The 70156-nt window shown below is 49.3% G+C and overlaps 4 protein-coding genes across 4 annotated transcripts; all 4 read left to right on the top strand.

The window, feature by feature from the left end:
• The first annotated feature begins 8401 nt into the window (after positions 1–8401).
• Positions 8402–15813, top strand: LOC101553388 (cytochrome P450 2A13). Its single transcript, XM_055145820.1, has 9 exons — positions 8402–8587; positions 8720–8882; positions 9289–9438; positions 10274–10434; positions 11865–12041; positions 13257–13398; positions 13778–13965; positions 14608–14749; positions 15168–15813. Exons 1-9 carry the CDS (start codon positions 8408–8410, stop codon positions 15347–15349), a joined length of 1485 nt encoding a protein of 494 aa, XP_055001795.1. The 5' UTR covers positions 8402–8407; the 3' UTR covers positions 15350–15813.
• A 9702-nt stretch (positions 15814–25515) lies between these two features.
• LOC101553831 (cytochrome P450 2A13-like) lies at positions 25516–33341 on the top strand. Its single transcript, XM_004620722.2, has 9 exons — positions 25516–25728; positions 25861–26023; positions 26461–26610; positions 27434–27594; positions 29616–29792; positions 31221–31362; positions 31744–31931; positions 32575–32716; positions 33131–33341. The coding sequence occupies exons 1-9, from the start codon at positions 25549–25551 to the stop codon at positions 33310–33312; spliced, it is 1485 nt and encodes a 494-aa protein (XP_004620779.2). The 5' UTR covers positions 25516–25548; the 3' UTR covers positions 33313–33341.
• Positions 33342–41969: 8628 nt separating this feature from the next.
• LOC129406786 (transcription factor E2F6) lies at positions 41970–44080 on the top strand. The gene has a single exon (XM_055145673.1). The coding sequence runs from the start codon at positions 42129–42131 to the stop codon at positions 42975–42977; it is 849 nt and encodes a 282-aa protein (XP_055001648.1). The 5' UTR covers positions 41970–42128; the 3' UTR covers positions 42978–44080.
• A 3100-nt stretch (positions 44081–47180) lies between these two features.
• LOC101554265 (cytochrome P450 2A13-like) lies at positions 47181–55604 on the top strand. Its single transcript, XM_004620724.2, has 9 exons — positions 47181–47360; positions 47494–47656; positions 48078–48227; positions 49372–49532; positions 51134–51310; positions 52771–52912; positions 53295–53482; positions 54587–54728; positions 55144–55604. The coding sequence occupies exons 1-9, from the start codon at positions 47181–47183 to the stop codon at positions 55323–55325; spliced, it is 1485 nt and encodes a 494-aa protein (XP_004620781.2). The 3' UTR covers positions 55326–55604.
• The last annotated feature ends 14552 nt before the right edge of the window (positions 55605–70156 follow it).

Here is a 70156-nt window from a genome sequence, read left to right as displayed (position 1 = left end):
AGGAGAGGGGAAGGGAACACTCATTATTGATCCTAGGGAATGAAACATTAATATTTTAGAAGCCCACTGTGTGCCCCTTCCCAATATACCCCCATCTCCCCCAAGAAGCCATTTCCATTCTGAATTTTCTATTTAACACTCACTTACCTGAGGCATGAAGGAATAACACAGAGGCTTAGAACACCTCTGGAAGTACCAGAGGTGTTCTAAGTACCTTCACTACTGCAGATTACCTGGAGTTGCCACATGCTACATGAGCTTCTGGGGGCTCTGTTTTCTGTGATCCTGGCCACCACCAGCAATTTCTGGCCACACCACAGGCAGGGCATCTCTTTGCAAGCAATGCAGCTAATGTGATGTGTGAGCACCACAACCAGAAAGTTGCATGTGCATGTAGCACTCCTGAGAGAATGCAAATAGTAAGCACGGAACTCTGAGGAGTGACCCCTGGCAAGCCCCACAGCTAAAACATGCAGGAACCATCATCAGAATATCAACAACAACAAGGAGAAGGTGGCATGAGCAGGGAGGAAACGTAAAAGAAATCAATAGGGACGATCTGAAGAGGCATACACTTGCCTTTCTTTTGACTTTACCAACTGGAAGTTCAACTTCACACTCCATCATCAGAGCATGTGGGTGTGGCCTGTTTTGACACTTTCTATGAATGGGACCACGTACTTCAGTGATTTTTCCCTCCACTCCACATTATGTTTTGCATTTTATCCATGTTGAGAGTTCCTTTTTATTATTGAACAAATATGTCACTGGCATATCCCCACTTCGTGAAAATACCCCAGTATACACAGCCGTTTTATGGTTGATGGGCACGGGGTGAGGGGGGTATCACTTCAAGTCATTTTCATAACCTTGCCATGCCAATGTTTGCGCATGTATTTTCGGAACCTGTAGATTTAGAAGGGAGATTATTGGGCCTGGCTGATGGCTCAAAGTGCTAGAGCGATTCCCAAGCCCCACCACATTTGTTACTGTTGTTGGTTTTTTCCCTTTTCGGGTCACACTCAGTGGTGTTCAGGAGTTACTCCTGGCTCTGCCCTCAGAAATTACTCCTGATGGTGCTCAAGGCACCATATGAGATGCCGGAAATCGAACTCAGTTTGGCCACGAGCAAGGCTGTGCTATCACTCCGGTCCCACCCCACCAGGTTTGCCTTGCACACAGCTGATCCTCACCCGGTTTGATCCCCAACACTCCAAATGGCTCCACCAGGAATGATTCCTGAGTGCAGAGCCAGGAGTAAGTTCTGAGAACTGGGAAATGTGCCCCTACCCCCTCAAAAAATCAGGTGACAAAAGCCAAACTTTTCTGCATTGGAGCATAATTTAACAGTCTTACTCTAGGTATAAAGAGATTCCATTAAACCACATCCTCTGCATCTAATAAGTTGCTCTTACTAGATACCTTGAAATTTTGCTGGATTTGATGAACTTCAGTTTGAGGGACCCAGATTTGATCACCAGCACCCCATGTGTTCCCCAGAGTCCACCAGGAGTGATCCCTGAGTGCAGACCCAGGAGTAAGCCAGGTGTGGCCCAAAACAAAAAGATTCTTTTTTCTGGGGCCAAAGAGATAGGACAGCAGTCAAGGCACTGATCTTGCACATGGTTGACCAGGTTCAATCTTTAGCACCCCATATGGCTCCCTGATCCCCACCATAAGTGATTCCTGATCATATAAGAGTACAATCATTTTTTCCTCTTTTTGTCATCTATCAAACTTCACACACACACACACACACACACACACACACACACACATCTCATCTCATCTGCAAGTCCTGCAGTCTTGCCATTTGCCCCAGAAGAAAACACTTCAGTGGCTGTGGACAAAACTCTCCAAATTATGAGACACAAAGAACTTTGACGTTCTTCGGGTTTTGACCTACCCCTTCACTCCATTTCAGCCAACACTTGCACTACTCCACCCTAATCCTTATCATCACTCTGAAATTTGAAAAGTAAACATTTCGATCTCTGGCCAAAACTGCTTGCTGTTCATATTCAGTCACCATCTCACTGCCAAAGGCCTGGGTAGTCTCAGGGTGACAGACCAGTCTTTGGTTAATGTTTCAAAGAACGCAAAACAGCTGCGATAAGCCTTCCTCCAAAAACACCAGTTTTTATTTTTAGTATTTGGAATGTCTGGTTTCAGGCTTACTGAGAAATTTTATAAGAGCCACAAGATCTCAGGGAGTTCTCTGAAGTTTCCTAAAAGGGGGGAGGAGGGGGAAAGGGGGATCAATAAACATGAACACTATTGTAAAGGTGAGACTCAAATTATTATAATTTTAATTTTTTAATGAGTTTGCCTAGGGGTGGGTGGGAACCTTGAGACCCTAGCAGTGGTTCTGGAACTAGAGCCTTATATGTCTGAAATTTTTTATTAACAGGCTTGCCCTTTGTAATGCCTAAATAAAATTTCAGGGAGTAAACACAAATCATGAGGGCTTTTTTTTTTTTGGTCCATTTTTGTTGTTTGGTTTGGTTTGGTTTGGTTTGGTTTGGTTTGGGGACCACACTCAGAGGTGCTCAGGGGCTACTTCTGGTGGGCTCGAGGGACCACATGGAGTGCCAGGGTTTGAACCCGGGACGTGCAAAGCAAGAGCCCTACCCATGGTACTATTTCTCTGGCTCCCATAAAAACATGTTCACGTCATCGTAACCATGTTACCCAAACAATAGTTAAAATCTTTTTTCTAAGACAAGATGAGGGGTGGAGAGATAATCCAGCCAATGAGGCACCGACCCCCTGTCCCAAAGCAGAACCCCCCCCACACTCCTGAGCCCTCACTTTCACTATTCCCCTGAGCTCTCACGACTGAGCCCAGTGAACTGAGAAGCCTGGAGGGTGGGCCTGGGCTCACCTGGGCACCTGCATCCTACACTTTGCCAAGCATGGGCTGAATGACCTTGGACTTGGCGGGAGGACTCGGGAGGTGCAGGGAGCATGGGAAAGAGACTTTTCAGGGTGCGGTAAGCCGCAAACCGCCACACGCCTGCCCCATGAAGGCTTTCACTGCTTCTGTGACCCTTGAGAATAGAGGGAGTGAAACAGCCAGAAGGGGGGAAAGAATCAGGGACCACCTGACTGTGCTCGACGAACAGAAAGGAAGCAGAACCGGGGCTGGGTGTCACCAAAGACTGGCTCACACTGCTCTCAGCTGCTTCAGTGCATGCATACATGCGTGTATGTGACTGCTTGCAGGTCACAGACCCTGGGGAGAGCATGCAGGAGGCCCATGGGCCCAGCCCTGCTCACCAGCTGAACTGTGCACAAAAAGGAACACACAGCTGACAGCTGGTCAGAAACAGACATGTTCAACTGCACACCCCCAATGGGTGTACCCCAAACACCTGTACCTCTATCACCCATAGCCACCCAGAGTCATGCAAGCATAGCATGCAGCCTGAATTTATGTTTTGCCAGAGGAGCTGCTATGGACATCAACAGGCCCAGCAACCCCAAAACACACTCCCAAAACAAACACGAGCAATTGTTCAAATTCCCTCCATCACAGGGGCTGGAGTGATAGCACAGCGGGTAGGGCATTTGCCTAGCACGTGGCCAACCCGGGTTCGATTCCCAGCATCCCATATGATCCCCTGAGCACTGCCAGGAGTAATTCCTGAGTGCAGAGCCAGGAGTAACACCTGTGCATTGCCAGGTGTGACCCAAAAAGGAAGAAAAAAAAAACAAATTCCCTTCATCCATGTGGATGGGCTGGCATGTGTGTGCATAAGACAGCCCCACCCCCACCCCAGCCCAACCCATTCCTGACCAGGGCATGCACCCAGCAGAACCCACAAACATAAAGGTCCCGGTAAGGAGAAGCAAGGCAGAGGCATGAAGGAAACGTCACTGGGCAGAAGGACGTACCCATAGCAAGGTCCAGTAGCACACAAAGGGGCAGGCAGGGATGTGATGGGGGAGCAAGATGGGCAGAGGCAAAGAGGGAAAGACAGAAAGAGGATTCAAACCCATTCAAAACCAAGGCAGGGGGAAAAAAAGTAAAACCAAAGCAGGTCTGAACCTGGTCCTGGACTTCCCCCTGCCCTTCAGGAGGCTGCCAGGAAGATCCACTGGAGGGACGTGAGGAAGATGAACCTGAAGAAGTAGCCCTGGAGCCAGGGACTCAGGCTCAGCTGTGGAGGAAGGAAGGAACCAGGCAGGAAGTTCTTCTCTGACCCTGAACCAGAGACAGGAAGCTGGAGCAGGGGTGTGTGGAGAGAACCTCATTCCCATTCCTTCCCCCTACAGGAAAGAACAGCGCTGAGCAACTAAGCCCGTAACCCCATTCACTTCACAGCCACGCACCCGCTGATTCCACCCTCAGAGGCTACCAGTTCAGGGCTGTCCCCGTCAGAGACTCAGAGCCGGGCGGTTACCTGCTCAAGATCCCACGGCAAAGAAAGGAGAGATTAGGGTTCCAATCCATGTCATAATCTTGCTCTGAACTGAGCCCCTGTTGTCCAAGAAAGGGAGAATGAGACCCAGCAAGGAGAAGGGATTTTCCTGGGTTCCCCATCAGCTCTCATGGGCCACCAAGCCCGGGCCCTTGTCCTTTAGCCAGTCAGGAGCGTGAGGTCACACTCGGAAGCTCCCCTCTAAGTCATGTAGTGGGCCTCCTGTTCCCGGATCTTCCCCTCGCCTCTCCCTGGCCCCCGCTCTCCACTCAGCCCAGCCACAGGGCAGGTAAGAACACACAGTCCCCTTCCTGGTGCCAAGCTCATTGAGAAAGAGACACACACCCCACCCCACCCCCATTTCTACCTCCCTCTTGGGCCAAGAGGGAGGGGGGGAAGGGATCGGGCAAGTGGCCAGCCCAGGTGCAGGCCACTGGTGGGGATTAGGGGGATTGAGACCTGTCAAACTCCAGCTAATCTTCCTTCCCTCCTCCTCCCCATCCAAAACCAACAAAGGACTCAACTTGCCTTTCCTGCACTGTTTTGTTCAGGCCCTTTGTTCCCTGAAAATAGGGCAGCTGGAAGCACATAACAACCTGCCAGGCCTGGGAAGGTCAACCTCCCCTCTGGACACCTGCCCAAGGGTGACAGGGCATGGGACAGGGTGGTTGAGTGGTCAGACGCTGCCTGGGGGCCCCACTGGGGGCCCTCCTGGGCCACCCAGGGCCAATCCACCTTCCTCCAGGTGCACATGGCACCAGCCTCAGAGGGTCTCTGGTGCCACTCTGGTTCCCTCCTGCAGCCAGCCTCAGTGCTGGTCACCTGGCACTCCTCTAGAGACTCTTGGCACACGTGTGGACACACAGTTCTCTTGTGTCACGTCCCTTGCCAACTAGTGTCCACCAGGGCCCCAGCTCGATGCCCACGTGATGGCCCAAGTTCCCTGGGTCCTGCCTATGGCAGTGGCAGAGCCTGCCCGCGTTCTCTGTGTGGTTAAGTCTGATGCCCACCCAGAACCCCCTTGCTGCTGCTGCCCTTGTCTCCACAGGAGACCCCCCCTCAGCCCCAACCTAAGCATAGCTGAGACCAGTCAACAGAGGAGGGGGGAAGGCGCAGGCCCAGCCTCTCCCAGTTAATGCCTGTGTGACTCAGTGTGGTTTTCTGGAGTTCTGGTCCTTCTCCTTGGAATCAATGTTCTGTGATCCTTTTCTCTTTTTTTTTTCTCTTTTATTTTATTTATTTGTTGGTGGGGGAACACACCCAGCCGTGTTCAGGGCTTACTCCTGGCTCTGTGCTCAGGGATCTCTCCTGGTGGGCTTGGGGTACCCTATGGGTTGTTGGGGATCAACTCCCCTGTCGGCTGCATGAGAAGCAAGTGCCCTCCCTCCTGTACTATCACTCCAGCCCCTCTACCTATTTCTTGCAAGTTTCTCTGACTTCGTTTCCTTCCTGGGGTCCCCTGGTGCTGCCAGTTAGCCTTCTAGTCTCATGCTATGGACCCATTTCTTCACTTGTGGTCCCCCTTGAGATATCCTAGAGAGATCCATGGGGGACCATAGAGGTCGAGGCTGCAAAGTGAGGAAGATGAGGCAGAGGTGGTTAAGCAGCCCATCAGGCAATAATGAAAAAGCAACCAGACCAACCCCCCCAGCACCCCCTCAGTCCCCCACCCTTTGCACCATCTCTCCCAGACTTTCACATTTTCCCAGAGTTCTCCTGTCATTGTTCCTTCTCCCCCTGTTAAGAGCACCTCAAGACCGAAGGGACCACTAAGTAAATGATGGTTGGAGGGCTTGCTCGGGTTGGTAGATGTGTGCTGAAAGTAGCCTTTGGACCAAACATGATAGCCGCTTAGTACCTGTATTGCAACTTGTAACACCCAAAAGGAGAAAGAAAGAGGGAATGTGCCTGCCACAGAGACAGGGGGTGCTAAGGGGTGGGGGTGGTGGAAGGAACACTGGGAACATTGTTGGTGGAGAATGGGCACTGGTGGAGGAATGGGTACTTGAACATTGTATGACTGAAATGTAATCATAAAATTTTGTAGGTCTAACTGTATCTCATGGTGATGCATAAAAATAAAAAACATTTTTTAATAAAATAAGGACCGGAGAGATAGTAGAGTGGGTTGGGTGTTTGCCTTGTACACAGAAGATCTGGGTTCGATCTCCAGCATGCCATATGGTCTCCTGAGCACCGCCAGGAGTAAGTCCTGAGTGCAGAGCCAGGAGTAACCCCCAAGCATTGCCGAGTGTGATCCAAAAAGCAAAATAAATAAATTGTTTAAACGTTTTTTTTAATTTTTATTTGTGAATCACTGTGAGGTACAGTTACAAACTTATGAACTTTCATGTTTGCATTTTGTTTACATCCCTCCACCAGTTCCCATTCTCCTCCACCAATATTCCCAATATCCCTCCCACCCCACCCCACCCCACCTCTGTGGCAGGGCATTCCCTTTTGTTCTCTGTCTCCTTTTGGGTGTGCACAACTCAATCTTCCCCAGAAAATTCTCTGCCCACCATGGTGTGTGTGTGGTGGGGTGGGGAGTGGGGTGGTGAACCCAAGCCCAGAGAAGAGATACAGAGAAAGGAAAATAGAGGCATCCCACGTCGTACTCACCCTCTGCCATCTGGCCTTAGTATACCTGAGACAGTGACAGTGACACTAAGCGCAGCTGTGGAGAGTCCAGCAGGCATTTCCAGGACAGCAGTGAGAAGAAGGACCTTTCCCATAGAGATGCTGGTACTGTTCAGACTATTTTGGGTGGGGGCTTCTCATTTCCCAAGGCCTGGCCAGCCCAACTAACACCATCTGTGAGTCTTCTCTTGTCAGGGAAAGAAATAGAAAATTCCAGCCAATTCTGGTCCTGGACTTTAGCCCTATCCTAAATAAGCATTTCTATGGGACCGGCTCACTTTGAAGATGTGATGAGGATTCTGAACTCCCGTCCAAATCAAAAGGAGATCAAAGGTAAGGGATCAGAGGTCAGCTCTTTAATCCAACTAGACTACCCATATGTACTGTTTCCTAGAGACTCACATATACCCCCTGAGGGCCTCTGGCACCTCAAAACCCTCATTCCCTGGAATCTCATCTCTTTTTTTATTTATTTTATTGAATCACCGTGAGATAGTTACAAGCTTTCATGTTTGGGTTACAATCCCACAATGATCAAACACCCATCCTTCCACCAGTGCACATTCCCCACCACCAATATCCCGGGTATACCCCCCTTTCCCACCCTCCCCCTGCCTCTATGGCAGACAATATTCCCCATACTCTCTCTCTCTCTTTTTGGGCATTATGGCTTGCAACACAGACACTGAGAATCTCATCTCTTGAGAACCATATTTGGGTAGGGAGAAGTTGGAGTTCAGAGGTGGTCCCAAGGGTGGAACCCTGACACCACCACCATCACCACCGCAAAGGAGCAAGCCTGGCATGCACTCAGTCCACTGACCTATCTCTGCAGCCACTGGTAACCTTCAAACCTACATCACTTCTCATCGCCACAAAACACCCCACATCTCCCCAACACAATGTGTCTCGTTCCAGCACCCTGAAATCTAGAGCTCTGGGTTCTTCTCTCCTGAGACCCCAATCACTCTGGAGTCCCCTCTCACACTAACATACCTCCCAAAATTCAAGATCCTCGCAGGGTGGGGTGGGGGGTGGAACCTGCCTGCAAACATACCAAGATCTTCTATTCTGGGATTCCTCTACAGCTCCCGTGGTCCCCTATCCCCGCAAACCCACTGCCGTGAAGGCAACCTGATTCGTGCAGACTAGCTCTGGCTCCCTCCTCCACCCCTTGGGGCTGGGAGCCAAGAGAGGAGGGGAAACTGGTGAAAGATGGAGCTGAAGGGTGGAATAATAGTTATATAACCAGGACAGGTGTCCACTCTGCACGCCCAAGTAGTATAAAGGCAACAGGATCCGGCACTGGCCAACCCCTGCTGACCGTTACTCTCAGCGCCACCATGCTGGCCTCCGGGCTGCTCTTGGTGGCCCTGCTGGCCTGCCTGACCATCATGGTGCTGATGTCAGTGTGGCGCCAGAGGAAGCTGGCTGGCAAGCTGCCCCCGGGACCCACCCCCTTACCCTTCATCGGGAACTACCTACAGCTGAACACGGAGCAGATGTACAATTCTCTCATGAAGGTGCAGACCGCGGGGGAATGGGGGCTGGGGAGGGCAGGCCTGCTGGGACAAGGCGGCTCAGGATAGGTCAGCTCTGTGCTCAGTGGGCACTGCTCCCTCTGAGACCCCTCTCCCCACGCTCCCGTCCACCAGCTCAGGGACCGCTATGGGCCCGTGTTCACCGTGTACCTGGGCGCCCGGCGTGTGGTGGTGTTGTGTGGTCAGGACGCGGTGAAGGAGGCGCTGGTGGACCAGGCGGAGGAGTTCAGTGGCCGAGGAGAGCAGGCCACCTTCGACTGGCTCTTCAAAGGCTACGGTAAGGGGCAGCAGCCATGAAGACCCCTGAGCCTCAGTTTCCCCAGGATTCCCCTCTATTCCTGTGGCCTCGCCCGTGTCCTCTTTTCCTCTCTCCAGAGTTTCTGATTTGCAACCCCAATCCCCCGGTCCCTGTCTCTGTCCTTTTTCTCCTTCCCACCACCTCTGCATCTGTGTTTAGTCCCCTCTGTGTTAGAACTTATCCAGCTCAGTCTCTGCTGCCCAACCCTGCCCAACCCAGCATTTTTCTCCCTCCAGTGCCCACTCTTTGCCCTGTGTGCCTCTGTGCGCCACTATGTGCAGGCCTCACTCATGCTGGGCTCCAGCCCAGACCCACCTTCCTGCCACCCCGCCTCCCCACCCCGAGCCCTCCACATACCCACACCCACAGTGGTGCCCACCCGCAGGCGTGGCCTTCAGCAACGGTGAGCGTGCCAAGCAGCTGCGACGCTTCTCAATCACCACGCTGCGGGACTTCGGAGTGGGCAAGCGCGGCATCGAGGAGCGCATCCAGGAGGAGGCGGGCTTTCTCATCGAAGCCTTCCGCAATACACGTGGTGAGCCGAGAGCATCAGGGAGAGGAGAGGAGAGAGATGGAAGGCAGAAAAAGAGGGAGAGGAGGAGAGGAGGCAAAGGGAGGGAAGGAAGAAAAGAGGGCAGAGAAGAGGGGAGGACAGAGATCATGGAGGAAGATGGAGGAGGAAGAGAGCAAAGAGGGGAGGCGGGTGGAGGAAGTAGAGCTGGTGGGAGAGAAAAAAAGGGAAAGAGAAGAAAGGGAGGGGAGGAAAATGGAAAGGGAGGATGGAGAGTAGAGAGGAGGAGGAGGAAGGAGAGGTAAAGGAGGGGAAGGAGGGAAGCCTTGGAGGGGGATAAGGAGAAAGAAGGAGCAGAGGGGAAGGTGAGGAGAGAGGAGGGAGTTAAAAGGAGGGAGGGGAGAGGAGGGGAGAGGGAGAAGTAGGGAGACAAGGGGAGAGAAGATGAAGGGAATGGGAGGGAGGTCGAGGAAGGAGGGGAAGAAGGTGAGAGAGATGGGGTGGGAGAAGAAGGAGAGTGGAGAGGGAGGAAGAGAAAGAGGAGAGGAGAGGAGAGGAGAGGAGAGGAGAGGAGAGGAGAGGAGAGGAGAGGAGAGGAGAGGAGAGGAGAGGAGAGGAGAGGAGAGGAGAGGAGAGGAGAGGAGAGGAGAGGAGAGGAGAGGAGAGGAGAGGAGAGGAGAGGAGAGGAGAGGAGAGGAGAGATGGGGGATGGCTGGCACTAGAAGGGGTCTAGATGGGGTAGCCCTGGGGGCTTCTGGCGCTGGGTCTCTGCTCCCCCCAGGACCTCTCTGAGTCCTCTGAGCAGCCTCCCATCACCCAGGTGACTCTCCCCACACCCCCTTCCCTTATTCATGCGCAGGTGCCTTCATCGATCCCACCTTCTACCTGAGCCGCACTGTCTCCAATGTCATCAGCTCCATTGTCTTCGGGGACCGATTTGACTATGAGGACAAAGAGTTTCTGTCACTCCTGCGGATGATGCTGGGCAGCTTCCAGTTCACAGCCACGTCCACAGGCCAGGTAGCCCGGGGTCCCCTCAAAACCAGCCCACATGGGGTCTGGACAGTGGACACCGGTCATCAGGGACATGTAGATGCCCAGCTCCCAACCACAGATGCCAGAGCAGGGGAGACACTGAAGCCCACAACTGAGTTCTCACCTGGACAGGGGCTCTCGGCCGACTTTCCATTTTTCCACCTGAATTTCATTTTTGTTTTTTGTTTTATTTTGCTCTGGAGCCACATAGTGGTACTGAGGGTTTGCTCCGGGCTTTGCATTCAGGGATCACTTCTTGGGGGTGGGGATATTAGGGGACCATATGGGGTGCTGTAAATCAAACCACAGTCAGCTTCATGCAAGAAATTGCCCGACCCACTGTACTTATTATCACTCTGTATTCCTCCACTTGAATTTCTTAACATCCTGACAAGTGACCCCCTCGGCCTGCCTCCTGAGAACCTGAAACCTGGTCCCACAATGTCCTGCCCACCCAAAATATCTGCCATCTACACAGCCAAACTCTCTAGATAGGGACTTTCTATGCAGTGGACTTAAATGTCTGAGAGTCTATATAGGTGGATACCAAGACCCCTAAGCATGAAATCACCTGGATGCAGCTCCCCGAACACCAAACCAGTCTCACCCAATCCTGCCCTTCAATACCTGTCCCATGGCCTTTATGTGCCCAAGTGAATAACTGGACACCTGAACAGGCATGTCCCCCCTTGTAACTCCTGGACACCAGCCCCACTTTAATAACTTTGCCCTTGATCCCCAAAATACATAGGCAGTTGTCTCCACATGAGCCCACCTGAACAGGTGTCCCTAAACCCAACCTCACCCTTGACAATCTGAGAACTTCCACTGAGCATCACAGAGCCACAAAGATCTAATACCCAAATATGTGCCCCAATTCTTCTCACCAAAATTCCTGGACTGGGCCCTTAGCCTTCACTCAGGTGAAAACATAGGGGTCTTTCCAATCCCATCCCACTAAACACCTGAAGTTGTAAATCTAGTAATGCAGGAAAGGGTTGGTCTTGCACACAGAGGATCCAGGTTCAATTCCCAGAATCCCAAATGGTCCCAAGGACCTGCAAGGAGTGATTACAGAGACAGGACTGAGACCTGAGCACAATCACATATGACCTAAAGACAAAAATACATACATACATACATACATACAAATGATTTGTGGGGCCAGAGTGAAAGTACAGGGGTAAGGCGCTTGCCTTGTACATCAGCTCCAAAACCAAATCAATCAATGATTGATTTTTTGTGGTCCAAAAACTTATCCATCAATAAATCCATCCTTGGATGAATGGATCAATGCCTTTCAACTCCTTTCTAGCCCCCCCTTAGACAGGCCCTCTCCTCTGGGGGTCTGCCTGGTGCTGTCATCCCAGTCCCCTCAGCCTTCCTTCCCTCCTTCCCTCCTTCCCTCTATGCAGCTCTATGAGATGTTCTACCCAGTCATGAAGCACCTGCCTGGGCCCCAGCAACAAGCCTTCAAGGAACTGCAGGGGCTGGAGGATTTCATCACCAAGAAGGTGGAGCAGAACCAGCGCACCCTGGACCCCAACTCCCCACGGGACTTTATCGACTCCTTCCTCATCCGCATGCGGGAGGTACGGCCCCACCTGAACTGTAGGGAAATGAGGGTGCGGGGAACCTCCCCACTGTTACCTACTCCCATCTCTGTCCTCCAATCTCGCCCCATCTTCATACTTATACCTCAGTTCCAGGGCAAGAAATCTCAGAGCAAGCACCCGCTGCACCCATTTTCTTGCCCCCACGGCAGCACCCACCAGCCTTCACCCATCGAAACACACAACTGCCCCTGGTTTTGTGTGAGAGAGTTCTGTTTGTTTGAAGGCCACACTCAGCAGTGCTCAGGGCTTACTCCTGGCTCTGTGCTCAGGAATTGTTCCTGGAGTGCTAGGGTGTGTGTGTGTGTGTGTATGTGTGTGTGTGTGTGTGTGTGTGTGTGTGTGTTTGGAGGGAGGGGTAGTGAGGCTGGGGGAAGGAACCACAGGGTGTGCCTGGGATTGAACCTGGGTCATTCACATTCAAGACAAGCAGCCCCAGGCCCTCGGCTTTACATGAGAGGAAAAGGAGAGAGGTGGCAAGAGGAGAAGCCACAGCTGGAGAGATGAGGCCCGGAAGCGGAGCACCCAGTTCACGTCCTGTTCTCTGACTCCAGCACCCTTTGTTCCTGCCTTCCCGTGTCTCTGTGCACAAGGGACAGCTGTGCTCGGTGGCCCCAGAGGACCAGTGTCCATGGGTGAGGACAGGAAAGGAGACTGGTGGAAATGGAAGTTTCAGAGGAGAGTATCAGGGAATGATGCCACCCATGAAGATGAGATGTTGGCGCTTTAGACTGTGTCAGGGCTGGAACAATACTGTGGTGGGGAGGGTGCTTGCCTGGCACACAGTTGACCTTGGGTCAGTCCCCAGCCCTACCAGGAGTGAACCCTGAGCACACAGCTAGGAATCAGCCATGAGCCCTGCCAGAGGCCTAAAAACAAAGAAACAAAACAAAACTGGGCTAGGAAAATACTTCTAGGTCTCTCTGAGTCCTTTTCTCATGCCCTCTGGGTCCATGTTGGATCCTGTCTCTCATTCTCTCCTGCCCTCTCTTTCTAAACATTCCTACCACAAGGACAACTAACTGATCAACTAAGCTGATCATTTTAACCCCTAACCTGATAGATTTCCTGGATCCCAGAGAGGGAGCATAACAGAGAGGGGACCGTCTCCAAGTCTGTATCGGAGACAGGTGGATGCTAGAGCAAATCCCAAAGGGACTGTGGGCCCAGCCTGAAGCTCCCCTCTCCCTGCAGGAGCAAAAGAACCCCAACACTGAGTTCTACATGAAGAACTTAGTGCTGACCACCCTGAACCTCTTCTTCGCGGGCACCGAAACGGTCAGCACCACCATGCGCTATGGCTTCCTGCTGCTCATGAAGCACCCTGATGTGGAGGGTAAGGCTGGAGGAGGCCAGGAAATTGGCCATGGAGACCCTCAAAACCCACCTGGCTCCAAGGGCCTCAGAGACTCTGCAGATAGACGGCAGAGACATCAGCCAAGTTAAGGCCACTGTTCAAAGAGGCTATGTCCAAATGATTGATAAATAGCTCCTGTACTGAGACCACCCAGGACCCCCACCTGCCCTTCCCCACAACCTGCCTCCTTGCAGTCTCTGATTCTGGTGTCACCTGGTAAACCAGGGCCCTGAGCCAACCTTGCGTGTGGCCACATCTGGCCTTGGACATGGTCGCTGCCCCCATCATACATGGCTATCATGCATTTAACCTACCAGCTCTACTTCCACTAACTGGAAACTTTGTCCCCTCTCCCCAGCCAAGGTCCATGAGGAGATCGACCGGGTGATTGGCAAGAACCGCCAGCCCAAGTTTGAGGATCGGGCCAAAATGCCCTATGTGGAGGCTGTGATCCACGAGATCCAGAGATTCGGAGACATGATCCCCATGGGCCTGGCCCGCCGAGTCACCAAGGACACCAAGTTCCGTGGCTTCTTCCTCCCCAAGGTGCTGCCCAACCCCAGCCTGTGGGACCTCCACACCTGCTCTCTGTGCCCCTGGAGCTGCCCCTCCCTCAGGCAAAGGCATTCTCCAGCCTTTGTCTCATAATCAGAGATGCCCCCTGCCCTTCCCTCCAGCCCTCCCACTAGGGATACCCAAACCCTGTATCTCCCCCAGGGCCCTGGCCTCAGGAAACAGGGACCGCCAAGTTACCTGAGCCCTCTGTCTCCAAAGAGAGACCCCAATGTACCCCAAGCTTCCTGTGTCAGGGATATTGATCAAATGCCTACTTAAGACCCTTCCTTCAAGAACCCCCAACTCCAGGTGCTTTCAAGCACAACAAACCCCTACTCTGAAGCTTTATCTAGCCCCCTCCTCAGGGGCAGGAGAAAGGGAGCACAGAGGTTAGTAGGACCAAAGCAGTAGTACAGCAATAAGAGCATTTGCCTTGCACACGAGCAGCCCAGGTTTGATCCCTGGCATCCCATATGGTCCCCTAAGTACTTCATCTAGTAACTCCTGAGTATCACAAACTGTGACCTGAAAACAAACAAAAAAGGCACTTGCCTTGCATGTAGCAGACCATGGTTTGCTCCCCAGCACTGCGGGGCCAAACCTAAAACAAGTCCTCTTTCCCTGTCTCTTCAGGGCACTGAAGTCTTCCCTATGCTGGGCTCCGTGCTGAGGGACCCCAAGTTCTTCGCCAGACCTCGAGATTTCAATCCCCAGCACTTCCTGGATGAAAACGGCCAGTTTAAGAAGAGTGATGCCTTTGTGCCCTTCTCCATTGGTGAGAGAACCCTGTCTGCCAACTGGTCACCTCCCACCTACCAACAGGACCCCCTTGGTCCCCACTCCCCTCACTCAGGTGTAGCCTAAAATTTCTCTCCATCCCGGAGACCACAGCCCACAGCCCTCATTAGCCCCCTGACACGGGAAGGGAAGAGTGTGCCACTTAGGAGATGAGGCTGAGATTTGTCCAAGGCCACTGAAATCCTCCAGACCCCTAGGAAGAAGGTGGCAGTGCAGCCCGCCTATTTGGACGGAGTTGTGACATCCCCACTGCTACTGTGGCCTTATGCCCATCTCAGCCTCAACATGAACTAAAGCGCTGAAAGCCCCGGGGCCCGGCTATTCCGTTTCAGCACCCTGGGGACAGTGGGGGGCCTGCAGACCTGTCCCCAACCCCTCCTGCTTGCCCTCCTTAGGAAAGCGCTACTGTTTCGGAGAAGGCCTGGCTAGGATGGAGCTCTTCCTCTTCCTCACCACCATCATGCAGAACTTCCGCTTCAAGTCTCCCCAGGCCCCCCAAGACATCGACGTGTCCCCCAAGCACGTGGGTTTCGCCACCATCCCACCAACCTACACCATGAGCTTCCAGCCCCGCTGAGCAGGGGTCAGCGGGGAGGGGAGGGGCTAGCGGGTGTGCGGTGGGGGGAGGAGCTAGCGGGTGGGCGTGGCAAAGAGCAGGACTATTTGAAGGTTGTGTGTGGGATGAGGAAAGTGGGAGAGTTGGGAGGAAGAGAAAGCGTTGGGGGCTTGCAGAGAGCAAAACAGACTGTTCAACTTTTTAGAGAGAGTCTTGGGAGCTGGGACGAGAGGCAGGGGCGGGAGCCTTAGGGGCTGCTGTGAAAAGAAACTGCAATACCAGAAATGAGGCTTTGCGGCCCGGAACTCGGTGTTGTTAGCCCCATGCTGAAAGCATTACACACTCTTACTGCTCACAAACCTTGAAGATGCGAAGTATTCATGCGCATGTGCATTTCACCGCTGGGGCTCAGGACACCCTGAGTCTATAGTTGAGGTTCCAGGCCTTACAAGCAAGACTGGGTAAGCATGCGCATGCAAACTGAAGCCCTGTCCTGCAGATGGTTTATAAAACTCCTCTCTCTCAAGTGAAAACCAATCGAGTGTATTGTTTAGCGATGCAAGTAGTTCTGTCCAGAGCATTTTCGTGCTTACCTGCCTTCACTATAATGCTTTCACTCCCCACCACCTTCACCCAAGTACAGCTACTGGATCCAACCTGGGCAGGATCAGGGATGGGAATCAAACTGTCAGTGAGGGACGGAAAAACAGTTTCTGGCTTCCAGCGCAGCTGCGACCTTCTGTGTGTGCATATGCATGTTTGCGTGTGTGTGTTTGTTGTGTTTGCATGTGCACACACATACACACAGGTGGGTAACTACAACTTTCTCCTGAGTAGATGCATGGACTCATTTTGCTGAGGGTTTCTGCAGGGTGGGCTCTCTCTGATGCATCTGGGATCAGACTGGAAACCACCTGCTTTCTTGAAAATCAATGATTACATGTTCACTCAGAAGTGACAGCCTTGAGGCTGGAGATACAGAAAAGCAGGTAGTGTGCTTGCTTAACACCCAGGGCTGATCCCAGGCATCCCAGTGTTCCCCCGAGTTCAACCAGGATCAATTCCTGACTGTAGAGTCAGGAGTAACCCCTGAGCATCTGTGGGTGTGACCCAAAAATTTCAAAAAGGAAAAAATGACAGCCTTCAAGAGTGTGCATTCTAAACAGGCAAACACACCCATTCTCCATAGAGCACTGTGCTTCTCGGCCAAGTGCTGTATAAACCCTGTCCCAAATTTTCCAAAGTGCCACAAGATTTAAATAAAGGGGGGGGGGGGTAAAGGGGGTGAGACATGGTCCTCCAGACCTTGCAAGTTTCTTACCTCCATGATTCATAAGTATCTTCATTTCCTCTACTTTGTGTTTTTGTATCTGGGAGTTCATGAATGGATGAGTTCTTGCTTAATGAAGGGGGAAAAGGATAATCTATCAGATCACATCCTGTAGCACACAATTTAACACCCAAGTGGAGAGTCAAACTTATTCCTCTGTGTGCATGTGCCTTTAAGAGCATTCTAGGACCCCAGAGACAGTGCAGCAGGTAAGATGCTGACCTCGGGCGCCCTCCCAGATTGGATCCCTGGCACCATATATGGTTCCCCAACCTCACCAGGAGTGATCCCTGAGCACAGAGCCAGAAATAAGCCCTGAGCACAGCCAACCATGACCACCCTATTCCCCAAAAAAAAGTTTTGGAAACACCAGTGCCAGAATCTTTCTCAGAATTTGAGCGTGAAGGGTTCTCCTGCTCCCTGTCAGGGCAAATGTGAGTTCTCCCATTTAGCTTCTCTCAGAAGCTAAACATTTCTGAGAAGGAGTCGAGGGTAAGAGCAGAAAGAGGGCTTGAGCTAGTGGGGTGGGGGTCACCTCTCGGGGCCCATGAACATAGTTAACTTACTGGTGTTTGACCCACACAGAGGAGGAGGCAAATATTAATCTCGGTAACTCTCATACTTATGCTTGGAAAGGACGAAGCGGCAGAGCTCCAGCAAGGCATTTTGAAGGTGCAGAGAAAGGGCAAGTTCTAGCCACCAAAAGCTGGATTCATGTCCAGACAGGCTGCTCTCAGCCTTGGAGTTTGGGAAAGCCAATGACCAAAGCTGCAAGGAGACAGCTCTGGGTACAACATCAAGCCTGGATTCCCGTCCTGGCTCTGCTGTGGACCCCTTGGGCCTTTGTGAGCCTCCCCAGAGCTGAAAAACCTTTAAAATCTAAATAACTGGGCCAGAAAAAATAGGACAGGAGGGAAGGCACTTGCCTTGAATGCAACTGTTGCTGCTGCTACCCTGGTTCAGATCCCCAGGGCCATGTGTGGTTTCCTAAACACTAACAGGGTGGCTCAACAGGGGAGAGCACAGAGGCAGGAGTATGCCTGGAGCACCTTCAGGAATGGACCAACCTCTTCTCCTCCACCATATACCTCCCCCACACCACCCCCCCAAAAAAATATCCTCAGTGATGACAGGTATGGGAGGTACAGCGAAGTACTGTCTCTGTCTCACTTATTTCCAAAGCTAAACCAAGAGATTCTAGAGCATGTCAAACACACATGTACACATAGACATGCTTGTGCACACATGTACATGAACACACACCTGCCTTGGCCCCAACAACTGCAGGTGGCTCACAACATGTACCAGGCTCTGTGCTGAGCCCTTTGCATTCATTTGCTACTGTGGCGCACCAACCCTGTGCCATCAGCCAGGCACCATAAAATGATAGAAAAGCATTTGATGGGGGGCCGGAGTGATAGCACAGTGGGTAGGGCATTTGCCTTGCATGTAATCAACCAGATTTAATCCCCAGTATTCCATGTGGTTCCCTGGCCACCACCATAGCACCACCATTCCTAAGTGCAGAGCTGGGAGTAAATCCTGATTTGCCAAGTGTGGCCCAAAAAGTCAGAAAAGGAGCCAGAATTATGTACAGGGTCCAGAATGATGTACAGTGGGTAGGGTGTTTCAACGAACCAAGGCTCAAACTCAGCATCCCATGATGTCCCCGAGTGCCATCAGGATTAATTACTGAGTGCAGACCAAGAGTAACTCCTGACCATGACCAAGTATGCACCCCCCCCAAAAAAAAAAAGATAAAAAAAAAGCTAAAAAAAAGAAAGAAAAGAAAAACATTGTTCCACAGTTATGAAGGCTGCAAGTACACAAGTCAAGAGGTTGGCAGCAGGACTGATAAAAACTCCAGGAGTTAAGATGCTTCTTTTGACTGTGGCCAACTCCCCCGGTTCTTAAAAACTGCCAGGAGCAACACAAGCAGCCCAGATGTAACCCCCAAACCCAGCCCATCCACACAAACAAAAAATAAAATAGACATCAGCAGGATTTTGCTCCCTCTGAAAGCTGTAGGGAAATCTTCCCCCACCGTCCTCAGAGCTCTTGGTTTGCTGGTCCTCTTAGGGGTTCCTTGGCAGGTGGCCCTATGATGCTGCCTTGGTCATCACCTCTCCCTGTGTGTCTGTTCTCACATGACTATCTTCTTAAAAGGCCAGTGGTGCTTGTACTGGAATGTAGGAGATCCAGGTTCACAGGAGTGACCACAGAGTTATGAGTTATCCCTGAGCACTGCTGGGTGTGGCCCCAAAACAAAGATAACAGTTGTCATAGAGCGTAAGTGACTCTTATGGGTTAAGACGTCAATGTAACATTTTGCAAAGGAGAAACACAATTCAGCGCGCACGCACACACACATATACACACACACAGAGCAAGACTTTGATGGGTAGACCCCATAATGCACGGTCTGAGGGGCACCCTTGATGAGCCTATGTCTCATATGAGAGTGAGGAGAAGGAACCCTCCAAGTATCAGGCCAAAGCAAGGGTCTGCAAAGGCAGCCTGTGGGGGAAGAACCATGGTGCCTCTCTCAGTGGCTTATACAGGACCCAGACCGAGCTCCTGTCCCCAGGGGCACTCGGGAGCATGGAGGACAGGTGACTTACAGGAGTTGTTTGGCAGAAGGAAATAGAAGGATGAGAGTTCAGAAGTCACCTTTCCCCTGAGTCCAGCCCACCGTGATCCAGGTGTGGCTACCCCAGCCCACAACAACATGGCACACCTGCACAGACACTTCGGTCATTTTATCCTATTTTGCTTTTTCCATTTCTTTTTTTTGATGATGATGATGATTATAAAATCAACACCTAGAGTTGATTTAATGATTCACTAGAAGGTTATGCAAGCGGGTAGGTTGGCAAAAGTGGGAGAGGTGTTTGCGTTGTTTGGGGCCCAGTGGTGAAAGAGCTAACCCCTGGTTCTGCACTCATGGTTCACTCCTTGATGGGTTCAGGGACTGTCATGTCAAAGACTGAACCCAGGTCAGCCACATGAAAGGCAAGTGCCCTACCCTCTGTGCCATCACCCCAGCCCCTATTGCTCGCAGTTTGAAGAGCACAGTGCCTAAGGGATGAATTCCAGATTCCCCTACTCGACTCCACATTTTTGTCTGTTTGTTTGCGTGAGGTGGGGTGCCACACTAGGGGTTGCTCAGGGAACACTTCTTTGTGCTCAGGGAACACTCCTGGAGGGACTCCAGGGACCATATGGAGTCCTGAGGATCAAATCCAAGTCAGCCATGTGCAAGGCAGACACCCAACCCACTGTACTAGCACCCAAATCCTTTTCTGGCCTGGACACTGCCCTTGTCTCCTGGCATGGTTTCTCCCCACCCGACGCCAGAGATATCTCTTTCCCAAGCTCACTGAGCTTCCACCACTTCACGGACTCTGCATCTGCTGCCACGCCTTCTCACCATGCCTTTCCTCTGCCTGGGATTCTTTCCCTGTAATTGCTCAGGTAATATTAACAGGGATTAAGTTCTGCACAAATGAACAATACAATGGGGCTGGAGCAACAGAATGGTACAGAAGGCATCTGCTTTGCAATTTGCTGGCCCGGCTCTGACCCCGGCATCCCAAATCATCCCCCGAGCACCACCAGCTGTTGTCCCTGGTCGCACAGCCCTGACCACCGCCAGCCCTGACCACCGCCAGCCCTGACCACCACCAGCCCTGACCACCCCAAAGAAACAAATGTGCATCAAGCAAAACAGGTGTTGTCTTTCCAGCAGGATCCCATTTTCTTGTCTCTTTTGTCTTTCTAGCAGGATCCCATTTTCCCTGTTAGAATCCCGAAGGATCCAGCAAGAAATGGGGGGTAAAGAAACCAAAAACCTGGTTTGGAGGGTTCTCCAAAACCAAGAACAGAAATGTGACTGGGAAATGTAATATCCAAGCGGGACATGCTGGCTACTCAATTTTCTGGTATAGAATCTCCTCTAGAAAAAAATAAAGAAGGGTCAAATAATTCTCAAAATAAACCAGGCTCCTACAAAAGATAACGCCTGCTACATCCCTCGGGACTCTAAATACCAACATGAAGTGAAGTATCAGTAAATCCAGACACTGATGAGCAGAAGTGTGGAAAGAGTGAGGTTAAGGTTTAGAATAGAAGCCCGGCTGGACACATCAAAATAAATCCGTGTTGCCAAAGAACAAATGAAGTTCGGTGGGCAAAGGCTCATTGGTCTTTTCAGCCAGTGTTCCTGGAACAACTAAATAAACAAATGTCAACTCTCAGTTGCTGAACATTAACCCTAAGTGTTTTAGGCTTCATAAGTGAACTGCCCCTTTTCCTTCTCCCAGCAAGGCTTACAGTGCTCTTGTGAGCATCCCTGATCCCCTGAGTTTATCTTTGACCTTTCTTCGTGTTTTACACCTCATTGTCACAGCTCTCCAAGTGAATCTTGGTTACTTATAAGCCAAAACTTTCTGGTAATTCTGAACAACGTATTTGTAGTGCATTACTTGCTTTTCTATTCCCCCTATACCCTTTTCATATTTTGCTATAGCCTGGATTAAGATGTCCACCAATTGGAATATTAAACACCTACAACAAATTCTCATGAACAAGTTTGCAAACCATAGTGTTTTATTTTGTTGTTTATTTTAATATTTTAATATCTTATTTTTTAATAATTGAATCACTGAGATACACAGTTACAAAGTTGTTCATGATTGGATTTCAGTCATACAGTGTTCCAACACCATTCCCTTCACCTGTGTACATTTCCCACTACCAATGTCCCCAGTTTCCCTTGCCCAGGCCCCTTAGCCTGCCTCTTGGCAGTCACTTCTCTGTTTCTGTCTCTTTCTCTGTCTGTCTTTCTCTGTGTGTCTCTCTGTTGTGTTTGTCTCTGTCTGTCCCTGTCTCTGCCTTTCTCTCTCTCTCTCTCTCTCTCTCTCTCTCTCTCTCTCTCTCTCTCTCTCTCTCTCTCTCTCTCTCTCTCTCTCTCTCTCCCTTTCTCTCGCTCCCACTTCCTCCCTCCCCGTTGAGCACTATGGTTTGCAAGGTTATCACGGGTACTGAAAGGTTATCATGCATATATATCCCTTTATCTCCTTTGAGCACTCAGTTCTTGTCCATTTCCAACAATTATTGCTAGAGAAACCACAACATTTACAGTTTACATGAAGTATAGGGGGGAATATTTACATAAATAAGCCTTACCTATTTCATGTAAACTCCAAAATATATTAGCACAGAATTTCTTTAAAAGTTTTATTAATGACAAGTAAGGCATGATTATTGCCATAAAGAGATCCAAATATAAAATAGAATTGAATGCAACATACATTAGATTCCAGAGTTGAAAACTTATGGTGTGTGAATGAGAATAAGCATTTTATTATATTGTATTAAAGGGTTTTATTTTCCTTATTTAAATGGGTCAAAATTACATAGAAAGCACCTAAAAAAGATGTCCACCAACCGTCCCAAAAATATCTTTTCTTAAGATGAAGTCATGAAATTTGCATATAAGTGGATCAACATGGAAAGTATCATGTTAAGTGAAGTGAGTCAGAAAGAGAGAGACAGACATAGAAAGATCGCAGTCATCTGTGGAATATAAAATAACAGAGTGGGAGACTAATACCCAAGAGTAGTAGAGATAAGGACCACGAGATCTGCCCCACAGCTTGGAAACTGGCCTCATATGCTGGGAGGAAAGGCAGCTGAGATAGAGAAGGGAACACCAAGTAGAGGATGTTGGGAGGACCCATTCAGGTTGGAAGATGCAAACTGAAAGTAGACTATAGACAGAACATGCAGGCCACTCAACACCTCTACTGCAAACTACAACACCCAAAAGGAGAGAGAACAAAAGGGAATGCCCTGCTGCAGAGGCAGGGTGGGGGGATGGGGGATGGGGTGGGGGTAGTGATCATTGGTGGAGGTGAATGGGCACTGGTGGAAGGATGGGTAAACGATCACTGTATGAGTGAAATGCAAACACAAAAGCTCATAAATTTGTAACTGTACATGACAGTGATTCTCTAATAAAAAATTAAAGAAATATATCTTTTCTTTTAGTAATTGCTCATTTTCCTTCATTTCTGAACTCAAAACCCTATAATACTGCCTTATATTTAATGGAAGTAAGATCAATTGTCTTTTTTTTTAGTTTAATATAAGTCTAATCCTCTTTAGGTTTCCTTGTTATTGGGTTTGAGTCTTCCAAGTATCTTTTATGCTAATATACAGAATGTTTCATCTAGGCTGTATTCTTTGTGTTATATGATTTTGTGTCTTAAATTTAGTTGTTTAGTCCATTTGAAGGCTGGAGCGATAGCTCAGCGGTTGGGCTTTTGCCTTTCATGCCGCCGACCCGTGTTCGATTCCTCCACCCCTCTCAGCGAGCCTGGCAATCTACCAAGAGTATGGAGCCCACACAGCAGAGCCTGGCAAGCTATCCGTGTGTATTGGATATGTCAAAAACAGTAACAATAAGTCTCTCAATGAGAGACGTTACTGGTGCCCGCTTGAACAAATCAATGAGTAACGGGATGACAGTCCATTTGAAAGTTTGGTGTGTTTTATTTTTCATCCCCAAGTGGAGTTTATTTCAGGGACACAATATAATATACTATAACAATAAAAAGACAAATCACTATGATATCAGTAGATGCTAAGAAAGCATTTGAAACTATTCCACATCCATTTATGATCAGAATTCAATGGGGCGGGGCCAGAGCAATAGTACAGCAGGGAGGGGATTTACCTTATACACAGCCAACTGGGTTCAATCCCTGGCATCCCATATGGTTCTTTGAGCACCGCCAGGACCAATTTCTGAGTGCAGAGCCAGGAGCAACCCCAAGCCTCACTGTGTGTGACCCAAAAGCCAAAAACAAAGATTAAGAATTAAATGGGGGAATAAGAAGCTTTCTTAAAAAAAATTATAAATAACAGGTAGGGTATGATTATTACCATAATGAGATCCAGGTATAAAACAAAACTGAATGCAATATAAAAAAATCATTGAGCGTATTAGATAAAAATTTAGATATGTGCCCTCAATTGTCTTTGATCTGGATTAGATTCTCAGCTTTTATATTCTTTGACCTTTACATTTTGGAATTTTATGTTTTATATTGCAGTAAATAGTTGTTTTGGAAATCCAGACCTTAATTTGCTTGATGCTTTCTTATGTTCTTTTTTTGGGGGGAGGGGGGACACACCCAGCAGTGCTCAGGGATCACTCCTAGTGGGCGCAGGGGACCCTATGGGCTGTTGGAGACCTAAGCCAGTCGGCATTATGTGAGGCAAGTGCCCAACCCGCTCGCTATTCTATCACTCCGGCCCCTCCACCTATTTCTGACAGGGTTCCTCTGACCTCGATTCTTTCCTGGGGTTCCCTGTGCTGCCAGTTAGCCTACTAGTCTCATGCTGTGGACTTATTTCTTCACCTGTGGTCCCCTTGAAATATCCTAAGGGGATATTCTAAGGGTCTAGGCTTCGGGTGAGGAAGACAGGCAGAGGTAGTTAAGGGGCCCATCACACAATTATTAAGGGATAACTAGACCAACCCCCACCCCGGCACCCCGTCAGTCCCCCACCCTTTGCACCATCTCTCCCAAACTTTGACATTTACCCAGAGCTCTCCTGCCATTGTCCCTTCTCCCCCTGCTAAGAGCACCCCAAAACAGCCTTCACGTTCAAGCAGGAACTTCTCTCCCCCAGAAAATTCCCTGCCCACCATCGAGAAATCCAAGTCCAGAGAAGAGATGCACCCACACGCTGCCCTCTGTTCTTAGTAAACCTGGGATAAAGCAGAGAATGTGAGAGTAACACAGCTCCACAAGAGTCCATCCAGGTGTTTTCCAGACAATGGCCGTGAGAAGCAGAACCTCTCCAGTAGAGATGCTGGCACCATTCAGAAATGTTTTGGGGGTAAGGGGAGTAGGGGTGGGGGCTTCTCATTTCCCAAGGCCTGATCAGCCTGACTAGACTAACCGACACCATCTGTGAGTCTTCTCCTGTCAGGGAAAGGAATGGAAAACTCCAGCCAATTCTGGTCCTGGACTTTAGCCCTTTCCCAATCCTAGATGAGCATTTCTATAGGACCGGCTCACGTTGAGGATATGATGAAGATTCTGGACCTGTGTCCAAATCAAAAGGACATCAAGGGTAAGGGGTCAGAGGTTGATCCAGCTAGACTCCCCATATATACCACTTCTGAGAGTCCCACATCTACCCACCTGAGAACGTCTGGCACCTCAAAACCCCCATTCCCTAGAATATCCCCTCTTGAGAATCAAGTTTTGGGGAAGTTGGAAGTTGGAGGCGGTCCTAAGGGTGGAACCCTGACACCCCAGCCCCACAAATGAGTAAGCCTGGCATGCACTCAGTTCACTCTGGCTCTGGTGACCTTCAAATCCACATCACTTCTCATCCCCACAAAATACCCCACACTCACCCAACACAACCTGTCTCGTTCCAACACCCTCAAATCTAGATCTTTGGGTTCTTCTCTCCTGAGACTCCACTCTGGAGTCCCCTCTCATACTGACATACCCCACAACATTCAAACTCCCAACGGGGAGAAAGGTGGTGGCACCTCCTGCAACATTCCAAGACCTTCAGTTCTGGGATTTCTGTACAGCCTGGGTCGCCCACATCCCCACAAGTCCACTGCTGTGAAGTGGCCCCTGAATCCTGCAGGTCACACCCTGCAAACTGGCCCTGGCTCCCTCCTCCACCCCTTTGGGCTGGGAGCCAAGGGAGGTGGGGAGGCTGGTGAGGGATAGCGCTGGGAGTTGGAACAAAGTTACATAACCAGGACAGGCATCCACTCTGCACGCCCAAGTAGTATAAAGGCATTGGTCCCAGCATCCACCAGCCCCCGCTGACCGTTACTCTCAGCGCCACCATGCTGGTTTCCGGGCTGCTCCTGGTGGCCCTGCTGGCCTGCCTGACCGTCATGGTGCTGATGTCAGTGTGGCAACAGAGGAAGCTGGCCGGCAAGCTGCCCCCTGGGCCGACCCCCTTACCCTTCATCGGGAACTACCTACAGCTGAACACGGAGCAGATGTACAATTCTCTCATGAAGGTGCAGACCACAGGGGAATGGGGGCTGGGGAGGGCAGGCCTGCTGGGACAAGGCGGCTCAGGATAGGTCAGCTCTGTGCTCAGTGGGCACTGCTCCCTCTGAGACCCCTCTCCCCACGCTCCCGTCCACCAGCTCAGGGACCGCTATGGGCCCGTGTTCACCGTGTACCTGGGCGCCCGGCGCGTGGTGGTGTTGTGTGGCCACGACGCGGTGAAGGAGGCGCTGGTGGACCAGGCGGAGGAGTTCAGTGGCCGAGGAGAGCAGGCCACCTTCGACTGGCTCTTCAAAGGCTACGGTAAGGGGCAGCAGCCATGAAGACCCCTGAGCCTCAGTTTCCCCAGGATAACCCTCTATTTCTAGTGGTCTCGCTCATATCCGCTGATCTTATGTCTGTCTTTCTCTCTGGAGTTTCTGCTTTGGAACCCGGATCCCCCAGCTGCCTGACTCTTTCTGTCTTTTTCCTCTTTCCCAGCTTCTCTGCGTCTGTGTTTGGCCCCCACTGTGTTAGAACTCGCCCAGCTGAGTCTCTGCTGCCCGCCCCTGCTGGCCCCTGCCCACCCCAGCATTTCTCTCGCTCCTGTGCTTGCCCTGTGCCCTGTGCGCCTCTGTGAGCCTGCCCCGCTCCTGGGCCGGCTCCAACCCAGACCCACCTTCCCGGCACGACCACCCCGCGCCTCCCCGCGCCTCTGGCGCCTCCCGCAACCCCACCCCTACGCTCGCGCCTCCCCGCAGGCGTGGTCTTCAGCAGTGGCGAGCGCGCTAAGCAGCTGCGGCGCTTCTCCATCACCACGCTGCGGGACTTTGGCTTTGGCAAGCGCGGCATCGAGGAGCGCATCCAGGAGGAGGCGGGCTTTCTCATCGAAGCCTTCCGTGGCACAAAAGGTGAGCTGCGGGGAGAGGGCAGTGCTGGGGAGAGGAGGGAGGAAAGAATAAGGGGAGAGAGGGAAAGGAGGGGGAGGCGAAGGGAGGCAGAGGAGAACGGAGGAAGATGGAGAAGGAAGAGGACAAAGAGGGGAGAAGAGCAGGGGGGAGGTGAAGCTGGAGGAAATGGAGGCAAGAGAGAGCAGGGAGAGGAGTAGAGAGAGAAGGAGAGGTAAAAGGGCAGGAGGAGAAAGGGAGGATGGTAGGGAGAGGAAAAGAGAGGGAGGAGGGAGATAGAGGGGAGGGCCAGGAAGAGGGGAAACAAGGAGAATAGAGGGAGGGAGGAGGGGAAGGGACAGGGGACAGAGAAGTAGAGGAAAGGGGAGGAGGAGGAAGGAGAGGTGGAGGAGGAGAGGGAGGGAAGCCAAGGAGGGGGAGAAGGAGAGAGAAAAAGAAGTAGAGGGGAAGGGGAGGAGAGAGGAGGGAGTTAAAGGGAGGAAGGGAGAGGAGAGAGGAGGGAGTTAAAGGGAGGAGGGGAGAGGGAGAAGCAGGGACTCTAAGGAAGAGGAGATGGGGGGAATGGGAGGGAGGGCAAGGAGGGGAAGAAGGTGAGAGAGGAGGGGTGGGGGAGGGAAGGTAGGCAGAGAGGAAGAGAAAGGGGAGGAGGGGAGGCGGGGAGTGTTGGGGAGGGCTGACATTAGAAGGGGTCTAGGTGGGGTAGCCCTAGGGGCTTCCAGCCCTGGGTCTCTGCTCCCACCCCCCTAGTGCCCCCTATGGGTCCTCTGAGCAGCCTCCCATCACCCAGGTGACTCTCCCCATGCCCCCTTTCCTTATCCATGCGCAGGTGCCTTCATTGATCCCACCTTCTACCTGAGCCGCACTGTCTCCAATGTCATCAGCTCCATTGTCTTCGGGGACCGATTTGACTATGAGGACAAAGAGTTTCTGTCACTCCTGCGGATGATGCTGGGCAGCTTCCAGTTCACAGCCACATCCATGGGCCAGGTAGCCCGGGGTCCCCACAAAACCAGCCCACATAGGGTCTGGACACTGGACACCGGTCTCCAGGGACATGTAGATGCCCAGCTCCTTCCCCCAGATGCCAGAGCAGGGGGGACACTCCAGCAACAACTCAAGCATCATCTGGGCAGGTGCTCCAGGCCAACTTCCCGTCTTTCCAAATGAACTTTGTTTTGTTTTATTTTGATCAGGAGACACAGACTGTTGTAGGAGTTTGCTCCAGGCTCTATAACAGGGATAACTTCTTTGGGGAGGGGGAACAGTGCCAGGGGACTATTGGGGTGCCAGAAATCCTAACCCAGTCAGCTTCTTGCAAGGCAAATGCCCAGCCCACTGAACTTACTATCCCTCCGGCCCCTTCATTTGAACTTTTTTTGTTTTTGGTCATACCCGGTTATGCTCAGGGGTTTCTCCTGGCTCTGCACTCAGGAATTTCTCCTGGCAGTGATTGAGGGGCCATATGGGATGCCAGGAATCAAACCCAGGTCAGGTGAGTGCAAGGGAAATGCCCTCCCAGTTGGACTATCACTCCAGCCCCTCCACCTGAATTTCTTTTTTTTTTTTTGCTTTTTGGGTCACACCCAGCAATGCTCAGGGGTTACTCTTGGCTTTGCACTCAGGAATTGCTCCTGGCAGTGCTTGGGGGACCATATGGGATGCCGGGGATCAAACCCGGGTCGGCTGCGTGCAAGGCAAATGCCCTACCTACTGTGCTATCGCTCCGGCCCTCCACCTGAATTTCTTAATCATGACAAGTGACCCCCCCTTAGCCCACCTCCTGGGAACCTGAACACATGGTCCCACAATGTCCTGCCCACCCAAATTATCTGTCATCTATACAGTCAAACTCTCTAGATAGCGGCTTTCCTACATAGCAGACTTAAATGTCTGAGAATCTATATGGGTGGATACCAAGACCCCTAAGCATGGAATCACCCCTAAGCATGGTTCACCGAACACCTAAACCAGTCTCACCCAGTCCGGCCCTTCAATACCTGTCCTATGCCCTCTATGTGCCCAAGTGAATAACTGGACATCTGAATAGGCACGTTCCCCATTATAGCCCCTGACACAAGCCCCACTTTAATGACTGTGCCCTTGATCCTTAAAATAAATAGGCAGTTGTCTCCACCTGAACCCATCTGAACAGGTGTCTTTCAACCCAACCTCACTGAAAATCTGGGCACTTCCACTGTGCATCGCTGAAACACTAAGATCCAACACCTAAATATGTATCCCAAACCTTCTCACTAAAATTCCTGGACTGGGCCTTCATTCAGGTGAAAATATGGGGTCTTTCCTTCCCTTCCCACCTTAATGTTTAACACTAGGGGCTGTAGATCTCGTACTGCAGAGAGGGCTGGTCTTGCACACAGAGGACCCAGGTTCAATTTCCAGAAATCCAACTGGTCCCCGGAACCCTGCTAGGGGTTGAGAACAGACCCAGGAGTGAGACCTGAGCACAGTCAGATATGGACCAAAGACAAAAGGAAAAAAATTATATGTATACATAATCAATTTGAGGGACAAGAGAAATAGTAAAGGGAGTAAAGTGCTTGCCTTGTACATCAGCCCACAAATCAAATCAATCAATGATGGATCTTTTTCTGGCCCCAAAATTACCACTGTAGCACCCGTTGTTCATCAATTTGCTCGAGCAGGCAACAGTAACATCTCCATTGTGAGATTTGTTACTGTTATGGGCATATTGAATACGTCACAGGGAGCTTGCCAGGCTTTGCAGTGCGGGTGGGATAGTCTCGGTAGCTTGCTGGGCTCTCCACTCCGAGAGGGGTGGAGAAATCAAATCCGAGTTGGCTGCGTGCAAGGCAAATGCCCTACCCACTGTGCTATTGCTCCAGCCCCCCTCAAATTAATCCATCAGTAAAGCACCAAACCCCTTGGATGGATGGATGGATCAATGACTTTCAACTCCTTTCTGGGGGTCTGCCTGGTGCCGACAGCACAGCCCCCTCAGCCTGCCTTCCCTCCTTCCCTCCATGCAGCTCTATGAGATGTTCTACCCAGTCATGAAGCACCTGCCTGGGCCCCAGCAACAAGCCTTTAAGGAACTGCAGGGGCTGGAGGATTTCATCACCAAGAAGGTGGAACAGAACCAGCGCACCCTGGACCCCAACTCCCCACGGGACTTTATCGACTCCTTCCTCATCCGCATGCGGGAGGTATGGCCAAACCTGAACTGTAGGGAGATGCGGGTGGGGGGAACCTCCCCAATGTCACCTACTCCCATCTCCGTCCTCCAACCTCGCCTTATCACCATGCTCCTAAATCAGTTCCAGGGCAAGAAACCTCAGAGCAAGCACCCCCTGCACCCATGTTTTTGCCCCATGGCAGCACCCACTAGTCTTCACCCCGTCAGCACGCACAACCACCCCTGGTTTTGTGTGTGAGAGAGATCTGTTTGTTTGAGGGCTAAACTTGGCAGCACTCAGGGCTCACTTCCAGCTCTGTGCTCAGCAGTCAGTCCTGGTGTTCTCAGGGTGCCCAGAATCGAACCCCCCACTGTACTATTACTGTGTCCCCAGGCTCCCATTTTTACAAAACAGGAAAAGGAGGGAGAGAGAGGTCACTGCTGGAGAAATGAGGCCCGGATTGGGGTGCCCGGCTCACATCCTGGTCTCTGACTCCAGTGTGCTTTGTTCCTGCCTCCGGGTGTCTCTGTGCAAAAATGACAGCTGTTCTCCATGGCCCCGGAGGGTCAGTTATCATAGTGAGGACAGGAAAGGAGACTGGATAGAACTGAAAGGTTCAGAGGAGAGATCAGGGAATGATGCCACCCATGAGGACAAGATATTGGAGCAATAGTGTTACCTGCAGAGCACTTGCCTGGCACGCAGCCCACCTTAGTTCAATCCCCAGCTCTTCTTATAGTCTCCTGAGACCTGGCCAGAGTTATCCCTGAGCACACAGCTAGGAGTCAGCCCTGACCACTGCCAATGGCCCAAAACCAAGAAAACAAAACAAAATTGTGTCTAGGAAGATCCATCTAGTCCTCTCTGAGTCCGCTCATGCCATCTGGGTCCATCATCTAGCTTGGTCCTTCTTTGTCATTCTCTCCTGCCCTCTCTTTCATTTTGTTTTTAATTGAATCACCATGAGATACAGTTCACACAGTTACAAGTTGTTTGTGATTGGGTTTCAGTAATATAATGTCCCAGGAGCACCCCTTCCCCCGCACCTCACTTTGGCATGATGGTTTGTAATACAGATACTAAAAGGTTATCATGCATATCCCTTTGCTACTTTCAACACTCAGTTCTTGTCCAGAGTGATCATTTCCAACTATTATTGTCATACTGATCCCTTCTCTATCCTAACTGCCCCTTGCTCCACATACACTTGGCAATCTTCCAACCTTCGACCTAACCTGTCTTTCTATATATTCCTACCACAAGGATGATTAAGCTGATAATTTCACACAGGATGAGCAAAAGAAAAAGGAAAAGCATTTGGGGTCAAACAGGCTCTGGAGTGCAGAGGGAGCATAGCAGAGAGGGGACCCTTCCTACTCTGTATCTGAGACTTGTGGATGCTAGGGCAAAGCCCAAAGGGACTGTGGGCCCAGCCTGAAGATTCCCCTCTCCTTACAGGAGCAAAAGAACCCCAACACCGAGTTCTACATGAAGAACTTGGTGCTGACCACCCTGAACCTCTTCTTCGCGGGCACTGAGACGGTCAGCACCACCATGCGCTATGGCTTCCTGCTGCTCATGAAGCACCCCGATGTGGCGGGTAAGGCAGGAGGAGGCCAGGAAAGGGGCCACCAGACCCTCAAAAACCACCTGGCCCCAAGGACCTCAGAGGCTCTGCAGATAACCAGCAGAGACACCAGCCGAGTTACAGACACTGTTCAAAGAGGCTGTGTCCAAACTGATTGATAAATAGCTCCTGTGCTGAGCCTACCCAGGGTCCCCCACCTACCCTTCCCCACAACCTGCCTCCTTGCAGCCTCTGATTCTGGTGTCACCTGGTAAACCAGGGCCCTGAGCCAACCTTATGTGTGGCCACATCTGGCCTTGGACATGGTCGCTGGTCCCATCACACAACGGCTATTATGCATTTAACCTACAGCTCTAACTACCAATAACCAGAGACTTTGTCCCCTCTCCCCAGCCAAGGTCCATGAGGAGATCGACCGGGTGATTGGCAAGAACCGCCAGCCCAAGTTTGAGGATCGGGCCAAAATGCCCTATGTGGAAGCTGTGATCCACGAGATCCAGAGATACGGAGACATGCTCCCCATGGGCCTGGCCCACCGAGTCACCAAGGACACCAAGTTCCGTGGCTTCTTCCTCCCCAAGGTGCTGCCCAACCCCAACCTGTGGGACCTCCACACCTGCTCGCTGTGCCCCTAGAGCTGCCCCTCCCTCAGGCAAAGGCATTCTCCAGCCTTTGTCTCATAATCAGAGATGCCCCCTGCCCTTCCCTCCAGCCCTCCCACTAGGGATACCCAAACCCTGTATCTCCCCCAGACCCGTGGCCTCAGGAAACAGGAACCACCAAGTTCCCTGAGCCCTCTGTCTCCAAAGAGAGACCCCCATGGACCCAAAATTCCTGTCTCGGGGATACTGCTCAAGTGCCCACTAAAGAGCCTCCCTCAAAGAACCCCCAACTCCAGGTGCTTTCAGCACAACAAACCCCTACTCTGAAGCTTTATCTAGGCCCCTCCTCAGGGGCAGGAGAGAGGGAGCACAGAAGTTAGTAAGACCAAAGAAGTAGTACAGCAAAAGGGCATTTGCCTTGCAGATGAGCAACCCAAGTTTGATCCCTGACATCCCGTATGGCCCTTCAAGCACCTCAAGAAGTAACTCCTGAGCATCACGAACTGTGATCTGAAAACAAACAAACGAAAAAGGCACTTGCCTTGCCTGTAGCAAACCATGGTTTGCTCCCCGATACTGCAGGGCCAAACCTAAAACAAGTCTTCTTTTCCTGTCCCTTTAGGGTACCGAAGTCTTCCCTATGCTGGGCTCCGTGCTGAGGGACCCCAAGTTCTTCGCCAGACCACAAGATTTCAATCCCCAGCACTTCCTGGATGAAAATGGCCAGTTTAAGAAGAACGATGCCTTTGTGCCCTTCTCCCTTGGTGAGAGAACCCTGTCTGCCTCTGATCACCTCCCACCTACCAACAGGTCTCCCTTGGTCCCCACTCCTCTCCTTAGGGTGTAGCCTAAAATCTCTCTTCAGCCGGGAGACCACAGCCCACAGCCCTCATTAGCCCCCTGACACGGGAAGGGAGGAGTGTGCCACTTAGGAGATGAGGCTGAGATTGTCCAAGGCCACTGAAATCCTCCAGACCCCTAGGAAGAAGGCAGCAGTGCAGCCCGCCTATTTGGATGTGGTTGTCACATCCCCACTGCTACTGTGGCCCTATGCCCATCTCAGCCTCAAGGGAACTAAAGCGCTGAAAGCCCCGGGGCCCGGCTATTCCGTTCCAGCACCCTGGGGACAGTGGAGGCATGCGGACCTGTCTCCAACCCCTCCTGCTTGCCCTCCTTAGGAAAGCGCTACTGTTTCGGAGAAGGCCTGGCTAGGATGGAGCTCTTCCTCTTCCTCACCACCATCATGCAGAACTTCCGCTTCAAGTCCCCACAGGCCCCCCAAGACATCGATGTGTCCCCCAAAAACGTGGGCTTCGCCACCATCCCACCAACCTACACCATGAGCTTCCAGCCCCGCTGAGCAGCCATTGGGCCAGGAGGGGGATTGGATAGCGGTGGGCGGGGGGCGGAGAGGTGCTAGTGGGTGGGCTGGGCACAGGGCGGGGCTATTTGAAGGTTGTTTGTGGGGGGATGAGGAAAGTGGGAGCCTTAGGAGGCAAGAGAAAGGCTTTGGGGGTTTGCAGAGAGGAAGAAGAAACAGGTTGTTCACCTGTTGGAGAAGGTCTTTGGAGGAGGGAAGAGAGGCTGGGGAGGGAGCCTGAGGGACTTGCTGTGAAAAATAATAACTGCAATACCTATATGAGTTACTGACCTTGAACTCGGCATTGTTAGCCCTATGCTGAAAGCATTACACACTCCTACTGCTCACAAACCTTGCGAAGATTCGAAGTGTTCTTGCCTATATGCATTTCACTGGTGGCACAGCTGGGGGCTCACAGCACCCTTGAGTCTATAGCTGAGGTCCCACTCCATACAAGCAAGATTGGGGCAAGGACGCTCATGCAAAAGGATGCTCTGTCCTGCAGATGGTTTAGAGAACTCCTCACCTTCAAGTTAAAGCCAATTTAGTGTATTGGTGAGCAATTCAAGTAGCTCTGTCCAGGACATTTTCGTGCTTATCTGCCTTCACTACAATGCTTTCACACCCAATAACCGTCACCAACTACAACTGCTAGGTCCAGTGTGGGCAGGATCAGGGATAGGAATGAGACTCCCAGGGAATGAGAACACGTTCTCATTCTCTCTGAGAACCTTCTGTGTGTGCATGTGTGTGTGCATGTTTGTATGTGTGTGTGCGTGTGTGTGCACACTCGTTCACACATGCAGGTGAACACCGTCTCCTGAGTAGATGCAGGAACTCAATTTTCTGTGGGTTCTCTCTGATGCATCTGGGATCTTCTCTCACAGACTGGGAACCACCTGATTACTCTCATGTCCGTGATTACATGTCCGCTTGGAAGGGACAGCCTTGGAGCTGAAGATACATTACCATGCTTGCTACTTGGGGTCGATCCTGAGCATCCCATATGCTCCCCCGGGCACCATCAGGAAAAATTCCTGAGTGTTTAGACAGAAGTAACCCTTAAGTATCTCTGAATGTAACCCAAAAACTTAGAAAAGAAAAATATGACAGCCTTCAAGAGTGAGCATATTAAATATTAAAGAGGAACGCACATTCACTCACCAAAGAGCACTGTGCATCTCAGCCAAGGGCTGCATAAACCCTTCCTCAAAATTTCCAAAGCACCACATGATTTAAATAAAGTGTGTGGGGTGAGGAGGAGGGGGGTCAGAGGAGAGGTGAGACCTGGTCCTCTGAACCTGCAGGTTTCTTACCTCTATGATTCTTAAGTATGTTCAATTCCTCTACTGTGTGATTTTGTATCTGGGAATTCATGAATGGATGGGTTCTTGCTTAACGGAAGGGGAGGATAATCCATCAAATCACATCCTGCAACACACTATGTAACGTCCAAGTTGAGAATCAAACTCATTCCTGAGTGTGCCTGAGCCTTTAGGAAACTTTTAGGTAAAAAAAAAAAAAAGAAAAAGAAAAAGAAAGAAGAAAAGAACCTTCTAGGACCCCAGACACAGTGCAGCAGGTAAGATGCTTACCTGGCATCATATATGGTTCCCCAGCCTCACTAGGAGTGATGCCTGAGTGCAGAACCAGGAGTAAGCCCTTAGAACTACAAGGTGTGTCTCCCCCAAAACAAAAAAAAAGAAGAGACTTCCAACAGGCTCTTGAACTTGCCTTGCATGTGGCTGACCCAGGTTTAATTCCCAGCATCCCATTTTGTCCCCAGGCTCTGCCAGAACTAATTGTTGAATGCAGAGCCAGTAGTAACCCCTGACTCCTTCCCCCCCCCAAAAAAAAAAGCCAAAAGAAAAAGCAAAAAAATAAAAAAAAGTAAAACATTGTCTAACAGTTCTGAAGGCTGCAAGTCCACAAGTCAAGAAATTGTCAGGGGGGACCAAGAAAGAATCCAATTAAGGTGCTTTCCTTGACTGTGACCAATTCCCTGAGTTCCTGAATAATGCCAGGAGCAACACAAGCAGCCCAGCTATCACCCCAAAACCCAGCCCACCCCATCCACACACTCACACAGACTTCAGCAGGATTTTACTTCCTCTGAAAGCTGTAGGAAAATCTTCCTCCACCATCCTTAGAGCTCTTGGTTTCTGGTCCTCTTGGGGGTTCCTTGGCAGGTGGCCCAATAATGCTGCCTTGGTCATCACCTCTCCCTGTGTGTCTATTTTCACATGACTGTCTTCTTAAAAGGACAGCGGTGCTTGACCTGGAATGTAGGAGATCCAGGTTCAATCCCCAGCATCCCACTGAACACCACCAGAAGTGAGCACAGAGTCAGGAGTTAGCCCTGAGCACTGCAGTGTGGCCCCACAATAAAAAAGGACAGTGGTCATAGAGCATAAGTGACTGGGGTTAAAACTTTAACGTAAGACTCACAAACAAATCTTAGAACTGAGCAGCTCACTGCAGAGATGCCTCTGACCTTGCACCAGGCCAATTTCACTTGGTGCCTCAGATGGGAACAGACGTCGTCCCTCCACCTGCCCCCTATGAATCCCGGCAACCACAAACTTCCAGAACCCAATGAAAAACCCAGTTACACAGGATCAATGACTGAAAATTCCAGGCCTCAAAGGGAATGGGGACCATAGGGGTGGGGAGACTTCCCATCTGCCCACCCCTATGGTGTCCTGGTTGTCATGCCCACGAATTGCCTCCAGGTCCCATTTTAGCACAATAACGGCCTTGATGCAGAGAATCACAAATGAATCTCGGAACCAAGCAGCTCGCTGCAGAGATTTCTCCAAACCCCAATTATTAAAAATTTTAGAATTCCAGTAGCATGGACATCTCATGCTATTCATAACAAGCAACACAAAATAAATTACCTAGCATCTGCCTGTGAGGCAGGCTTGAGTGGTGGTGGAAAAATTTGAAATAATGGTGGTGGGAAAGTGTAATGGTGGCGGGATTGGTGTTGAAATATTGAACGCAATCAATTGTTCTGATAAACTTTATGAAAATAAAATGTTTAAAAAGACTTTCATTATATCTTTTGCGAAGGAGAAACACAATCCAGCACATACACACGAACACACACACAACACACACACACTAGGCCCTGATGGGTGAATCCCATAATGCACGGTCCAAGGGGCGCCCTTGATGAGTCCATCTCACAAATGAGAGATGGGGGAAAGAACCCTCCAGAAGTCAGGCCACGGCGAGGGTCTGCAAAGGCAGCCTGTGGGGGGAGAACCCTGGGTGCCTCTCTCAGTGGCTTAGACCCAGATGCAGCTCCTGTCCACAGAGACACTCAGGAGCATGGAGGAAGGAGTTACTTGCAGAAGTAGTTGGGCAGAAAGAGAGAAAAGGATGAGAATTCAGAAGTCACCTTTCACCTGAGTCCAGCCCATCATGACTCAGGTGTGGCTGCCCCAGCCCACAACAACCTCAGCACACCTGCGCATACACAATGGTCATTTTATGCTTTTTATGCATTTTATGCTTTGCTTTTTCCATTGTTTTTAATGATGATTAAATCAACCCATGGAGTTGATTTATTTAATGATTCACTAGAGGTTATGCATGGGGGCAGGTTGGCAGGAGTGGAGGAGGTGTTTGCTGTTGTTTGGGGCCCCGCGATGCTAAGCTTATCCCTGGTCCTGCGCTCATGGTTCACTCCTTGATAGGCTCAGGGATTGGCATGTCAGGGAATGAATCCAGGTCAGCCATGTGCAAGGCAAATGCACTACCCTCTGTGCCATCGCTCCAGCCCCTATGGCTCACATTTTGAAGAGCACAGTGCCTAGGGGATAAATCTCAGATTCTTTGGCTCGACTCCAAATTTTTGTCTTTTTTTGGGGGGGAGGGAGACATACTGGGGATGCTCAGGACTTACTCCTGTCTATGTGCTCAGGGAACACTCCTGGAGAAACTCCAGGGACCATATGGAGACCTGAGGACCAAATCCAGGTCAGCTGTGTGCAAGGCAGACACCCAACCTGCTGTACTAGCACCCAAATCCTTCTCTGGCCTGGACACTGCCCTTGTCTCCTGGCCTGGTTTCTCCCCACCCGACGCCAGAGAGATCCTCTTTCCCAGGCTCACTGAGCTTCCACCACGTCATAGACTGCTGCATCTGCTGCCACGCCTTCTCACCAACCCTTTCCTCTGCCTGGGATTCTTTCCCTGCTATTGCTCAGGTAATATTGACAGGGATTAAGTTCTGCACAAACAAACAATACAATGGGGCTGGAGCAACAGAATGGCGCAGAAGGCATTTGCCTTGCAATTGGCTGACCCGGCTCTGACCCCCATATGGTTCCCCCCGCCCCTCCCCCGAGCACCACCAACTATTCACCCTGGTCATAAAGCCCTGACCACTGCCAGGTGTGGCTCCCAAAGAAACAAATAGGCATCAAGCAAAACAGGAGAGAAAGTGTCTCTTGTCTTTCTAGCAGGATCCCATTTTCCCTGTTAGGATCCAGCAAGATCCAGCAAGGATTGAGGGGGCGGCGGAGGGGAGGGGGGAAGAACCCGGTTTGGATGGTACTCCAAAACCAAGAAGAGAGGGCTGGAACAAAACACCTACCACACAGAGGGTAGGGTGTTTGCCTTGCACGCGGCCAACCCGGGTTCGAATCCCAGCATCCCTTATGGTCCCCTGAGCACCGCCAGGGGTAATTCCTGAGTGCAGAGCCAGGAGTAATCCCTGTACATTGCCAGGTGTGACCAAAAAAGAAAAAAAAAAAAAACAATAAAAAAAAACACCAAGAACAGAAAAGTGACCGGGAAATGTAATATTCAAATAGGACATGCTGACTACTCAACTTCCTACTATAGAATCTCCTCTAGAAAAACAGAGAAAGGTTCAATAATCCTCAAAATAGGGGCTGGAGAGATAGCACAGCGGGTAGGGCGTTTGCCTTGCACGCGGCCAACCCGGGTTCAAATCCCAGCATCCCATATGGTCCCCTGAGCATGGCCAGGGGTAATTCCTGAGTGCAGAGCCAGGAGTAACCCCTGTGCATCGCCAGGTGTGACCCAAAAAAGCAAAAAAAATAATAATAATAATAATCCTCAAAATAAATCAGGCTTCTACAAAAGATAATGCTTGCTACATCCCTCGGGACTCTAAATGCTGACATGAAGTGAAGTATCAGAAAATCCAGACACTGATGAGCAGAAGTATGGAAAGAGTGAGGTTAAGGTTTAGAATAGAAGCCCAGCTGAACACATCAAAATAAATACATGACTAGAGGGAAATAGAAAGCAATATAGATATCCCTTGGAGACAGAGCATTTCCTTGAGTTTATCTTCTCCAGAGACTTGCCTCTGCTGGAATATTTTACCTCTGTAAATCACACGGACATGCAGTCCTATACTTCGGACCCCTTCAGATGTTCTATAAGTCTACCAGCAGCTCTGCATTAAATGGGCCACTTTCACCCTCAGGCTGTGGTCCCTCATCTCTCTGTCCCTCTGTCTCTCTGCTGAGGAGACCTGCGGAGGACGGGACACAGTTCTTGGCCATCAAATGCACGCACTGTTGCAGCACCCACACATGCTTTGTGAACTCACATGGTGATGTTTGAATGTCAGAGAAATACACCAGTGGGGGAAAGACCTGTGTGTCTCAGTCAGACAGGAGCTGCTCCTTCATTCATTCCACTAGCCCTGTGAAGCTCTAACTGACAAGAGCTTCATGGCCAGGTTTCACACCTCAGAACTGGCTCTATCCTATGAGCTTCCCTTCTTTTTTCCTAAAGGGGGCGGTGTGTACAGCCAAGTCATTTTATCAGCCTGTTCCCTGCTTTATGATTTTATTAGGGTTTTTTGTTGTTCAGGGGACATGCTCAGGAGTGCTAAGGGGCTCCTCTTGACTTGGTGCCCAGGGGGTGCTCTCAGCAGTGCTCAGGGCACCACAGGATGTCAAGAATGAAGCCTGGGTCTCCTGAATGACAAACATACATTACAGCCCTTTGAGCTAACTCCTTGGCCTGTCTTTATCAGCCCTTTGAGCTAACACCTTGGCCCGTCCTTATCACTTTAGGAATCTGTCAGAATGCTTCTATTTTGTCTTGTTTCTGTACCCCTCAGGCCAATCTGTCAGTGTTTTCACTTGGGGAACATTTTAAAAAATTGTTTGGGCAGCTCAGATAGAGAAGGGACCACCAAGTAAAGGGTGTTAGGAAAACCCACTTAGGATGGGAGATGCGGGCTGAAAGCAGACTATAGACCGAACATGATGGCCACTCAATACCCCTATTGTAAACTACAACACCCAAAAGGAGAGAGAGAACAAAAGGGAATGCCCTGCCACAGAGGCAGGGTGGGGTGGAGGGGAAGGGGTGGGGGTGGTGGGAGAGATGCTGAGACCATTGGTGGTGGAAAATGGGCACTGGTGGAGGGATGGGTATTCAACCATTGTATGACTGAAACGCAAGCTCAAAAGTTTGTAAGCCTGTAACTGGACCTCACAGTGATTCACTAATTTAAAAAAGTTTTTTAAAATAAAAATAAAAACCTGTTTGGGTCTCCTAACGTATACCACAGGGATATGTTCGAGAGGGTTCCCTTCAGATCTTTCCTGATTATCCCCCAGAGATTCTGGAGTTCTGTGGAGGTCAATGACAGAATCTGAGCCTGCCATGTTTCATCTTGTCAAAGGGCTCTATCAGGCAAACGTTCTGATTGTTTGATCCTGTGCTGGGTGATCCCAGCAGAGAGGGGCCTTCAGACTCATATTTCATAGACTACACCGACCACTTTGTATGGTGGCAAGTGTACTTGTCTCTTTCTATGATTCAATCGTGGTCAAATGGATGATTCAAGGAATTGAATACTTTTTCTAGTTTATCCAGTAAATTGGTGTGTGATTTTATTAAGGCGTCGAAGCTTGCTGGGGAATAGATCAGGGTAATGGGAGCTGTGACAGTGGCCATGTAGATAGGACGATACTCCCAGAGCTACTCTAAGTAGACTGATTTTATCTCCTACCTTTGAGTGAGTAGTTGCATTGTGATTATTGGAAGTGTCTTTCTTTTTTGGCATTTTGGCTTTTTTTTGCAGCACACCCAGCAATGCTCAGGGCTCATTCCTGAAGGTGCACTCAGAAATTACTCCTAGCGGTGCATGGGGACCATGTGAAACTTCAGTAATTGAACCCTGGTCAGCTGCATGCTAGGCAAACGCCCTCCTTGCTGTACTATCGCTTGGCTCCATGTAGGAAGTGTCTTATTTAAGTCTATAACTGCATACATAGTACTGTAGGGAGGGCATTTGTCTTCCATGCAGCTAACTCAAGTTCAATCCCCGGCAACCCATATGATCCCCTGAGCATCATCAGGAGTAACTCCTGAGCGTCACCAGGAATGGGGATGGTCAGAAGCAAAACAAAACAAAAAAACGTCTAGTGAGATCTCCATGTGCAACTCTGTCGTGAGCCCCTTTTTTGATTAAGGTCATGAAGGCTTAACCAATTGGGATGTTTTAGCAGGTATTGAGAGTTTGTTCAGAACCTGTGTCATAGAGACATAAAAGCTAATCAGCCTCTTTCATCATTTTGGGGGGCTTGAGGCTTACTCCTGACTCAGGGGCCCTCTGTGATGCTGGAGAGTGAACGAAGACTGGCCGTGTGCAAAACAAGTGCCTTTCCTACTGTCCTACCCCCCTACAGCCCTGGCCTTCTCTCTCTCTCTCTATACTGCTTTTTCATAATATATGTCTTTCCCCTGAGCTCAGGCACCTGCTATATAGAGATAATCTTCCATAACCAGAAAGCAATGACCAACATCTGCAATCATAGCATTATCTAGTCTCAAACCCACGATATGGATTAAGATGTCCACCAATGGAATATTAAACACCTATAACAAATTCTCATGAACAAGTTTGCAAACCATAGTGTTTTATTTTGGTTTTTTAATATTTGAATATCTTCTTTTTTAAATGATTGAATCACTGTGAGATGCACAGTTACAAAGCTGTTCACGATTGGGTTTCAGTCATAGTGTTTCAACTCCATTCCCTTCACCAGTGTGCATTTCCCACCATCAGTGTCCCCAGTTTCCTGCCCCTAGCCCCCTTAGCCTGCCTCTTTGCAGTCACTTCTCTGTCTCTGTCACTCTCTGTCTCACTCTGTCTCTCTCTGTCTCTCTGTGTCTGTTACTGTCTTTGTCTCTGTCTCTCTTTTTTTTTCTCTCTCTCCATTCCTCCCTCCCCTGTTGGGCATTATGGTTTGCCAGATTATCACATATACTGAAAAATTATCATGTATATCCCTTTACCTACTTTCAGCACTCAGCTCTTGTCCAGAGTGATCATTTCCAACAATTATTGCAAGAGAAACCACAGCATATACAGTTTACATGAAGTATAGGGGGGAATATTTACATAAGTTGGCCTTACCTATTTCATGTAAACTCCAAAATATATTAGCACAGAATTTCTTTAAAAGTTTTATTAATGACAAGTAAGGCATGATTATTACCATAAAGAGATCCCAATATAAAATAAAATTGGGGGGCACTGCGCATGCGGGAACATGGCGGGTCGGGCGCCCTGACCCCACGCGCTCGCCCCGCTCGCCCGCGCGCTGCCCGCGTCGTGGGGCCGGGCCGAGTTCGCCGGCGGCCTTGCCCGAGGCCTCGCCCCCGGGAGGCGGCCGCGCGGGGGCCCCCGTGTGCTGCGGGGTGTGCCCCGGGCGGCGGCGGGTCGGGGGCGGTGCCCGAGCCGGGCGGGCGGGAGAAGGCGGGAGAGCCGGCGGGGTGCGAGGGCCAGCGGCGACGGACGCGGCAGCATGAGTCAGCAGCGGCCGGCGCGGAAACTGCCCAGCCTGCTCGTGGACCCGGCGCAGGAGACGGTGCGCCGCCGCTGCCGAGACCCCATCAACGTCGAGGGGCTGCTGCCATCAAAAATAAGAATTAATTTAGAAGATAATGTGCAATATGTGTCCATGAGAAAAGCTCTTAAAGTGAAGAGACCTCGTTTTGATGTGTCGCTGGTCTATTTAACTCGGAAATTCATGGATCTCGTCAGATCTGCCCCTGGGGGCATTCTCGACCTAAACAAGGTGGCGACCAAGCTGGGGGTGCGAAAGCGAAGAGTGTATGACATCACCAACGTCTTGGACGGCATAGAGCTGGTCGAAAAGAAATCCAAGAATCATATCCGATGGATAGGGTCCGACCTGAACAGTTTTGGAGCAGTGCCCCAGCAAAAGAAGCTACAGGAAGAGCTTTCTGACTTGTCGGCGATGGAGGACGCTCTGGATGACTTGATTAAAGACTGTGCTCAGCAGCTGTTTGAGCTAACGGATGACAAAGAAAACGAAAGATTAGCGTATGTGACATATCAAGATATCCACAGTATTCAGGCTTTTCATGAGCAGATTGTTATTGCAGTGAAAGCGCCAGCAGAAACCAGATTGGATGTTCCAGCTCCCAGAGAGGACTCTATTACAGTGCATATAAGGAGCACCAAGGGACCTATTGATGTTTATTTATGTGAAGTGGAGCAGGATCACTCAAATAATAAAACATCTGAAGGTGTGAAGGCCTCCTCTTCTGAAAGCAGACACCCAGAGCAGCCTGATAAAGAGGAAAATCCTTCACAGCCAGGTGAGGAGTTGCTTGAAGTGAGCACCTGATCACAGTTCAGAGTTCCTGCCTTGGGTTTCCTTTGGATGCCCCGAGTGGATGAATTATGCGTCAGATTTCATTCTAGGAGCAATAACTCAGCCGTGCCGTTTCTGCATTCTCCGTCGCAGCGTTGGAGCCACTGGCATCTTTGAGTGACCCGCTGCTTAGATGACGTGGTAATTATGGTTCCCGCATTTGGAAACAAACTCTCTCGTGCCTGTTCACTGCTTTCTGTCCGGGAGCCGGACCTTTAGCCTGCTGAAATGACTGCATCGCGGAGTATCACTAAAGTAGACGGTTCTTCTTGGACTTGACCCTTTCCCTCGAAGATCATGTGTTATTATCACAAAAGAAATTGCCTTATACAGGCTCCTGCCTGCCGTCCGTGACTGTGGTGGTGGCTGAACACGTGCAGCTCGCTGTGATGTCTTTGTATATATCTGTATAATGTGTAGATTGCTTAAGAGACATCTAAATGAAGCTTCACCATTGTATAGCCAAAATAATGTATATAAGGAGAGTAAGAAATTCTCTAATTTCTGTGGTATCTATAACTTATTAGAATCCTCTGCAGGAGGGTTAGAGGAGAATTTTCCCCCCGAGACTTCTACATGTAGAAGTACCCCAGATGCGCGCTATACTTTCAGCGTCCATGGGCTAAATCAGGAGGGTTCCCAGTGCTTAGATTAGATTCCAGGCTCTCTGCAGTTCTGTTTCCGAGCAGACTGGTGGCCTGCCTCAAGGGGGCAGATACAGAGATGTCGTCAGGTAACGACTTCATTCACTGAAAGACGTGGATTCAGTCACGGTGGAAAATGGAAGCTATTTTTACCTTTTTGCGAGCAGATTTTGTAATGATGTTTCTGTATGCAGCCTTTGCTTTTCGAATGAGGTTTCTTTTACTTCCCCGGCCCTCTCTCCAGCTCTAGTCCCGCATTGCCCTGGCTCTCTCTACCTCATTGGGTAAGTCATTTACCACTCTGTGCCTCGGTTTACTCAGTAGTTTACCATTAGACTGTGAGCTCCTTGAGAGACTGTGTCTTAATCATTGTTATACCCAGCGCCTTGCACCATGCCTGGCACATTGAAAAGTGCTCAATAAATGTTGAAACAAAAAAAATAAAATAAAATAAAATTGGATGCAATATATGTTAAATTCCAGAGTTGAAAACTTACAGTGTGTGAATGAGAATAAACATTTTATTATATTGTATTAAAGGGTTTTATTTTCTTTATTTACTGTCACTGTCACTGTCATCCCATTGCTCATCGATTTGTTTGAGCGGGCATCAATGATGTCTCTCATTGAGAGACTTATTGTTACTGTTTTTGACATATCCAATACGCATGGGTAGCTTGCCAGGCTCTGCCGTGCAGGCGCAATACTCTCGATAGCTTGCCGGGCTCTCTGAGAGGGGCGGAGGAATCGAACACTGGTGGGCCACGTGAAAGGCGAATGCCCAACTGCTGTGCTACTGCTCCAAATTATAAGGCAATCACACATAAAAAAAAATGTCCACCAACCGTCCCAATCATACCTCTTCTTTTAGCATTGCTCCTTTTCCTCCATTTCTGAACTCAACACCACATGATACTCCCTATGTTTAATGGTAGTAATTTCAATAGCCTTTTTTTATTATTTTAATATAGCTCTATTCCTCTTTAGTTTCCTTGTTATTGAGTTTGAATCTTCCAAATATCATTTATGCCATATATGGAATGCTTCATCTAGGCTGTATTCTATGTGTTATATGATTTTGTGTTTTTAATTTAGTTATTTAGTCTATTTGAAAGTTTGGGGTGTGTGTGTGTGTGTGTTTGTGCTTTCTATCTCCAAGTGAAGTTTATTTCAGGGACACAATATAATATACTATAACAATAAAATTAAAAATCATTATGATGATGTAAGTAGATGTTGAGAAAGCATTTAAAACTATTCCACATCCATTTATGATCTGAATTAAATGGGGAGAGGCCAGAGTAATAGTACAGCAGCTAGGGGATTTGCCTTACATGCAGCCAACCCAGGTTCACTCCCTGGCATTCTATATGGTTCCCCAAGTGCCGCCAGGACAAATTTCTGAGTGCAGAGCCAGGAGCAACCCCTGAGCATCACCGGGCGTGACCCACAAGCCAAAAAACAAGGAGAATTAAGTGGGAGAAGGAACTTTCTTAAATAGTTTTATTAATAACAAGTAGGGTATGGTTATTACCAAGCATAAAATTGAATACAATATAAAAAAATTTAAAATCATTGAGCATATTAGCTCTAAGTTTAGATATCTGCACTTCAAATATCTTTAGTCTGGACTAGATTCTTAGCTTTTATATCTTTGACCTTTACATTTTGGAATTTTATATTTTATATGACTATTAAATAACTATTCCAAATAGTTGTTTTGGAAATTCAGGCTTTAATTTGCTTGATGCTTTCTTATGCTTATCTTTTTGTGGGGGGGGGGGAGGGAACACACCTAGCAGTGCTCAGGGCTTACTCCTGCCTTTATGCTCAGGGATCACTCCTGGTGGGTTTGGGGGACAATATGGATTGTTGGGGATCGAACCCACTCGGCCATATGTGAGGCAAGTGCCCTCCTCCCTGCACTATGACCCCAGTCCTTCTACCTATTTCTGACAGGTTCCTCTGACCTCACTTCCTTCCTGGGGTCCCCTGTGTTCCCAGTTAGCCTACTAGTCTCATGCTGTGAACCGATTTCTTCACCTGTGGTCCCCTTGAAATATCCTAAGGGGATATCCTAAGGGCCTAGGCTTTAGAGTGAGGAAAATGAGGCAGAGGTGGTTAAGGGGCCCTCAGGCAATGATGAAAGGACAAAAAGACCACCCTCCAGCACCCTATCACTCCCCCACCCTTTGCACCATCTCTTCCAGACTTTGACATTTATCCAGAGCTCTCCTGCCATTGTTCCTTCTCCCCCTGCTAAGAGCATCCAATAACAGCCTTCACACTCAAGCAGAATCTTTCCTCCCCCAGAAATTCCCAGCCCACTGTGGGGAAATCCAAATCCAGAAAAGAGATGCAAAGGAGGGGAAATAGAGGCATCCCATGCCACACCCACCCTCTGCCATCTGGCCTTAGTACACCTGGGATAAAGCAGAGAATGTGAGAGTAACACAACTCCACAAGAGTTCATCCGGGTGTTTTCCGGACAATGGCCGTGGGATACAGATCCTCTCCAGTAGAGATGCTGGCACCGTTCAAAAATGTTTTGGGGGCCAGGGGAGTAGAATTGGGGGCTTCTCATTTCCCAAGGCCTGGCCAGCCTGACTAGACTAATGGACACCATCTGTGAGTCTTCTCCTGTCAGGGAAAGGAATGGAAAGTCCCAGCCAACTCTGTTCCTGGACTTTAGCCCTTTCCCAATCCTAGATGAGCATTTCTAAGTGACCGGCTCACTTTGAGGATGTGATGAGGATTCTGGAACTGTGTCCAAATCAAAAGGACATCAAGGGTAAGGGGTCAGAGGTTGATCCACTTAGACTCCCCATATATACCACTTCCAAGAACCCGACATCTACCCACCTGAGAACGTCTGGCACCTCAAAACCCCCATTCCCTAGAATCTCCCCTCTTGAGAACTATGTTTTGGGGAAGTTGGAGGTTGGAGGCAGTCCCAAGGGTAGAACCTTGACACCCCTGCATCAAATGAGCAAGCCTGGCATGCACTCAGTTCACTGAGCTATCTCTCTGGCCCCTGGTGACCTTCAAATCCACATCACTTCTCATCCCCACAAAACACCCCACACTCCCCAACACAACCTGTCTCATTCCAACACCCTCCAAACCAGATCTTTGGGTTCTTCTCTCCCGAGATCCCAATCACTCTGGAGTCCCCTCTCACACTAACGGACTCCCAAAATCCAAAATCCCAATGGGGAGGGAGGTGGTGGCACCTGACGGCAAACATTCCAAGAATTTCAAATCTGGGATTTTTCTACAGTCTCCATCGCCCACATCCCCACAAGTCCACTGCTGTGAAGTGGCCCCTGAATCCTGCAGGTCACACCCTGAAAATGGGCCCTGGCTTCCTCCTCCACCCCTTGGGGCTGGGCGCCAAGAGAGGTGAGGAGGCGGGCACAGGAATGGAGCTGGGCGGTGAAACAAAGTTACATAACCAGGACAGGGGTCCACTCTGCACGCCCAAGAAGTATAAAGGCATTAGTCCCAGCGCCTGCCACTACTCAGAGCCACCATGCTGGTCTCCGGGTTGCTCTTGGTGGCCCTGCTGGCCTGCCTGACCGTCATGGTGCTGATGTCAGTGTGGCAACAGAGGAAGCTGGCCGGCAAGCTGCCCCCCGGGCCGACCCCCTTACCCTTCATCGGGAACTACCTACAGCTGAATACGGAGCAGATGTACAATTCTCTCATGAAGGTGCAGACCGCGGGGGAATGGGGGCTGGGGAGGGCAGGCCTGCTGGGACAAGGGGGCTCAGGATAGGTCAGCTCTGTGCTGAGTGGGCACTGCTCCCTCTGAGCCCTCCTCTCCCCACGCTCCCGTCCACCAGCTTAGGGACCGCTATGGGCCCGTGTTCACCGTGTACCTGGGCGCCCGGCGCGTGGTGGTGTTGTGTGGTCAGGACGCGGTGAAGGAGGCGCTGGTGGACCAGGCGGAGGAGTTCAGTGGCCGAGGAGAGCAGGCCACCTTCGACTGGATTGCCAAAGGCTACGGTGAGGTGCAGCAGCCATGAAGACCCCTGAGCCTCAGTTTCCCCAGGATTCCCCTCTATTCCTAGTGGTCTCATCCCTGTCCCCTGTTTCCATCTCTGTCTCTCTGGAGTTTCTGCTTTGGAACCCGGATCCCCCAGCCCCCTGACTGTGTCTTTTTCCTCTTTCCCAGCTTCTCTGCCTCTGTGTTTGACCTTCTCTGTGTTAGAACCTGATCGCTGAGTCTCTGCTGCCCGACCCTGCTGGCCCCTGCCCACACCAGCATTTCTCTCGCTCCTGTGCTTGCCCTGTTTGTTCCCTGTGCGCGTCTATGAGCCTGCCCCGCTCCTGGCGCTGCTCCAACTCAGACCCACCTTCCCGCACTACCACCCCGCGCCTCTGGCGCCCCCCGCAACCCCACCCCTAAGCTCGCGCTTCCCCGCAGGCGTGGCCTTCAGCAGTGGCGAGCGCGCTAAGCAGCTGCGGCGCTTCTCCATCACCACGCTGCGGGACTTTGGCTTTGGCAAGCGCGGCATCGAGGAGCGCATCCAGGAGGAGGCGGGCTTTCTCATCGAAGCCTTCCGTGGCACAAAAGGTGAGCTGCGGGGAGAGGGCAGTGCTGGGGAGAAGAAAGCAGAGGAGAAGGAGGGAGGCAAGAGTAAGGGGAGATGAAAAAGAAAAGGGATGACTAAGAAAATGATGGCTGGGAGAACCAGTTGGGATGGAAGATGCATGCCGAAAGTAGATGGTGGACCAAACGTGATGACCTCTCAGTGTCTGTGTTGCTAGCTATAATGCCCAAAAGTAGAGAGACTGTATGGGGAATATTGTCTGCCATGGAGGCAGGGGAGGGTGGGAAAGGGGGTTATACCTGGGATATTGGTGGTGGGGAATGTGCACTGGTGGAGGGATGGGTGTTTGATCATTGTGAGATTGTAACCCAAACATGAAAGCCTGTAACTATCTCACGGTGATCCAATAAATTTTTTTTAATTTTTTAAAAAAGAGTAAGGGGGGAGGGGAGCAGAGGATCCAGGAGGAAGATGGAGAAGAAAGTGGACAAAGGAAGAGAAGGAGAGGGGAGAGGTGGAGCTGGAGGATATGGAGGCCTATGGAAGAGGGAGAGGAGGGTGAGAGAAGGAGAGGAGAAGAGGCAGGAAGAGAAAGGGAGGATTGGAGGAAGAGGAAAAGAGAAGGAGGAGGGAGATAGAGGGGAGGGTCAAGAAGAGGAGAAACAAGGAGAATAGAGGGAGGGAGGAGGGGAAGGGAAATGGGACAGAGGAGTAGAGAAAGGGGAGGAGGAGGAAGGAGAGGTGGAGGAAAAGAGGGAGGGAAGCCAAGGAGGGGGAGGAGAGAAAGAAGTAAAGGGGAAGGGGAGGAGAGAGGAGGGAGTTAAAGGGAGAAAAAGAAAATGAGGGGAGAGGGAGAGGGAGAGGTAGGGACTCTAAGGAAGAGGAGATGGAGGGAGTGGGAGGGAGGCCAAGGAGGGGAAGAAGGTGAGAGAGGAGGATGGGAGAGGGAGGAGGTGGACAGAGGAAGAGAAAGAGGGGAGGAGGGGAGGCAGGGAGGGCTGAGGAGGGCTGGGGAGGAATGGCATTAGAAGGGGTCTAGGTTGGGGTAGCCCTGGGGCTTCCAGCCCTGGGTCTCTGCTCCCCCCTAGTGTCCCCTCTGAGTTCTCTGAGCAGCCTCCCATCACCCAGGTGACTCTCCCCACACCCCCTTCCCTTATCCATGAACAGGTGCCTTCATCGATCCCACCTTCTACCTGAGCCGCACTGTCTCCAATGTCATCAGCTCCATTGTCTTCGGGGACCGATTTGACTATGAGGATAAAGAGTTTCTGTCACTCCTGCGGATGATGCTGGGAAGCTTCCAGTTCACAGCCACATCCATGGGCCAGGTAGCCCGGGGTCCCCGCAAAACCAGCCCACATGGGGTTTGGACAGTGGACACCGGTCTCCAGGGACATGTAGATGCCCAACTCCTTCCCCCAGATGCCAAAGCAGGGGGGACACTCCAGCAACAACTCAAGCATCATCTGGGCAGGTGCTCCAGGCCAACCTTCCATCTTTCCAAATGAATTTTGTTCTGTTTTGTTTTGGTCTGGAGCCACAGAGTGGTGCTGGGGTCTTACCTTGGGCTCTGCAATAGGGGTCACTTCTGTGGGGAGAGGGGTGCAGTGCCAGGGGACCATAGGGGTGCCAGAGATCCTAGCCCAGTCAACCTCGTGCAAGGTAAATTTCTAACCCAATGAATTTACTATCCCCCCAGCCCCTTCATTTGAACTTGTTTTGGTTTTTGGTCACACCTAGTGATGCTCAGAGGTTCCTCCTGACTCTACACTCAGGAATTACTCCTGTCATTGATAGAGGAGCCATATGGGATGCCAGGAATCAAAACCAGGTTAGGCGTGTGCATGGCAAATGTCCTCCCCATTGGACTATCACTCCAGCCCTTCCGCCTGAATTTCTTAATCATGACAAGTGACCCCCTCAGCCCACCTCCTTGGAACCTGAACACCTGGTCCCACAACGTCCTGTCCACCCAAATTATCTGCCATCTACACAGCCGAACTCTCTAGATAGGGACTTTCCTACACAGCCGACTTAAATGTCTGAGAGTCTATATGGGTGGATACCAAGACCCCTAAGCATGGAATCACCTGGATGTAGTTCCCTGATCACCTGAACCAGTCTCACCCAATCCAGCCCCTTCAATCTCTGTCCTATGCCCTCTGTGTGCCCAAGTAAATAACTGGACATCTGAGCAGGCATAGCCCCCATTACAAACCCTGGACACAGCCCCACTTTAATGATTGTGCCCTTGATCCCCAAAATACCTAGGCAGTTGTCTCCACCTGAGCACACCTGAACAGGTGTCTCTCAATCCAACCTCACTTGAAAATCTGAGCACTTCCACTGAGCATCGCTGAAACACTAAGATCCAACACCCAAATATGTACCTCAATTCTTCTCACCAAACTTCCTGGACTGGGTCTTTGGCTTTCACTCAGGTGAAAACATGGGGTCTTTACAATCCCATCCCACCTAAATACTTAACACTTGGGGTTGTAGACCTAGTACTGCAGAGAGGGCTGGTCTTGCACACAGAGGACCCAGGTTCAATCCCCAGAATCCCATATGGCCCCGGAACCCTGCCAGGGGTTGAGAAGACCGAGGAGTGAGACCTGAGCACAGTCAGATATGGACTAAAAACAAAAGAAAAAATATGTATATGTAATCAATTTGTGAGGCCAGAGTAATAGTAAAGGGGGTAAAACTTGCCTTGTCATCAGCTCACAGATCAAACAATCAATGGTGGATTTTTTTTTCTGGCCCCAAAATTAATCCATCAATAAAGCACCTAACCCCTTGGATGGATGGATCAATGCCTTTAAACTCCTTTCTACTCCCCATACAGACAGATTCTCTCCTCTGGGGGTCTGCCTGGTGCCATCAGCACAGCCCCCTCAGCCTGCCTTCCCTCCTTCCCTCCATGCAGCTCTATGAGATGTTCTACCCAGTCATGAAGCACCTGCCTGGGCCCCAGCAACAAGCCTTTAAGGAACTGCAGGGGCTGGAGGATTTTATCGCCAAGAAGGTGGAGCAGAACCAGCGAACTCTAGACCCCAACTCCCCACGGAACTTTATTGACTCCTTCCTCATCCGCATGCGGGAGGTACGGCCCCACCTGAACTGTAGGGAGATGGGAGTGGGGGGCCCTCCCCACTATCACCTACTCCAACCTCCGCCCTCCAACCTCACCTCATCATCATGCTTCTAAATCAGTTCCAGGGCAAGAAACCTCAGAGCAAGCACCCCCTGCACCCATGTTCTTGCCCCACGGCAGCACCCACTAGTCTTCACCCCGTCAGCACGCACACCACCCCTGGCTTTGTGTGTGAGAGAGATCTGTTTGTTTGAAGGCCACACTCAGCAGTGCTCAAGGCTTACTCCCGGCTCTGTGCTCCGCAGTCACTCACCCTGGTGTGCTCAGGGAGGCCAGGATTGAACCCTCCACTGTACTATCACTACGTGCCCAGGCCCCCAATTTTACAAAAGAAGAAAAGGAGAGAGGTAATGAGAGGAGAAGTCACTGCTGGAGAAATGAGGCCTAGAAGCGGGGCGCCTGGCTCACATCCTGGTCTCTGACTCCAGCACACTTTGTTCCTGCCTCCCAATGTCTCTGTAAACAAGTGACACCTGTGCTCAGTGGCCCCGAAGGTCAGTGTCTATGGGTTAGGACAGGATAGGACACTGGATAGAACTGGAAAGTTCAGAGGAGAGAATCAGGAAATGATGCCACCTGAGGACAAGATATTGGCGCATCAGACTGTCTGTGTCAGGGCTGGAGCAATAGCGCAGGGGTAGAGCACTTGCCTGGCATGCAGCCCACCTTAGTTCAATGCCCAGCTCTGCTTATGGTCTCCTGAGCCCTGGCAGGAGTGATCCATGAGCACACAGCTAGGAGTCAGCCCTGACCACTGCCAATGGCCCAAAAACAAGAAAACAAAACAAAGTTATGTCTAGGAAGATGCATCTAGTCCTCTCTGACTCCGCTCATGCCACCTGGGTCCATCATCTAGCTTGGTCCTTCTTTGTCGTTCTCTCCTGCCCTCTCTTTCATTTTTGTTTTTAATTGAATCACAGTGAGATACAGTTCACACATTACAAGTTGTTTGTGATTGGGTTTCAGTAATGTAATGTCCCAAGAGCCTCCACCCATCTCCCTTTTGGCATGATAGTTTGCAATACAGGTACTGAAAGATTATCATGTATATCCCTTTGCTACTTTCAGCACTCAGTTCTTGTTCAGAGTGATCATTTCCAACTATTATTGTCATTCTAATCCCTTCTCTATCCTAACTGCCCTTTGATCGGCACTCACTTGACAAGCTTCCAATCTTTGACCTCACCTGTCTTTCTAAACATTCCTACCACAAGGACAACATAATAATTTCACACAGACTGGACAAAAAGCATCCGAGAGCCTTTTTGGTCAAACCAGCATCAAAGGCCTGGAGTGCAGAGAGAGAATGGAGTGGGGTCCTTCTCCCATTCTGTATCTGAGACTTGTGGATGCTAGGGCAAAGCCCACAGGGACTGTGGGCCCAGCCTGAAGCTTCCCTCTCCCTGCAGGAGCAAAAGAACCCCAACACTGAGTTCTTCATGAAGAACTTGGTTATGACCACCCTAAACCTCTTCTTCGCGGGCACTGAGACGGTCAGCACCACCATGCGCTATGGCTTCCTGATGCTCATGAAACACCCCGATGTGGAGGGTAAGGCTGCAGGAGGCCAGAAAAGGGGCCACCAGACCCTCAAAACTCACCTGGCCCCAAGGGTCTCAGAGAATCCGCAGATAGCCCACAGAGACACCAGCCGAGTTACAGACACTGTTTAAAGTAGCTGTGTCCAAACTGATTGATAAATAACACATGTGCTGAGCCCACCCAGGGCCCCCCGCCTGCCTTTCCCCGAAACCTGCTTACTGGCAGACTCTGATTCTGGCATCACCTGGTAAACCAGGACCCTGAGCCAACCTTGCATGTGGTCCAAGTCTAGCCATGGACACGGTTACTGGCCCCATCACACACGGCTATCATGCATGACACCTATCAGCTCTACCTTCCAATAACCAGAGACTTTGTCCCCTCTCCCCAGCCAAGGTCCATGAGGAGATCGACCGGGTGATTGGCAGAAACCGCCAGCCCAAGTTTGAGGATCGAGCCAAAATGCCCTATGTGGAGGCTGTGATCCACGAGATCCAGAGATTCGGAGACATGATCCCCATGGGCCTGGCCCGCCGAGTCACCAAGGACACCAAGTTCCGTGGCTTCTTCCTCCCCAAGGTGCTGCCCAACCCCAGCCTGTGGGACCTCCACACCTGCTCTCTGTGTCCCTGGAGCTGCCCCTCCCTTAGGCAAAGGCATTCTCCAGCCTTTGTCTCATAATCAGAGATTCCCCTTGTCCTTCCCTCCATCCCTCCCATTAGGGATACCCAAACCCTGTATCTCCCCCAGACCCGTGGCCTCAGGAAACAGGAACCACCAAGTTCCCTGAGCCCTCTGTCTCCAAAGAGAGACCCCCCATGGACCCAAAATTCCTGTCTCGGGGCTGGAGTGATAGCACAGTGGGTACAATGTTTGTCTTGCACACGGCCGACCCGGGTTCGATTCCCATCATCCCATATGTTCCCTGAGCACCACCAGGAGTTAATTCCTGAGTGTATTAACCAGGAGTAACCCCTGTGCATTGCTGGGTATGACCCAAAGAAAGCCAAAAAAAAAAATTCCTGTCTCGGGGATATTGCTCAAATGCCAACTAAAGAGCCTCCCTCAAAGAACCCCCAACTCCAGGTGCTTTCAGCACAACAAACCCCTACTCTGAAGCTATATCTAGCCCCCTCCTCAGGCTCAGAAGAGAGAGCACAGATGTTAGTCGGACCAAAGCAGTAGTACAGCAAGAAATGCATTTGCCTTGCACACGAGCAAATGTGCGCAAGGGCTGGAGCGATAGCACAGCGGTAGGGCGTTCACCTTTCACGTGGCTGACCCATGTTCGATTCCTCCACCCCTCTCGGAGAGCCCGGCAAACTACCAAGAGTATTGCGCCCGCACAGCATAGCCTGGCAAGCTACCCATGGCATATTGGATATGCCAAAAACAGTAACAATAAGTCACTCAATGAAAGACGTTACTGGTGCCCACTCGAACAAATCAATGAGCAATGGGATGACAGTGACAAATGACAGTGACAGTGACGAGCAACCCAGGTTTGATACCTGGCATTCTATATGGTCCCCTAAGTACTTCATCTAGTAACTCCTGAGCATCACAAACTGTGACTTGAAAACAAACACAAAAGGCACTTGCCTTGCATGTAGCAAACCCTGGTTTGCTCCCCAGCACTGCGGGGCCAAACCTAAAACAAGTCCTCTTTCCCTGTCCCTTCAGGGCACCGAAGTCTTCCCTATGCTGGGCTCCGTGCTGAGGGACCCCAAGTTCTTCGCCAGACCACAAGATTTCAATCCCCAGCACTTCCTGGATGACAAAGGCCAGTTTAAGAAGAGCGATGCTTTTGTGCCCTTCTCCCTTGGTGAGAAACCCTGTCTGTCAACTGGTCACCTCTTACCTACCTACAGGACTCCCTTGAACCCCACTCCTCTCCTTAGGGTGTAGCCTAAAATCTCTCTCCAGCCGGGAGACCACAGCCCACAGCCCTCATTAGCCCCCTGACATGGGAAGGGAAGAGTGTGCCACTTAGGAGATGAGGCTGAGATTTGTCCAAGGCCACTGAAATCCTCCAGACCCCTAGGAAGAAGGCGGCAGTGCAGCCCGCCTATTTGGATGTGGTTGTGACATCCCCACAGCTACCGTGGCTCTATGCCCATCTCAGCCTCAAGGGAACTAAAGTGCTGAAAGCCCTGGGGCCCGGCTATTCCATTCCAGCACCTTGGGGACAGTGGGTGCATGCGGACCTGTCCCCAACCCCTCCTGCTTGCCCTCCTTAGGAAAGCGCTACTGTTTCGGAGAAGGCCTGGCTAGGATGGAGCTCTTCCTCTTCCTCACCACCATCATGCAGAACTTCCGCTTCAAGTCCCCACAGGCCCCCCAAGACATCGACTTGTCCCCCAAAAACGTGGGCTTCGCCACCATCCCACCAACCTACACCATGAGCTTCCAGCCCCGCTGAGCAGGGGTTGGGCCAGGGAAGGGATGGGATAGTGGTTGGGGAATGGGAGAGTGGAAGGGGAGGAGCCTGCAGGTGTGCGTGGCAAGAGGCAGGGCAAATTGAAGGTTGTGTGTGGGAATGAGGAAAGTGGGAGCCTTAGGAGGCAAGAGAAATACTTTGGGGGCTTGTAGAGAGGAAGAAGGAACAGACTGTTCACCTTGTTAGAGTCATGAGAGCTGGGAAGAAAGGCAGAGAAAGGAGCCTCAGGGACTTGCTGTAATAAATAACTGCAATACCGGATATGAATTACTGACCTGGATCTGGTGGTGTTGTTAGCCCCATGCTTAAAAGCATTACACACTCTTACTGCTCACAAACCTTGAAGATGCAAAGTGTTCTTGCCTATATGCATTTCACTGGCGGCAGTGCTGGGGCTCAGAATGCCCTGAGCCTATAGTTGAGGTCCCACTCCATACAAGCAAGATTTGGGCAAGGACGCACATGCAAAAGGAAGCCCATTCCTGCAGATGGTTTATAGAAATCCTCTCCCTCAATTTAGTGTATTTGTTGAGAAATGCAACTAGCTCTGTCCAAGGCGTTTTCGTGCTTACCTGCCTTCACTACAATGCCTTCACACCCCACCACCATCACCAAGTACAACTGCTGGGTCCAATCTGGTCAGGATCAGGGATGGGAATCAGACTCCCAGTGAGGGACCGAAACACTTTCTGGCTCCCAGTGCAGCTGAGACCTTCTGTGTGTGCATGTGTATGTGTGTGTTTGTGTGTTTATGTGCGTGTGTATGCATGTGCACACTCATTCACACAGGCAGGTGACCACCTTCTCCTGAGTAGATGAACGGACTCACTCTGATGCATCTGGGATCTTCTCTCACAGACTGGGGGCCACCTGCTTACTCTCATGTCAGTGATTACATGTTCATTTGGAAGTGACAGCTTGGATCTGAAGATACATTACCATGCATAGTGAGCTTGCTATCTGGGGTCGATCCCAGGCATCCCATACGGTCCCCCGAGCACCACCAGGAGCAGTTCCTGAGTGTAGGGCCAGAAGTAACCCCTGAGCATCTCTGAGTATGACCCCAAAATTTAGTAAAGAAAGAAATGACAGCCTTCAAGAGTGTGCATATTAAACAGCAAAGAATACCTCTCCCCCATAGAGCACTGTGCTTCTCAGCCAATGCTGCATAAACCTGCCCCAAAGTTTCCAAAGCGCCACAAGATTTAAATAAAGTGGTGGTGGGGGGTGAGTTTCAGAGGAGGAGTGAAACCTGGTCCTCCAGAACCTTCAGGTTTATTACCTCTATGATTCATAAGTTTGTTTGGTTCCTTTACTGTGTGTTTTTGCAACTGGGAATTCATGAATGGATGAATTATTTTTTAATGGAGGGAGAGGAGGATAATCCATCAAATCACATCCTGTAGCACACAAATTAACATCCAAGTTTAGTGTCAAACTCATTCCTCTGTGTGCATGTGCCTTTAAGAACCTTCTAGGACCCCAGAGACAGTGCAGCAGGTAGGATGCTTACCTTGTGCACCATACCCAGGTTGGATCCCTGGCACTATATATGGTTCCCCTGGCCTCACTAGGAGTGATGCCTGAGCACAGATCCAGGAGTAAGCCCTTAGAACTGCAAGGTGTGTCTACCCAAAAACGAAAAAAGAAAGGAGACTTCCAAGAGGCTCTTGTGCTTGCTTTGTATGCAGGAATCCTGGGTTTGATCCCTGCAAACTCAGATGCCCAGATTCTTAGATTTAGAGTATTGGAATATGTTGGTATTAGTATCTAAGTATGTATACTTTAGAGCACTGAAAATAGAGGAACTGAGAGATAATACAGCAGGTAGAGAATTTGCCTTGCATGCTAAGTTGGGTTTGATCCCCAGCACCCCATATGGTCCTCCCAGCCCTGCCAGGAGTCATTGACCCCTGAGGGCAGAGCCAGGATTAAGCCCTGAGCACCAGTAGGTATGGCTTTATTAAAAAAAAGAAAAAACAACTATTGGAAACACTCGGGCTGGTGCAATAGTATAGTAGGTAGGGATCTATCTACCCAAGTTTGATCTCCAGCACCCCATAATATCCCCCCAAGATGTCCAGGAGTGATCCCTGATCACAGAGGCAGGAGTAAGCCCTGAGCACTACGAGCTGTGACCATCCCACCCCGAAAAGTAAGTCTGGGAAACACAAGTGCCAGAATCTTTCTTGATGCTCAGAATTTGATCACGAGGGGCTCCCCCACTCCCTGCCAGAGCTAATGTGAGTTCTCCCAGCTGACACTTCTGAGAAAGAGAAGAGAAGAAAGGAGGGGCTTGAGGTAGTAGGGGTCTGCCAGTGAGGCGCCTCTCAGGGCCATAAACATAGTTCACTTGCTGGTCTTTGATCCACACAGAGGAGGAAACAAATATTAATCTCAGTAATCCTCAAACTGACGCTTGGAAAGGACGAAGCGGCAGAGCTCCAGCAAGGCATTATGAAGGGTGCAGAGAGAGAGCGAGTTCTAGCCACCAAAGGCTGGATTCATGTCCACACTGGCTGCTCTCAGCCTTGGAGCTTGGGAAGCCAATGATCAAAGCTGCAAGGAGAGAACTCTGGGTACAAAATCAAGCCTGGATTCCCATCCTGGCTCTGCTTTGGACCCTTTGGGCCTTCGTGAGCCTCCCCAGAGCCGAAGAGCTTTAAAAGCTGAGTGACTGGGCTGGAGAAATAGGACAGGAGGGAAGGTGCTTGCCTTGCATATGGCTGCAGCCGCTGCTACCCTGATTCGGATCCCCAGCACCATGGGTGGTCTCCTAAAGTCCATAAGGGTAATTTTGAGCACAGAGGCAGGAGTATGCCTGGAGCACCTTCAGGAATGGCCCAAATTCTCTTCTCCTCCTCCTCTAGACTCCCTGTACAACCTTGACTCTCAAATTCCTGTGGGGGTGACAGAGCAAAGTACTGTCTCTGGTTAGCTTATGTCCACAGCTAAACCAAGAGATTCTAGAGCATGTCAAACACACACATGGACATACAGTCATGCTTCTGCACACATGTACGCGAACACGCGCGCACACCTGCCTTGACCCCAATAGCTACAGGTGGCTCATAACACGTGCCAGTTCTGCGCTGAGCCCTTTGCATGCATTTGCTAATATGGCCACACCAACCCCGTGCCATCAGCTAGGTGCTATAAAATGATATAAAAGCATTGTTTGGGGGCCAGAGAGAGAGAGTACAGCAGGGAGGGCATTTGCCTTGCATGTGGCCGACACAGATTCAATTCCCGGCATCCCATTTGTTCCCCCTGTGCTCTGCAAGGAGTAATTCATGAGTGCAGAGCCAGGAGTAACTCCTGACAACCCTCCCCCCTAAAAAAAAGCCAAACCAAAAAGCCAAAAAAGAAAAAGAGAAAAAAAACACTGTCTAACCATTCCAAAGGCTGCAAGCCCACAAGCCAAGAAATTGTCAGGCGGACGGAGAAAGAGTCCAGAGTTAAAGTGCTTTTCTTGACTGTAGCCAACTCCTCCAGTCCTTGAAAACTGCCAGGAGCAAAACAAACAGCCCACTTGTCGCCCCAAAACCCAGCGTGTCGCCACACACACACACACACACACACACACACACACACACACACACTAGCCATCAGCAGGATTTTGCTCCCTCTGAAAGCTGTAGGGAAGTCTTTCCCCACTGTCCTTAGAGCTCTTGTTTTGCTTATCTTCCTGGGGGTTCCTTGGCAGGTGGCCCTATGATGCTGCCTTCATTATCACCTCTCTCCCTGCGTGTGTGTTTTCACATGACTGTCTCCTTAAAAGGACAGCAGTCAGGGTGCTTGACCTGGAATGTAGGAGACCCAGGTTCAATCCCCAGCATCCCACTGAGCACCACCAGGAATGACCACAGAGTCAGGAGTTAGCCCTGAGGCACTGCGGTGTGGCCCCACAATAAAAAAGGACAGTGGTTATAGAGCATAAGTGACTGGGGTTAAGACTTCAACATAAGACTCACAAACGAATCTCAGAACTGAGCAGCTCACTGCAGAGATGCCTCTGACCTTGCACCAGGCCAACTTCACCAGGTACCTTAGACAGGAGCAGACGTCGTCCCTCACCTGTCCCCTATAAATCCTGTCAGCCACATACCTCCAGAACCCAATGAAAAACGCAGATACACGGGACCAGTGACTGAAAATGCCAGGCCTCAAGGGATCAGGATGGGTGCTCCTTCCCATCTCCCCCCCATAACGATATCCTGGTTGTCATGCCCACGAACTGCCTCCGGGTGCCATTTAAACGCATTAACAGTCATGATCCAAAGACTCACAGGTGAATCTCAGAACCAAGCAGCTTGCTACAGAGATTTATCCAGACCTCAATTATTTAAAATTTTAGAATTCCAGTAGCATGAGGGCTGAAGCTATAGCACAGCGGGTAGGGCATTTGCCTTGCACGCGGCCGACCCGGGTTTAATTCCCAGCATCCCATATGATCCCCTGAGCACCGCCAGGAGTGGTTCCTGAGTGCAGAACCAGGAGTAACCCCTGTTATTGCCAGGTGTGACCCAAAAAGAAAAAAAAAAGAATTCCAGTAGCATGGACATCTCCTGCTATTCATAACAAGCAATACAAAATAAATTATCTAGCATCTGCTTGTGGGGCAGGCTTGAGTGGTGGCAGGAAAATTTGAAATAATGGTGGTAGGAAGCTGCAATGGTGGTGGGATTGGTATTGAAATATTGAATGTAATCAATTATTGTGAACAACTTTATGAAAATAATTTTTTTAGTTGAATCACCATGAAAAAAGTTACAAAGCTTTCAGGTTCAAGTCACTCAATGATCAGATCCCCATCCCTTCACCAGTGCACATGTTCCACCACCAAGAACCCCATTACACCCCCCTTCTGGTCTCCCCACTCTGTGGCTAATGATCTTCACTTTATTCTCTATACTTTGAGTACATTCAATATTTCAACAGAATACTATTATTACTTAGAATTTTCCCCCAACAATCAAACCTGCTGAAAAGGTCACTGTCTCACCGTATCGTTTGATAAGTTTTCCATTGTTGAGAATGAAGAATATATGAGCTGTCACGGTTGCACAGTTTTAGATTTCTGAGCTCAGTTCACAGTTTCGTGTGCGACTGCTCCGGATCTCGTCTGGGCAGAGAGCATGCCAGTAACACCCCCATCCCAAGATCTCCTGCGTGCCACGTCACTGCAAACTCGTACCTCTGGGTAGTGGGTTCTAGAAGATGGCGGTCGCCACGTGGATGCCGCCGCTGCTGCTGCTGCCACCCCCACTGAAAAAAATGGTCAAGGGAGAAAAACCTTTCCCCCTCCCGGGGCAGCATGGGGTTGTAGCTCAGTTCACAGTTTAGATGCATTTCTGTAAGAAGCTGCTGGGTGCCCAAAAATGATTAGTAGCCCTCCAGGATCATAGTCTTTAAGGAGCAGAGGAGCTGTTTTATGTGCGGCTGCTCGGGATCTCGTCTGGGTGGAGAGCATGACCAGTAACACCTCTATCCCAAGATCCGAAAATAATTTTTTTTAATTTTTTAAATTTTTAAATTTTTAATAAATTTTTTTAATTGTTAATAAAATTTTTAAATTTTTTAATTTTTTTGCAATGTACCTTTTTGCAAAGGAGAAACACAATTCAGCACATACACACAACACACACACACACACACACCATGCCCTGAAGGGTGGACCCTACAATGCATGGCCTGAGGGGCACCCTTGATGAGCCCATGTCATAGGCTCATCAAGAGTTAAGAGAAAGAACCCTCCAGAAGTCAGGCCACAGCGAGGGTCTTCAAAGGCAGCCTGCAGGGGAGAACCCTGGGTGCCTCTCCCAGTGGCATAGACAGGACCCAGACAGAGCTCCTGTCCCCAGGGGCACTCGGGAGCATGGAGGACAGGTGACTTGCAGGAGTAGTTTGGCAGAAAAATGTAAAAGGATGAGCGTTCAGAAGTCACCTTTTCCCTGAGTCCAGCCCATCGCGATCCAGATTTGCTGACCCAGCCCATAGCAACATGGCACACCTGCGCATACACGGCACCTTTATCCTATTTGCTTTTTCTATTTCTTTTTTTTAATGATGATTAAATCAACCAGTGGGGTTGACTTATTGATTCACTAGAGGGTTATGCATGGCGGGGGGGGGGGGGGGCATGTTTGCTACTGTTTGGAGCCCGGCAGTGCTAGAGTTTACTCCTGGTTCTGCACTCATGAATCACTCCTGTATGGAGTGCCACACCGGGAGTGCTCAGGGCTTACTCCTGTCTTTGTGCTCAGGGAACACTCCTGGAGGGACTCCAGAGACCATATGGAGCCCTTGGGATCAAACTCAGGCCAGCCGTGTGCAAGGCAGACACCCAACCTGCTGTACTAGCACCCAAATCCTTCTCTGGCCTGGACACTGCCCTTGTCTCCTGGCCTGATTTCTCCCCACCCGATGCCAGAGAGATCCTCTTTCCCAGGCTCACTGAGCTTCCACCACGTCACAGACTGCTGCATCTGCTGCCACGCCTTCTCACCAACCCTTTCCTCTGCCTGGGATTCTTTCCCTGCTATTGCTCAGGTAATATTAGCAGGGATTAAGTTCTGCACAAACAAGCAAAACAATGGGGCTGGAGCAACAGGATGGTGCAGAAGGCATTTGCCTTGCAATTGACTGACCCAGCTTTGACCCCTGGCACCCTTGATGGCCCCCCAAGCACCACCAGCTGTCCCTAGTCACACAGTCCTGACCACCGCCAGATGTGGCCCGCAAAGAAACAAATATGCATCAAGCAAAACAGGAGAGAAACTGTCTCTTGTCTTTGTAGCAGGATCCCATTTAACCTGTTAGCATCTAGCAGGATCCAGCAAGAAATTGAAAAAACAAAACCTGGTTTGGAGGGTTCTCCAAAGCCAAGAACAGAAAAGTAACAAGGAAATGTAATATCCAAATGGGGCATGGTGGCTACTCAACTTCCTGGCATAGATTCTCCTCTAGAAAAAAAAAGAGAAGGGGCCAGAGCGATAGTACAATGGGTAGGGCGTTTGTCTTGCATGTAGCAGACCCAGGTTCACCAAGCACCACCAGAAGTAATTCCTGAGTGCAGAGCCAGGAGTAAGCCCTGAGCATGTCTAGGTGTGACCCAAAAAAAGCAAAAGCAGGGAGCTGGAGCGATAGCACAGCGGGTAGGGTGTTTGCCTTGCACACAGCCAACCCGGGTTCAATTCCCAGCATCCCATATGGTCCCCTGACCACCGCCAGGAGTTAATTACTGAGTGCATGAGCCAGGAGTAACCCCTGTGCATCGCCAGGTGTGACCCAAAACGCCAAAAAATAAAAAAATAAAGAAACCCCTTAATTAAATAAATAATAAAACAAGTGCTGACTTATAAAAATTAAAATATAGAATAACAGGGAAAGGTACACTACTTCTCAAACTAAGCCAGGCTCACACAAAAGATAACGCTTGCTACATCCCTTGGGATTCTAGATGCCAACATACTCAATGAAGTATCAGTAAATCCAGACACCAATAAGCAGAAGTGTGGATGATGAACAGAAGTATGGACAGAGGTTAATGTCTAGAATAGAAGCCTGCTGGACACATCAAAATAAATCCATGTTGCCAAAGAAAAAATGGAAGTTCGGTGGGTAAAGGCTCATTGATCTTTTCAGCCAATGATGCTGGATCAACTAAATATCCAAATACCAACTCTCAGTGATGCTTGAATGTCAGAGAAATATACCAGTGGGTGAGAGATCTGTGTGTCTCAGTCAGACAGGAGCTGCTTCTTCATTCATTCCATTGGTCCTGTGAAGCTCTCACTGACAAGAGCTTCATGACCAGATTAATGTCAACCTAGACTCTAGAACCAACAACTCTGAGCATCCCCTGTACTCCACTGGCAGATGCCCAAGTTAGTGATGTTTGGCCCCTTTGGAGAAATATCAGGGAACTCCCTATGACATTTGCCATGGTTCTGCTAGGTCTTTTTTCCCTGGGGCTCCTTCCTTCACTGTGTTCTAGGTCTGAACTGTGTTCTAGGTCTGAAAATTGCCCTTGACCCAGTTGGATTGGATACCACTGATTAAGGTATCATGACTTTCCAATGACATGGACATCCTTAAGCCTCTCTGCCCCATTTCCCTCTGGACTAGACATTTTTGCAGGGCCACTGCTCGGGTTCTTGTGGGAATACCATGTTGTCATCGTCTCGCTCCCCTGTTCTTATGGCTGCCCCTCTGAGCTTTCTCATCACTCTGGTGATCACAGACCCCAATTTCCAGCATTGAGCTCCTCCACAAACTCCGGATTCTTTCAGGAGACTAGTGAATCTACAAGCTCTCGTGGTTGTAGACAAATTCCTCTCTGTCACCACCATTTCTGTCATTGTTCCTGAGAAGAACGAGAAGTGCCACTGAACTGTGGAACAGAATCCTCAAATGAGTGCCCAGTGCCCACAAAGCCCATCTCCTCAGCCATTTGATTCTTTCTTATACCACCTGTTTCCCCTTAACCCAGACTGGGACTGTGGCTCTATCCTATGAGCTTCCCTTCCTTTTTTTAAAAAAAGGGGGTAGTGTGCACAGTTGAGTCATTTTATCAGTTTGCTCCCTGTTCTGTGACTTTATTTAAGGTTTTTTAGTTGTTTGGGGCATACAGTGGCCGAGAACTGTATCCCCACAGAAGAACAAATAGACGGGGTACCACAGACTGATGACAGTTTCTTTCAGAACCAAATAGCTCTTATAAACAATCTGAGGGAGTTTAAGGCAAAGGACTGTACATAGGTGTTATTGATCATTTACAGAGGTAAAGCATTTCAAAGGAGGTAATTCTTTTGGGGAATTAACTCAAGGAGATGCTCTGTCAAGGACAATACTTAGAAATTTGCTTAGAGGTGACAAATAACTAGATTGCTTTTCTCTTTCCCTTGTTGTTAGTACATATTAAATAATTAAAGTTTACTTCTTATTAATATTTACAGTTATTTGGGTAAACACAGTAAAAAGTATATATTCCAAAACTTTAGTTCTCTGGGCTCCAAGAGCTGAGGTTATAAGTCAGCTGGAACTAGTTCAGCCCTTTTGGAAAACAGTATGGATGTTTCTCAAAAAATTAGTAATTGAGCTCCCATTTGACCCAGAAATACCACTTCTGGGAATATATCCCAGAGAGGCAAAAAAAGTATAGTCGAAATGACATCTGCACTTATATGTTCATTGCAGCACTGTTTACAATAGCCAGAATCTGGAAAAAACCTGAGTGCCCGAGAACAGATGACTGGTTAAAGAAATTTTAGTACATCTACACAATTGAATACTATGCAGCTGTTAGAAAAGAAGTCATGAAATTTTCATATAAATGGATCAACATGGAAAATATCATGCTAAGTGAAAAGAGTCAGAAAGAGAGGGACAGACATAGAAAGATTGCACTCATCTGTGGAATATAAAGTAACAGAATGGGAGACTAACACCCAAGAATAGGGGCTGGAGTGATAGCAGGGCAGGTAGGGCATTTGCCTTGCACGCAGCCGACCCGAGTTTGATTCCCAGCATCCTATATGGCCCCCTGAGCACCACCAACGGTAATTCCTGAGTGCAGAGCCAGGAGTGAACCCCACGTGTGACCCCCCAAAAAAAAACCTGGATAACACCCAAGAATACTAGAGATAAGTACCAGGAGGTTTGCTCCATGACTTGGAAGCCTGCCTCATATGCTGGGGGAAAAGGCAACTCAGATAGAGAAAGAAACACCAAGTAAAGGGTGTTTGGAGGACACACTCAGAATGGGAGATGCATGCCAAAAGTAGATTATAGACGGAACACGATGGTCACTCAATACCTCTGTTGCAAACCACAACACCCAAAATGAGAGAGAGAGAGAGAGAGAGAGAGAGAGAGAGAGAGAGCAAAAGGGAATGCCCTGCCACAGAGTGGGGTGTGGTGTGGGGGATGGGGTGGAAGTAGTGGGAGGTATACTGGGATCATTGGTGGTGGAGAATGGGCACTGGTGGAGAGATGGATACTCAATTGTTGTATGACTGATACGCAAGCACGAAAGTTTGTAAGTTTGTAACTGCACCTCATGGTGATTCACTAATAAAAAAAAATTTTTTTAAGCCCGCTGAGCTTTTACCAGAAATCCTAAACTAAGTCCTCAGGCAAGTTTTGCTCCAGGGGATCCTGTCTTTTAGATCATTATGGTTTGTATCAAGGCCATGCTCTACTCACCCATGAAGGAAATGACAGAGGAACCCAGGTATGCAGGATTCATGGCTGAGATCTCCAAGCCTGCTCAGATTGGGACTTGGCCTCCTCCACCCAGCTCCCCAGTTTTCCAGTGCTTGGCAGTCACACCCACAAACTGCCCCCAGTGCCATGCAATCCCATTAATGGCCAAGATCCAGAGACTATAAAATAAAACTCTGGGAAGAGAGCGATGCAGTGTTTCCTGGATCATGTGACTGCATTTGCTGCCGTGCGACCTCTTACACTCTAACTCACTGATGTACCTAAAGTAGCACACATTTGTTTGGTTTTAACATATTTGCTTGTATTCTCTTACATACGGACTTAAATGGCTCCAGAATAAACTACAACAACCTTCACCAACTTGCCTCTTATTGTGGTTTGAAGATGCTCACTGGTGGGGTGAGTGTTTGAATACTATCTGTAATGAACTATTGTGAACTACTTTATGAAAATAAAATGTATAAAAATCACCAAAAAATTTAAAAATTAAAAAGACCGTGCTCTATGATTTCTAGATTGTTCCATATTGATGCTGAGGTAGCTTTGCTTCTTGCCCCAGGTGCATCCAGAGATCCCTCCATGGGATCCACCTTTTTGGGTGTTAAAAACTATGGCGACTGAAGCCTGGGTCAAGTAATTAGGACAGATATCCAGGAGTATATATATTTCCAAGTCAATCAACTCCTAAATATTAGGAGCATAGCATTAATGGACTTTCTGTGTTAAACAAAGAACATTGCTCTATAGTGAAATATGAAAAAGGAAAAGGAAAAAAGCAAATAATTCACTACAAATACAAAATCCAGAGTCACCAAGAGGTTTGACCTTATAAGTAACCAAGCCTGACTTTGGGAATTTAGTAGGTAACAGAATGAGAGGGAAAGCACAAAGGAGAGGTTAAAGATAAAGTTGGATAATTAGGGATGCTCATAAGAGCACTGTCAGCTCCTCTGAGGGGAGGAATAGAGACAATTCACTAATGAAGCCTAAAACACTTAGGGTTAATATCTAACAGGGGGCCATGTTCAAAAATGCTAAGCAGCTTCTCTTGACTTGGTGCTCAGGGGATGCTCTTGGCTCTTGACTTGGTGCCCAGGGGGTGCTCTCAGCAGTGCTCGGGGCACCTCAGGATGTCAAGAATGAAACCTGGGTCTCCTGAATGCCAAGCATACATGCCAGCCCTTTGAGCTAACTCCTAGGCCCTTCTTTATCACTTTAGGAACTTGTCAGAATGCTTCTATTTTGTCTTGTTTCTGTACCCCTCAGGCCAATCCGGCAGTGTTTTTACTTGGAGAATATTCTCAAAAGCTGTGTGTGGGTCTCCTACGTATACCACAGGGATGTGTTCGAGAGGGTTCCCTCCAGACTCTCCTGATTATTCCCCAGAGATTCTGGAGTTCTGTGGAGGTGAAAGACAGATCTGAGACTGCCGTGTTTCATCTTGTCAAAGGGCTCTCTCTATCAGGCAAATGCTCTGATTGTTTGATCCTGTGCTAAGTGATCCCAGCAGAGAGGCGCCTTGGGACTCGTATTTCATAGACTAGACTCACCACTTTGTATGGTGGCAAATGTACTTGTCTCTCTTTGTGATTCAATTCTTTGTGACTCTTGGTAAAATAGACGATTCAAGGAATTGAATTATTTTTCTAGTTTATCCAGTAAATTGGTGTGTGATTGTATTAGCACATCGAGGCTCACTGGAAAATAGATCGGGATAATGGGAGCTGTGACAGTGGGCATGTAGATAAGACAATACTTCCTGTGGCTAGTCTAAGCAGACTGATTTTGTCTTCTACTTAGAGTCAGTAATTTCCTTAAGATCTTAGGAAATGTCTTATTTAAATCTAGAACCTGGGGGGGCTGGAGCAATAGCACAGCGGGTAGGGTGTTTGCCTTGCACGCAGCCAACCCGGGTTCGATTCCCAGCATCCCATATGGTCACCTGAGCACCGCCAGGGGTAGTTCCTGAGTGCAAAACAAGGAGCAACTCCTGAGCACCGCTAGGTGTGACCCAAAAAGCAATAAATAAATAAATAAATAAATAATTTTTAAAAAATAAATAAATAAATCTAGAACCTGGGTACATAGTACAGTGGGGAGGGCACTTGCCTTGCATGCAGCTAACCCAGGTTCAATCCCCAGCATCCCATATGCTCCCCTGAGCACCACCAGGAGTAATCCCTGAGCATCACCAGAGATGTGGATGTCCCAAAAACAAAACAAAACTAAAAAAATTCTAGTGAGATTTTCCACTTGCAACTCTAACTTGAGGCTCTACTTTGATTAAGATCATGAAGACTTAACCAATTTCTGCAGATGTTAAAAGTTCATTCAGAACCTGTGACATAAACACACAAAAGTTAATTAGTGCTCAGGGGCTCCACAGAGACTTGGGGCACTCTTTTATCAGTTTTTGAGAGGAACTGGGAACACTGGCCACACCCAGCAATGCTTAAGGCTTACTCCTTACTCAGGGGCCCTCTGTGATGCCAAAGACTGAACCAGGACTGGCTGTGTGCAAGACAAGTGCCTTCGTGCCTTCCCTGCAGCCCTGGCCTCTTTTATCTTTTGATGGAATGAATTTTTTTTTAATGAAGATTTAATGTACATTTATTCTTAACACTTGAAACATGTAATATAAAGATTTCATACTGAATAAATGATACTCATTAGGCCAAAAAAGAGGGAAAAGGGGAATTTACATCAAGTTTTAGCCACGTGGATTGAAACACAAATGTGCAGATTTTATCACTGAGAAAATCTCAATTGTGTTTCTTCATCAGGAACTTCAACTGAACCTAGAACTTTTCCACACCTAGATAATGATATTAATTCTTTCAATACACTTAGGGTTTCCCATTGTGTCAAATTTAGGATTTTTTTTTTTTTCAGTTTTCTTCTCCCCTGTAACTCTGTCTCTGTGTCTGTCTCTCTCTCTGTTTTCTTTTGGGCATTATGGTTTGCAATACAGATGGTGACATGTTACCATGCACATCCCTTTACCTACTTTCAACACTAATTTTTTCGTCCAGTGATCAGTTCCAACTATCATTGCCATAGAAACCACAGTGTTTATATAAAGTGTAGGGGAAATTTTTACATAATTAGGCTCACCATTTTCATGTAAACTCCAAAATATATTAGCACAGAATTTATTTAAAAGGTTTATTAGGGGCTGGAGCGATAGCACAGCGGGTAGGGCGTTTGCCTTACATGCGGCTGACCCGGGTTTGATTCCCAGCATCCTATATGGTCCCCTGAGCACCACCAGGAGTAATTCTTGAGTGCAGAGCCAGGAGTAACCCCTGTGTATTGCCGGGTGTGATCTAAAAAGAAAAAAAAAGTTTTATTAGTGACAGATAAGGCATGGTTATTACAATAATGAGATACATATATAAAATAAGGTTGAATGCAATATACTTTAGATTTCAGAATTGAAAACTTATGTAAATGAGAATAAGCATTTTATTGTATTAAAGGGTTTTAGTTTCCTTATTTACATAGGAATAAGTATGCTATATTTAATACAAAATAATTAGTGTAATAATTATTATATTTCATACAATAAGATTATACAACAGGAATGGTATTGTATTTATATTATATATTATATTGTATTAAATATAATCTTATTACATTGTATTAAAGTATTTTATTTTTCTTATTTACATAAAATTATATTGCAATCACAAAATAAAGCAATGTCCACCAACCACCTCAGTAACACCTTCTATTTTAGCAATTGCTCATTTTCTCCCATTTCTGAACTTAACACCCTGTGATGCTGCCTCAGTTTAATGGCAGTAACTTTAATTGTTTTTTTTTCAGTTTAATATAATTCTAATTATCTTTAGTTCTCTTGTCATTGGGTTTGAATCTTCCAAAAATCTTTTATGCTGGGGCTGGAGCAATAGCACAGAGGGTAGGGCGTTTGCCTTGCACGCGGCTGACCCAGGTTCGATTCCCAGCATCCCATATGGTCCCCTGAGTACCGCCAGGGGTTAATTCCTGAGTGCAGAGCCAGGAGTAACCCCTGTGCATCGCCAGGTGTGACCCAAAAAGCAAAAAAAAAAAATCTTTTATGCTAATATTATGGAATGATTCATCTATGCTATATTCTATTTACTATATGATTTTGTGTCTTAAATCTCGTTATTTAGTCCATTTGGAAGTTTTTTTAATGGCTAAGTGGAGTTTACTTCAGGGTCAAAATATAACACTATCAATAAGAAGAAAAATTATGATGATGATATAAGTAGATGCTGAGAAACTACTTATATCATCATAACAATTTGAATAATATGAAACTACTCCACATCCATTTATGATAAGAATTATACGGGGAAAGAAGGAATTTCAAATGCTTTATTAATGACATTAAGGTTATTACCATAATGAGATCCAAGTATTAAAAAAATTTAATGCAATATAAAAAAATCATTGAGCATATTAACTATGAGTTTAGATATTGTGAGACACGGGCAGCTAGGGGTGAGGATTGAGCCTCCAAGCTGGAGGAACGGTAGGGCCGCCTTCTGTCTTCCCAGGAACATCCCCCTCCCCGCGAGTAAAAATGAGCTCAG

Source organism: Sorex araneus, chromosome 8 (assembly GCF_027595985.1).
Source record: "Sorex araneus isolate mSorAra2 chromosome 8, mSorAra2.pri, whole genome shotgun sequence".
Classification (NCBI taxonomy): domain Eukaryota; kingdom Metazoa; phylum Chordata; class Mammalia; order Eulipotyphla; family Soricidae; genus Sorex; species Sorex araneus.
The sequence above is the reverse complement of the archived record's forward strand: the minus strand, read 5'-3'. Positions and strand labels throughout refer to the sequence as shown.

Coding starts and splice junctions, on each gene's coding strand:
- LOC101553388 (XM_055145820.1), top strand. CDS start 8,408: ATGCTGGCCTCCGGGCTGCTCTTGGTGGCCCTGCTGGCCTGCCTGACC. Junction 13,966..14,607: donor GTGGCTTCTTCCTCCCCAAG/GTGCTGCCCAAC, acceptor CTGTCTCTTCAG/GGCACTGAAGTCTTCCCTAT. Junction 14,750..15,167: donor CTTTGTGCCCTTCTCCATTG/GTGAGAGAACCC, acceptor TGCCCTCCTTAG/GAAAGCGCTACTGTTTCGGA.
- LOC101553831 (XM_004620722.2), top strand. CDS start 25,549: ATGCTGGTTTCCGGGCTGCTCCTGGTGGCCCTGCTGGCCTGCCTGACC. Junction 31,932..32,574: donor GTGGCTTCTTCCTCCCCAAG/GTGCTGCCCAAC, acceptor CTGTCCCTTTAG/GGTACCGAAGTCTTCCCTAT. Junction 32,717..33,130: donor CTTTGTGCCCTTCTCCCTTG/GTGAGAGAACCC, acceptor TGCCCTCCTTAG/GAAAGCGCTACTGTTTCGGA.
- LOC129406786 (XM_055145673.1), top strand. CDS start 42,129: ATGAGTCAGCAGCGGCCGGCGCGGAAACTGCCCAGCCTGCTCGTGGAC.
- LOC101554265 (XM_004620724.2), top strand. CDS start 47,181: ATGCTGGTCTCCGGGTTGCTCTTGGTGGCCCTGCTGGCCTGCCTGACC. Junction 52,913..53,294: donor GAAACACCCCGATGTGGAGG/GTAAGGCTGCAG, acceptor CCCTCTCCCCAG/CCAAGGTCCATGAGGAGATC. Junction 54,729..55,143: donor TTTTGTGCCCTTCTCCCTTG/GTGAGAAACCCT, acceptor TGCCCTCCTTAG/GAAAGCGCTACTGTTTCGGA.